The sequence below is a fragment of the Eutrema salsugineum genome, unplaced genomic scaffold (assembly GCF_000478725.1).
Source record: "Eutrema salsugineum unplaced genomic scaffold, Eutsalg1_0 scaffold_4, whole genome shotgun sequence".
NCBI lineage: Eukaryota > Viridiplantae > Streptophyta > Magnoliopsida > Brassicales > Brassicaceae > Eutrema > Eutrema salsugineum.
Genome location: NW_006256686.1, coordinates 4,258,359 through 4,330,200, shown reverse-complemented (window position 1 = coordinate 4,330,200; position 71,842 = coordinate 4,258,359). Strand labels below are relative to the sequence as shown.

Genomic DNA, 71,842 nt, shown 5'->3' with positions numbered 1-71,842 from the left:
TTTCACCCTAGTTCAGACAATCAATGAAAGCTTTCGCAACATATCATATCAGATCGGCTTCTAAGTGGCCAGCAAATAATCACGCAGTAAGATTAAAGGCAAACAAAGAACATCTAGAAGATTATAGATCCTAAATCTATCGATTCATAAGCAAAGACACATGAAATTCCCTTTGAAAAATCCCTTTAAACCCAACTGGGTAACTACTTAAACATATTGTAAACAATCATCACAGAGTATTGAAAGTTGCAGGAAATTAAAGAGAAGAAGGAAGAGAAACGAAGAACGGAGAAGCGGACGGAGGCGCGATGATTGCACTCCAGCGGCGGCTCCTCCTTCTTCAAGCGGCGGCGGCTCCTCCTTAGGGTTGCACGAAAATCTCTCTCTCCTCTTTGGCTATTAGTTTCGGTCTCTCTTGGTCTCCCTTCTTTAGAATGACCTAAAGGGGGTATTTATAGCTTCTGGGGTGGTTCTGGACACTTAGGGCTTCGAAAATAACGAAAGGAATTGATCTGGGCTTTAATTAAGTCGTCGGGAAAGTGAACGACCAAGTTCCGCGGTCGCGGTGGCTCTACCCGCGGGAAAATGGGTGTTGGCCGCGGTCCCGGCACTTGCTCTCTTCCGGAACTGCATTTTCTGTCATTCTTGCATCGGGAGTATCTGAAGATCTAACCGTTGGATTATCTCCAAACCAAGTGCATTAGAAAGCTGGTTGGATCCTCTATGTTGTCGCAAAGTTTGGGGGTGATCAGACGGTGAGAAGGTCTTCATCGCTTGTCATACTTCTGACGGTCTGCATTTATCCAAAATTGCTCATTTGTTCCAAATTGCATATCTTTTGCCCAAGTTTCCTGTAAAGTCTTTTGAAACTCTAAAACATTGAAAACACTTTAAAAACCTTTGAAAACAGAGCTAAAACACCTGCATAAGATACAATTATGATCCATAAAAGTGGTCAAAATACAGTGTTATCAAGGAGCGCACACAAATTAGGTCTTCTAAAATACATATTTATAGGTCTCCAAGTGTTTCTGGTCGTCCTTAGTGTTGATCCTTGAGATCACAAAGTATATTTAAGAGATATTGGGGATGATTAATGATGAGTATGGGGCGAGAATTCCGTATAATAAGAGAGATTTAACTTGGAGAAAGAAAAGAAGTCAGGTCGGAACCGTATGCGATCTGATAAAGAGAGAATATTTAGAATTTGGAACTAAGTCTGAAGAGAGTTCAGTTCGGCGTTCTAAACACTATTACAGAGAGCTCGGTCTGAAAGATAAGAGTTTTTTTATGTAGAGAGAGTGTAATAAATTCCGGATCCGCTCATAAATGATATATGAGGAATATTTATAGCGGGGGTTGGGATATGATTTTCCTCCAAATCTGGACGACGTGGCAGCTTCAGCGCATCCTGCGGTATGGCATCTCGAGCTGCGCGTTTGAACCACTCCGCGGCGAGTGATGATGGTCCTTCGCTGAGCAACTTGTGTAGATAGGCCACTGTAGACGAACTGCTTCTACACGTGTCAGATTCTGCTCGGCTCCACGCACTGTAGATCGGCGTCGTGATAATGACGATTTGGGCGAGGCCATGCTGACTTGACTCGTAGACTTTGGTTAGGCTTCTGTTGACTTGATCCATGGGCCTTATTATTCAAGATGGGCCTAGCTAATTGGGGGTGCTAAGCCCACCTTCAACACTTAGGGCTTCTTTTGCAGAAAAAATGAGTTGGGTTTGAAAACAGGCTATTGGGCCGAAAATAGGCTTGTTGCAGAAACAAGTCTCTCCAGACCTATGAATGATGGTTCACCGCAGGTGGAGGCTCTGAGGCGTGGCCAGGATGGTGTTCACCGTGGTCACGAGCTCCTGGACCGCGGTGGTTGGCCTATGATCTCTAAACTTCATTCCTTCTCTTGCTTCTTTCGCGAGACTGCAGAACATGCCTTTAGAAAATTGGGTATAACTTATGATCCAACCGTTAGATTTCTGATTCTACTTGAATGGGAAAGCTATTTGTGTTTTCTATCTTGTGTCCAAATTTGAGCTTTATCAGATGGTGCGAAAGTTTTTATCATATATGAAACTTCTGACTGTCCGAAATTGGCCAGAAGTGGATTTTTCTCCAATTTGCATTTTTTGTCCAAGTAACCTGAAAATTCTTTTAAAACTCCAAAATTTGAAAAACAATTATAAAACTTTTAAAAATGATTGAAAACACCTGCATAAGATACTGAAAGTGATCCATAAATATGGTCAAAATCAGGTGTTATAAGAGACGGGATCGGACCCAGCTGGAGTTAGCGCCAGAGGATTTTCTCTGAGTGAGTGGTGCAGTGTTTGCTGGCCAATAGGTCCAGGATGATGAAACTAGAGCTATCGTTTAAATCATGAATTTTGTCATTAGCATATTTCAAGAAAGCTAAATTCTAGCGCCTACGTGAGAGTTATAGACGATTTAGACATCTAAAACACTTTGAAATTGGCTTATATATAATATATATATATTAGTGTTTAGGGTGTAAGTCTAAAACACTTTGAACTTGGCTTTGAACGATTTAGGGTTCTTTTGTGGGTGTAAGTCTCCTACAAACTCGAGAAACATGTGAAGGCCCGGAAAACACGATGGGGGTGTGATTTCCGAAGGCTCTCTGATGCTCAAGTCAGAAACCAACCAAATAGGCCACTACCTAGCTAATCGGAGAGCAGAAAGATATCAGAAAATCAAAGGAAGAAAGTGGGCCGAGAGCTCCTAAGAAGGGTGGAGCCAACTTGGGGCCTTTAACGGCGATGGCTTTTCGAGGTGAAAGGAGAAGAAAAGAAGAGTTTGTTGGTGGAAAAGCTCAACGGTTTAGGGACCACCATGGAGAGGAAGTACAGAGATGATCGGAAAAGTGACCAAAATGTATAAGATGCAACCCTCTAAGACCCACAAGTATCTAGCAAGATACTATGAACCTTAGGATAGCTAGGAAAATGTATCTGTCCCCCCTCCTCATTGGAAGCGATAAAGTATTTATAAGATTTTATCTGACCCGGATTAGTGTACCAGGTTGGTCCACGGATAGTGAATCGGGTGGGTCGGTTCACGACCCGGTTTGACTGGGTTCGAATCTTATGCTTATGTCACGCTTCTGATGGTCTCACCGTTCCTTGGTGCGTCCCTTTCGCTTTCAGTGTACGGGCTGGTTTGGTAGTTCAAGCGCGATATGTATGGGCTGGTTTGGTGGTTCAAGCGCGGTATGGCTCTCGCTGAACCTCTACTTTTCCCTCTGACTTCTGTGAAAGGTCCTTATTGCCTGACACATGTAATAAAAATGCATTAAATGCCAATCTCGTGGGTTTGTAAGGGTATGAGTGATCAAATCGGACTAAGGCATATTTCTATTATTGAATGGATGAAAATTTGAATAGTGTTTTTCGCTTATGGATTTACTTATACCTGGCCTGAATCCCTCGATACTGGGACTGGGCTGCCGGGGTTGCTTGAATGGTTTCGCTCTTCAGGTACTTTTTTGGGGCAGCCTTCCTTATATCCTGATTCTTTTGGATCACCTAGCTTAGGTCTACGACATATAGAAGGTGACCTCTCCTCCTCCTGACCACTCAGTTTCCGACCTCATTGTGTCTGGCAGTGTGGCATGTGCTGTTAGATACGAGGAACCTGATGTGTGCTGTGGTGAGGGTGTCAAGTTTTACCCTAAAGAAAATCAATAGCCGCAAGTGCACAGCTGATCGATTGTAGTACTTAGATATCAAATCAACAGGGAATGAGGATCTTTCCTACAAAAGTCTTCGAAATAAATATAAAGTAAGGAAGTCTAGAACCAGGCGATTTTTGTAAGGGTTTTGGTGGTGTCTTTAAAACGTAAAAACTAATCTTAACGAGAAAATACGGGAATTAAAATGACCTAATAACTAAAATTAATGAAATCGACTAAAAACGAGAAAAACGGCTAAACCTAATTGCTTAAATGAAAATCAATTAAGAGAATGAAAATGGTGAACTAAAGCTTGAAATAAAATCGGTGTAAATCTATAGAAAAAAAGGCGCTGAGTTTCAGGGAAGTTTTCTCTGGGGTATGAACGATTCAAAACATTGCTAGAGAGTAAATTTGATAAGATCTTAGCTTAAACTTTTCGAACTAGAGTCACGGACGTATGAGTACGCCACTGTCGTGATCATAGACAACTACCTCTCTCAACCCTGACAAGTAGGTTTCCACTCTGGTCCTGGAAGAGAAAAGATGCATTATGTTTAAGACTCGTCAGCATTCACAAATCGCCCATAGGTAGGTTTCCACTCCTATGTTTGTTTTGCTCTCCCAAACTAGATCTGACACCGGATGAACACTTTCGTGTCACCAAGCGTCTGGATCACATTGTAGTTCATGGCGCTACTCTCATGGAGTAAAAGTAAATTCAGAAGAAAAAGTTCTAAGATTCGGCTTCAATAGCTCATGGAATCCTCATCGAACATATATGCTCCATCGAAAATCCTTTAGACCCAACAATAAAAATACTCAGACATGATGAACGAAATCAAAAACATAGTATTAAAAAGTAGAAAATAATCGAAATTGAAAAAAGAAGAACAAGGGTTCAAGAGACAAATCTCTCTCTCCCTAAAAGCTAAAACTTAAAAAGTATTCTAAAACAATAAGAGCATATGAGGTCATACGAATTAGGGTTCCTAAAACATGTGTTTATAGTGCTCAAGACATATCTGGGCGTCACTTAGGGTTTCTCCAAATGAGAGAATCATTTTGGGCTTCAGAAATGGGCCTTCTAGTTCGGAGTTGGCTGGCCGCAGTCGGGAAGTGCGTGACCACCGGAATGGATGCTTGGCCACGGTCGGGAAGCCTCTGACCGTGGTGAAATGGCTGTTGGCTGCGGGTGGAAATGCTTGCTGGCTCGTTTATAGGACATCTTGTTCTTTACGTATCTTTTGATTGAACCGTTGGATTGCCAAGCTGTAAAGTGTGATGGAAAGCTGATAGTTCCATCTTTGAGATTTCCAAATCTGAGCTGGATCAGACGGTGAGAAGGCCTTCAATCAGGGGTGAACTTTTGACGGTTTGACTCTGAGCTAATCTGGTCTTCTATCTATTTTGTTAAGTTTTTCCCTAAATTTCCTGAAAAGAATCTTGGAACTACAAATACTAGAAAAACATAATAAAAGTACTTGAAAGAAATAAAAAACATAGAAAAAATATTTCAAAACGATCTATAAAAGTGGTCAAAATATGGTGTTATCAACTCCCCCAGACTTAAACCTTTGTTTGTCCCCAAACAAAGCAAAAGTCTAAACTGGTTTAGTGAAAACGGAAATAGGAAATGAACAAATCTCAGAGACATGAACTCCTAAACTAGGACCAAAGATCGTGCATCAATCCACAACTTAGTCTAGAAAATTCTCACCAAGACACAAAAGATACTAGTCCACTTTTTCCGTCATACAAAACTTAAACAATCTAAATTTTGATTTCAGTCAACTAGCTCTGTACATTCATTAAGTGCAAAAGTGAATTCTCATTAAAGACATCATCCAGGGTAGACGGCGTCTGGCATTAAATGACTGTTTAAGTGGTGGGGTTAAAGTGTTTCGGGTTACCTGATAGATCTGGAGGATGAAAGATAATATGCAAAACCGCAAGAGAGATAAGGACCTATTGATGACCGCAATTTCCAGTCACTTCTTCTTGTCCAATGTTGTTGCATAGTCCTTCCTCCTTTGTGGTGAAGAGCTATTCCTCCAGACTTAGATTCTTTCCGGGAATCAGAAAATGATCTCCAAAACTCCATAAAATCGAGCTCTAGTTGCCTTGGGACTTAAAATTCGACCTCTCTAGACTCTCTAAGACTTTTATTTCCTTTCCTTTTCTATTTTCGGATATTTGTTTTTTTTTTTAGAAAGAGGAAATGCCTTTTAAAAAGAGAGAGACTAGAGGACGAGATTGTACCAAAATTTGAGATTTTTCTAAGGCAAACTGAGCTTCTTCATGTGTTGATTGGTGACTGAAAACTGCGTCGTTTCTTTTTCTCTCCAACGTTTTTACACATATCTGCATATAAGACAATAGAAAACAAGAGTGCATGTGGTTTGAAAGAGGCTTGGTTAAGGTGGGGCACTAGCTAAAGATGAACTAGCCATTCAGGATCAACAGAGAGTGGTAAAAAGGGTAAAGGAGTCTTGAATGTATGATTTGTTTCTCTGGTCTAATGCTTTAATGAGAGACTTAAGTTCAAGTTAAGTCCAAATAAAACAGAGCTAGTGTATTCCTTCATCTAAATCGAAATCATTAAAATTCCTCTAGGGTACTTCGTTTCAAATGTGCTTAGCTACCGCCTAGTTTAGTCCTAAATCATGAATGAGCATATCACTAGGAACAGTCTAAAAACACACAGTCAACTATCATTGATTCATGTTCACCATTCCCTTTAAAACGAATTTTGTTTTGAAAATCGATTTTGAAAAACTTTAAGAAAAATGAAAAAAGTGTAGATAATGCAAGACTCATGAAAGAAAAGTGGTTAGAAAGGGATGAAATCCTCCCCCAGACTTAAATCACACTGTCCTCAGTGTGAAACAAGTCAAGATTGGATGAGAAAAATGCATAGATAATCGAATTTGGTAAGGTCAAAGAGCACTTACCTGGATCTGGGATGCTGGTGGAGATGGACCGGATCCATTCGAAGAGGTTTGGGAAGGTGATAGGTGGTGATGGAAGGTGGTGGGAAGTGATGAATGAGGTGGAGTGTGGCTTGGTGAGGTGGAATGAGGTGAAGTGGGTGGTTTGGGGTTAGGTATCATCTGAACGACCATTTACCGCGGTTAGAGGTCACGCGACTGTGGTAAAATGGTGCTCAGTCGCGGTCGGAAAGACGCGGCCGCGGTCGAAGTGGTGGTTCTTGCGGTCAGAACGCCTGCGACCGCGGAGTCTTAATATGCGGCATGTTCCTGCTTCTCCTTGGTTCCTGCTGGGCCGAGCAGTCAGAGACCATCGTTCTTTTTGGTTTTTCGGTTTTTTGATTTTTTTGGTTTTTTGATTTATGAGAAACACCTGAAACTAAGAAAAAGAAAAAAATCAATAGTAAAACAAAGAAAAATCCTAAATAAAACAATACGTAAATGGGTTACCACCTCCCATCAAGCGTTGTTTTAAGTCGTTTAGCTCAACTTTGGTGTAGGACATGGGTTAGTCCAATGAAGAAGATCTTGTCCTGAGACAAGTCTTTTTCGACATCTCCTTACTTTGCCTAGCAGGTTCTTTGTCACTCCAAAGTTCTTCCAAACTCTTCTGTTGCAGAACGTTTTCCTGCTTTGCTGTTGTATGGGACAACTTCTGTGAAGACATCTTTGTCGATATTAGCAAATGAAATCCTCCGGTTTGGCCAGCCCATTATAGCTCCGGAAGTTGCTAGAAAAGTCCATCCGAGAATCACTGGATGTGCTGCTTCTCTTGTTTCGACATTGTAGAAGTCGACAAACACAATGTATAATCTCCTATTCTTAAAGGAATGTAATGAGCTATCCCTTTAGGTGTTGCATTGGAATCACCAGCTAGACTAATCCTTGCTTAGTCCTGCGCAGGTGCTTAATACCAAGTCTCAAAGAAATTGCCTTGGACATCATGTTGAGACAAGTTCCAGAATCACAAAGTATATTGTTAAACATTTCACCTCTAATAGAACAAGAATGAGAAACTGACCTGCACCTTCGTTTTTGTGAAGTGTTCGAACAGGTTTACCTCTTCTGGCATGATTGAACAAGTCTTCTATTTCAGGGATTGATTCCTTGCTCTCACAGAAGTAATGGCCTATCATAAAGTCTTTGCAAGCTCTGGCAAAGGTGATTCCTTCAGGTAAATTTTGAACTACATCATTGAACTCATTGAGCTTTTCTTTGCTGATTTTGTTGGTGTAGTAGCTACATTCTTCAGGTTTTTGAAGGTGGATTTAATAAATTGCAGCATCAGGTGATTTCCTGGGAAATGACAGGCGTCTGGCTCTCCCAAAGTAGGTTTGGATATCCTCCTTTGTCTCCTTGCTGTACCTATAGAAAACTTGCAAGCAACCAATATGCCATATATCATCGAAACCTGTATAAAGAGGGATCGTTTTCACAAACTTTAAATTCAATGAGTCTTTCCCTGGAGATTGGTGCTCCTAATTCCACCAATTTGTCTGGATTGCCTCCTTCTATGAACAAACGATAGTCTTCGTCCTCAAGGTATTGTCCTTTGTATTCATCTTCATATGCTAAAACTATGTTGCAGGGAAGTACCTCATCATCTTCTTGAGATGTTTTGGAGCTGATGGCATACACTGTTTGCTCAAGAAAAGGTGTCCTGACCATTCCAGCAGGTGCATCTAATGAACACTGACCTGTGAGAATCGAAGAAGGTTGATGCGAATCTGACCGATGGTTTGCCGCGGGTGGAGGACACATGACCGCAGGAGGAGGGCTATTTTCCGCGGGTAGGAGACTCACGACCGCGGCTTGAGGGTTGTTGGCCGCGGTCGCGGGAGATGCGACCGTGGGTGAGAGACTCCGAGATGGTTCAGTTACTTCATCCTCTCCTTTGCCGTCTAGACTGATTTTTGGATCTTCCAACTCTATTTCCTCTTTTTCTAGGTCAGGATCTTTGATGAGAAGCTTAGAACCATATGTTTCACGTTCTTGCATAAGTTTTTCAACCTTCTCTTCGACTTCATCAAGGGATAGACTACTTTGTCCACGGTTGAGTCGATCTCTTCTGCCTTGATACAGCTTGAACTGCGATAAATTGCGTGATTACCGTTTCAAGCTGACTCAATCGATTACTGAGCTGGACGTTCTCATCTTGTTAGACGGTGAGAAGGCCTTCAATTGGGGGTGAACTTCTGACGGTTTGACTCTGAGCTAATCTGGTCTTCTATCCATTTTGTTAAGCTTTTCCCTAAATTTCCTGAAAAGAGTCTTGGAACTACAAATACTAGAAAAACGTAATAAAAGTACTTGAAAGCAATAAAAAACATAGAAAAAATATCAAAACGATCCATAAAAGTGGTCAAAATACGTTGTTATCAGAGCCGGGAACAGATGGCCTATTGTGCCGGATTTATATGCTTAGGTCGTATTGGACCGTAAGTCTAATACGAGTCCTTATTTGGCCCAGAGGACCGTACCTGCAAAAAAGCCATGGACACCACATGCAAGCATGTGATTTGTCCACGTAGGAACAATCGAATTTATCCCCAACAATTTCCCTCATTTCGGAGTTCTAAACACTATTACAGAGAGCTCGGTCTGAAAGATAAGAGTTTTTATGTAGAGAGAGTGTAATAAATTCCGGATCCGCTCATAAATGATCTATGAGGAAAATTTATAGTGGGGGTTGGGAGATGATTTTCCTCCAAATCGGGACGACGTGGAAGCTTCAGCGCATCCTGCGGTATGGCATCTCGAGCCGCGCATTTGAACCACTCCGCGGCGAGTGATGATGGTCCTTCGCTGAGCAACTTGTGTAGATAGGCCACTGTAGACGAACTGCTTCTACACGTGTCAGATTCTGCTCGGCTCCACGCACTGTAGATCGGCGTCGTGATAATGACGATTTGGGCGGGGCCATGCTGACTTGACTCGTAGACTTTGGTTAGGCTTCTGTTGACTTGATCCATGGGCCTTATTATTCAAGATAGGCCTAGCTAATTGGGGGTGCTAAGCCCACCCTCAACACTTAGGGCTTCTTTTGCAGAAAAAATGAGTTGGGTTTGAAAACAGGCTATTGGGCCGAAAATAGGCTTGTTGCAGAAACAAGTCTCTCCAGACCTATGAATGATGGTTCACCGCAGGTGGAGGCTCTGAGGCGTGGCTAGGATCTTGTGTCACGAGCTCCTGGACCGCGGTGGTTGGCCTATGATCTCTAAACTTCATTCCTTCTCTTGCTTCTTTCGCGAGACTGCAGAACATGCCTTTAGAAAATTGGGTATAACTTATGATCCAACCGTTAGATTTCTGATTCTACTTGAATTGGAAAGCTAGTTGTGTTTTCTATCTTGTGTCCAAATTTGAGCTTTATCAGATGGTGCGAAAGTCTTTATCGGATATGAAACTTCTGACGGTCCGAAATTGGCCAAAAGTAAATTTTTCTCCAATTTGCATTTTTTTGTCCAAATAACCTAAAAATTCTTTTAAAACTCCAAAATATGAAAAACAATTATAAAACTTTTAAAAATGATTGAAAACACCTGCATAAGATACAGAAAATGATCCATAAATATGGTCAAAATCAGGTGTTATAAGAGACGGGATCGGACCCAGCTGGAGTTAGCGCCAGAGGATTTTCTCTGAGTGAGTGGTGCAGTGTTTGCTGGCCAATAGGTCCAGGATGATGAAACTAGAGCTATCGTTTAAATCATGAATTTTGTCATTAGCATTGTTCAAGAAAGCTAAAGTCTAGCGCCTACGTGAGAGTTATAGACGATTTAGACATCTAAAACACTTTGAAATTGGCTTATATATAATATATATATATTAGTGTTTAGGGTGTAAGTCTAAAACACTTTGAACTTGGCTTTGAACGATTTAGGGTTCTTTTGTGGGTGTAAGTCTCCTACAAACTCGAGAAACATGTGAAGGCCCGGAAAACACGATGGGGGTGTGATTTCCGAAGGCTCACTGACGCTCAAGTCAGAAACCAACCAAATAGGCCACTACCTAGCTAATCGGAGAGCAGAAAGATATCAGAAAATCAAAGGAAGAAAGTGGGCCGAGAGCTCCTAAGAAGGGTGGAGCCAACTTGGGGCCTTTAACGGCGATGGCTTTTCGAGGTGAAAGGAGAAGAAAAGAAGAGTTTGTTGGTGGAAAAGCTCAACGGTTTAGGGACCACCATGGAGAGGAAGTACAGAGATGATCGGAAAAGTGACCAAAATGTATAAGATGCAACCCTCTAAGACCCACAAGTATCTAGCAAGATACTATGAACCTTAGGATAGCTAGGAAAATGTATCTGTCCCCCCTCCTCATTGGAAGCGATAAAGTATTTATAAGATTTTATCTGACCCGGATTAGTGTACCAGGTTGGTCCACGGATAGTGAATCGGGTGGGTCGGTTCACGACCCGGTTTGACTGGGTTCGAATCTTATGCTTATGTCACGCTTCTGATGGTCTCACCGTTCCTTGGTGCGTCCCTTTCGCTTTCAGTGTACGGGCTGGTTTGGTAGTTCAAGCGCGATATGGCTCTCGCTGAACCTCTACTTTTCCCTCTGACTTCTGTGATAGGTCCTTATTGCCTGACACATGTAATAAAAATGCATTAAATGCCAATCTCGTGGGTTTGTAAGGGTATGAGTGATCAAATCGGACTAAGGCATATTTCTATTATTGAATGGATGAAAATTGAATAGTGTTTTCGCTTATGGATTTACTATACTGGCATGAATCCCTCGATACTGGGACTGGGCTGCCGGGGTTGCTTGAATGGTTTCGCTCTTCAGGTACTTTTTTGGGGCAGCCTTCCTTATATCCTGATTCTTTTGGATCACCTAGCTTAGGTCTACGACATATAGAAGGTGACCTCTCCTCCTCCTGACCACTCAGTTTCCGACCTCATTGTGTCTGGCAGTGTGGCATGTGCTGTTAGATACGAGGAACCTGATGTGTGCTGTGGTGAGGGTGTCAAGTTTTACCCTAAAGAAAATCAATAGCCGCAAGTGCACAGCTGATCGATTGTAGTACTTAGATATCAAATCAACAGGGAATGAGGATCTTTCCTACAAAAGTCTTCGAAATAAATATAAAGTAAGGAAGTCTAGAACCAGGCGATTTTTGTAAGGGTTTTGGTGGTGTCTTTAAAACGTAAAAACTAATCTTAACGAGAAAATACGGGAATTAAAATGACCTAATAACTAAAATTAATGAAATCGACTAAAAACGAGAAAAACGGCTAAACCTAATTGCTTAAATGAAAATCAATTAAGAGAATGAAAATGGTGAACTAAAGCTTGAAATAAAATCGGTGTAAATCTATAGAAAAAAAGGCGCTGAGTTTCAGGGAAGTTTTCTCTGGGGTATGAACGATTCAAAACATTGCTAGAGAGTAAATTTGATAAGATCTTAGCTTAAACTTTTCGAACTAGAGTCACGGACGTATGAGTACGCCACTGTCGTGATCATAGACAACTACCTCTCTCAACCCTGACAAGTAGGTTTCCACTCTGGTCCTGGAAGAGAAAAGATGCATTATGTTTAAGACTCGTCAGCATTCACAAATCGCCCATAGGTAGGTTTCCACTCCTATGTTTGTTTTGCTCTCCCAAACTAGATCTGACACCGGATGAACACTTTCGTGTCACCAAGCGTCTGGATCACATTGTAGTTCATGGCGCTACTCTCATGGAGTAAAAGTAAATTCAGAAGAAAAAGTTCTAAGATTCGGCTTCAATAGCTCATGGAATCCTCATCGAACATATATGCTCCATCGAAAATCCTTTAGACCCAACAATAAAAATACTCAGACATGATGAACGAAATCAAAAACATAGTATTAAAAAGTAGAAAATAATCGAAATTGAAAAAAGAAGAACAAGGGTTCAAGAGACAAATCTCTCTCTCCCTAAAAGCTAAAACTTAAAAAGTATTCTAAAACAATAAGAGCATATGAGGTCATACGAATTAGGGTTCCTAAAACATGTGTTTATAGTGCTCAAGACATATCTGGGCGTCACTTAGGGTTTCTCCAAATGAGAGAATCATTTTGGGCTTCAGAAATGGGCCTTCTAGTTCGGAGTTGGCTGGCCGCAGTCGGGAAGTGCGTGACCACCGGAATGGATGCTTGGCCATGGTCGGGAAGCCTCTGACCGTGGTGAAATGGCTGTTGGCTGCGGGTGGAAATGCTTGCTGGCTCGTTTATAGGACATCTTGTTCTTCACGTATCTTTTGATTGAACCGTTGGATTGCCAAGCTGTAAAGTGTGATGGAAAGCTGATAGTTCCATCTTTGAGATTTCCAAATCTGAGCTGGATCAGACGGTGAGAAGGCCTTTAATCAGGGGTGAACTTCTGACGGTTTGACTCTGAGCTAATCTGGTCTTCTATCTATTTTGTTAAGTTTTTCCCTAAGTTTCCTGAAAAGAATCTTGGAACTACAAATACTAGAAAAACGTAATAAAAGTACTTGAAAGAAATAAAAAACATAGAAAAAATATTTCAAAACGATCTATAAAAGTGGTCAAAATATGGTGTTATCAACTCCCCCAGACAAACTGGTTAAGTGAAAACGGAAATAGGAAATGAACAAATCTCAGAGACATGAACTCCTAAACTAGGACCAAAGATCGTGCATCAATCCACAACTTAGTCTAGAAAATTCTCACCAAGACACAAAAGATACTAGTCCACTTTTTCGTCATACAAAACTTAACAATCTAAATTTTGATTTCAGTCAACTAGCTCTGTACATTCATTAAGTGCAAAAGTGAATTCTCATTAAAGACATCATCCAGGGTAGACGGCGTTTGGCATTAAATGACTGTTTAAGTGGTGGGGTTAAAGTGTTTCGGGTTACCTGATAGATCTGGAGGATGAAAGATAATATGCAAAACCGCAAGAGAGATAAGGACCTATTGATGACCGCAATTTCCAGTCACTTCTTCTTGTCCAATGTTGTTGCATAATCCTTCCTCCTTTGTGGTGAACAGCTATTCCTCCAGACTTAGATTCTTTCCGGGAATCAGAAAGTGATCTCCAAAACTCCATAAAATCGAGCTCTAGTTGCCTTGGGACTTAAAATTTGACCTCTCTAGACTCTCTAAGACTTTTATTTCCTTTCCTTTTCTATTTTCGGATATTTCTTTTTTTTTTTAGAAAGAGGAAATGCCTTTTAAAAAGAGAGAGACTAGAGGACGAGATTGTACCAAAATTTGAGATTTTTCTAAGGCAAACTGAGCTTCTTCATGTGTTGATTGGTGACTGAAAACTGCGTCGTTTCTTTTTCTCTCCAACGTTTTTACACATATCTGCATATAAGACAATAGAAAACAAGAGTGCATGTGGTTTGAAAGAGGCTTGGTTAAGGTGGGGCACTAGCTAAAGATGAACTAGCCATTCAGGATCAACAGAGAGTGGTAAAAAGGGTAAAGGAGTCTTGAATGTATGATTTGTTTCTCTGGTCTAATGCTTTAATGAGAGACTTAAGTTCAAGTTAAGTCCAAATAAAACAGAGCTAGTGTATTCCTTCATCTAAATCGAAATCATTAAAATTCCTCTAGGGTACTTCGTTTCAAATGTGCTTAGCTACCGCCTAGTTTAGTCCTAAATCATGAATGAGCATATCACTAGGAACAGTCTAAAAACACACAGTCAACTATCATTGATTCATGTTCACCATTCCCTTTAAAACGAATTTTGTTTTGAAAATCGATTTTGAAAAACTTTAAGAAAAATGAAAAAAGTGTAGATAATGCAAGACTCATGAAAGAAAAGTGGTTAGAAAGGGATGAAATCCTCCCCCAGACTTAAATCACACTGTCCTCAGTGTGAAACAAGTCAAGATTGGATGAGAAAAATGCATAGATAATCGAATTTGGTAAGGTCAAAGAGCACTTACCTGGATCTGGGATGCTGGTGGAGATGGACCGGATCCATTCGAAGAGGTTTGGGAAGGTGATAGGTGGTGATGGAAGGTGGTCGGAAGTGATGAATGAGGTGGAGTGGGGCTTGGTGAGGTGGAATGAGGTGAAGTGGGTGGTTTGGGGATGGGTATCATCTGAACAACCATTTACCGCGGTTAAAGGTCACGCGACTGTGGTAAAATGGTGCTCAGCCGCGGTCGGAAAGACGCGACCGCGGTCGAAGTGGTGGTTCCTGCGGTCAGAACGCCTGCGACCGCGGAGTCTTAATATGCGGCATGTTCCTGCTTCTCCTTGGTTCCTGCTGGGCCGAGCAGTCAGAGACCATCGTTCTTTTTGGTTTTTCGGTTTTTTGATTTTTTTTTGGTTTTTTTGATTTATGAGAAACACCTGAAACTAAGAAAAAGAAAAAGATCAATAGAAAAGAAAGTAAAATCCTAAAGAAAACAATACGTAAATGGGTTACCACCTCCCATCAAGCGTTGTTTTAAGTCGTTTAGCTCAACTTTGGTGTAGGACATGGGTTAGTCCAATGAAGAAGATCTTGTCCTGAGACAAGTCTTTTTCGACATCTCCTTGCTTTGCCTAGCAGGTTCTTTGTCACTCCAAAGTTCTTCCAAACTCTTCTGTTGCAGAACGTTTTCCTGCTTTGCTGTTGTATGGGACAACTTCTGTGAAGAAATCTTTGTCGGTATTAGCAAATGAAATCCTCCGGTTTGGCCAGTCCATTATAGCTCCGGAAGTTGCTAGAAAAGACCATCCGAGAATCATTGGATGTGCTGCTTCTCTTGTTTCGACATTGTAGAAGTCGACAGACACAATGCAATCTCCTATTCTTAAAGGAATGTCATGAGTTATCCCTTTAGGTGTTGCATTGGAATCACCAGCTAGACTAATCCTTGCTCTAGTCCTGCGCAGGTGCTTAATACCAAGTCTCAAAGCAATTGCCTTGGACATCATGTTGAGACAAGTTCCAGAATCACAAAGTATGTTGTTAAACATTTCACCTCTAATAGAACAAAAGATGGGAAACTGACCTGCACCTTCGATTTTGTGAAGTGTTCGAACAGGTTTACCTCTTCTGGCATGATTGAACAAATTTTTTATTTCAGGGATTGATTCCTTGCTCTCACAGAAGTAATGGCCTATCATAAAGTCTTTGCAAGCTCTGGCAAAGGTGATTCCTTCAGGTAAATTTTGAACTACATCATTGAACTCATTGAGCTTTTCTTTGCTGATTTTGTTGGTGTAGTAGCTACATTCTTCAGGTTTTTGAAGGTGGATTTAATAAATTGCAGCATCAGGTGATTTCCAGGGAAAGGAAAGGCGTCTGGCTCTCCCAAAGTAGGTTTGGATATCCTCCTTTGTCTCCTTGCTGTACCTATAGAAAACTTGCAAGCAACCAAGATGCCATATATCATCGAAACCTGTATAAAGAGGGATCGTTTTCACAAACTTGTTAAATTCAATGAGTCTTTCCCTGGAGATTGGTACTCCAAATTCCACCAATTTGTTTGGATTGCCTCCTTCTATGAACAAACGATAATCTTTGTCCTCAAGGTATTGTCCTTTGTATTCATCTTCATATGCTAAAACTATGTTGCAGGGAAGTACCTCATCTTCTTCTTGAGATGTTTTGGAGCTGATGGCATACACTGTTTGCTCAAGAAAAGGTGTCCTGACCATTCCATCAGGTGCATCTAATGAAAACTGACCTGTGAGAATCGAAGAAGGTTGATGCGAATCTGACTGATGGTTTGCCGCGGGTGGAGGACACATGACCGCAGGAGGAGGGCTATTTGCAGCGGGTAGGAGACTCACGACCGCGGCCGGAGGGTTGTTGCGACCGTGCATGAGACAGCGGGAGATGCGACCGTGCATGAGAGACTCCGAGATGGTTCACTTACTTCATCCTCTCCTTTGCTGTCTAGACTGATTTTTAGATCTTCCAACTCTATTTCCTCTTTTTTTAGGTCAGGATCTTTGATGAGAAGCTTAGAATCATACGTTTCACGTTCTTGCATAAGTTTTTCAACCTTCTCTTCGACTTCATCAAGGGATAGACTACTTTGTCCACGGTTGAGTCGATCTCTTCTGCCTTGTCTCGAATCTTGTGTACTCCATCCCAAATTTCTTCCACGTAGGAGTAGGTTTGGTTGTTATGATCATTGATAGTTTCTTCTGCTTCATCGATTTTAATCTCTAAGGTGCGGATGTTTCCACTAACTTTGCGAATGCTGACTTTGTTCTCTCCGACTCGTCCTTCGACCGCTTCTATCCTTTCCTTGATAGTCTCGGCGTCTTTGTTTGCTTGAGTCTCAATGATTTTAACTTGAGCAGAAAGATCTTCGAGCTTTTTGTTAAAGTGAGTCAACATGTTGTCAATTTTCTCGTGAAGGGCGGCTCTTGATACAGCTTGAACTGCGATAAATTGCGTGATTACCGTTTCAAGCTGACTCAATCGATTACTGAGCTGGACGTTCTCATCTTGCTGGAGAATCTGGTGAGGTAGGCGATGCATAGGTGGTCTAGGGTTTACCATTGGAGGCACTTAGGGCTCGTTCAGGAATGTTCGGTAGTTTTAGGTTTGAACTTTGTTGTAGAGATCGCGTATGTATTGCTCTTCTCTGCGTCTGGTGGCTTGAGGAGTGTTGTAAAAACCTCCCTCATAGTAGGGATTTTGATTTATAGGGTCCATTGCTTCGAGAATGGAAACAAAAGAACCGAAAATGGAAATATGCAGAAAAAGGGTTCTAAAGTCGATTTACCAACCTTTCTTAGGGTTTTGCGGAAAAGAAAATGCGTGCCTTCCCCGGCAACGGTGCCACAAACTTGATGTGTGCTATGGTGAGGGTGTCAAGTTTTACCCTGAATGAAATAAATAGCCGCAAGTGCACAGCTGATCGATTGTAGTACTTAGGGATCAAATCCACAGGATATGAGGATCTTTCCTGCAAAAACCCTTCGAAAAAAATACAAAATAAGGAAGTCTAGAACCAGGCAATTTTTGTAAGGGTTTTGGTGGTGTCTTTAAAACATAAAAACTAATCTTAACGAGAAAATACGGGAATTAAAATGACATAATAACTAAACTTAATGAAATCGACTAAAAACTTAAAAAGTATTCTAAAACAATAAGAGCATATGAGGTCATACGAATTAGGGTTCCTAAAACATGTATTTATAGTGCTCAATACTCGACATGTGACCCCTGCCTTGACATCTTAAGCATGTTATGTCACGAGTCCTTGAGGTATTATTAGAGGACTTACCTTGCTCGGCTCGGTTGAACTTGGGAGACTCGGTACTTTTGCCCTTAAACCTTGAATCGATCTCCACTGCCTTGCCCTTGTCTACTGGTTTAGAGCTGCTGGCGTTCTAGGTTTGATTTGCACGGTTGTGGTTGGTGAGAGATGTCTTGTGCTTGATTTGCTGCTCCACTTGCACAGAAAGGTGCAATAACTCGTGCAATCCACTGTATTGAGCTCTCTCCACCTTTCTTGCAATTTTTTCTTGCAAGCCGTCAATGAACTGGGCCATTAGGGCCTCCTCTGATTCTTCTAACTCCAGTGAGTTCATTAGCTTCTCAAATTCCTCAAAATACTCATCTACGCTTCTGTTTCCCTGAGACAATTTGCGAAAACGCTTTTGTAAGTCTCGATGATAATGTTCAGGCACATACCTAAGTCGTAAGAGGAATTTCATGTCGCTCCAAGTGATGACTAGTCCAAAATGTTGCCTCCTTCTCTCGGCCACGTTTCTGTCCCACCACGCTAATGCATTGTCAGTGAGCTGTGCAGCCGCAACAGCCACCTTCTTGCGCTCAGCGTAGCTATAGCACTCAAAGATGTGCTCTAGGCGCCTCTCCCAATCCAAATATGATTCAGGATCTGATTTTCCTGCAAAAGTGGGAGGTGTTAGCTTGAGGTCATAAGTTTGTTCTCGGGTATCTACTACCCTAGCTGGATTTCTCCTTAGAGGGTCCGGTCTCCTCTGTTGTCGCTGCTGAAGAGGATCGGGTGGAAGGTCATCCTCCAACTCGGGCATCTCTTCATCATCACTCACATCACCGGCTGGTACTTGTGCTCCTCGAACTGGGGCTCTCCTCGGTTGTGCCTCTACTCGGTCTATTCTTGCTCCAAGTTCTTGATGAATGTTTCCCATTTGTTGAGTCATGTTCCTCAACTCCTCTCTCATTGCGGTCATCATCTGAACAAGAGCATCGTTCGGAACGGGTTCTCCCTCGGCCATTGTGTTAACTAGGCTCGCTTAAAAGTTCTTGTACTCAACAAAAACAATAAGCAAGTCAAAGGTACCAACGAATAACAAGGGTAATAAAGCACAAAACTATATGAACTCGGCACTTAGATAAAATGAGATAACTTTTTATATGGTTTTCAAATCTTGGTTTGCAAGGGAACTAGAAACAACGGTTTTAAACTAATAATGCAACAGATATGTATTCTTTTTTTTTTACTAATGGATACGAAAGCAAGCAAACTAAATTTTTCTAGGGTTTAGTTTTGAACCTTCTAGGGTTCAACACTTTAACAAAAAAACGACATTAAAGACTTAAAACAACAGGACTTGTAAATGAAATAAAGTAAAAATGGCATAGCGTCTCATTTGGACACAAAAATAGAAAGTTCATTTAAAATAAAAAGGAAAAGAAACTAACTACGTGCAACCTTTTCTGGACTTCTTCCGTGCACCTCTGATGCTCTATAGTGTGTTAGACACCACTAGGATACTCCCATGTTACCTGCACAGATCGTATAAATGGAAAATACTTGATTAAGGCCGGTTGTGGACTTGCTTGTTGCGTCATTGATTAGGTCACGTTCCGGCCCATGTAGCTCGTTAGTGTTGACGTTTTCTTCATTAGTCTTGATGTTTTCTTTGTCTAGAGTCCTGCTAACGTCGTGTCCTGCGAGTCTTCAAGTATCTTCGGTGCCCTACTTCATGTCCTTCTTCTTGTCTTATTTGCTCGATATCGGCTCCGTGTCTTGAAACGGTTGTATCTTGAAGGTTCGATGTGGTCTCTTCGGGATTCTTGGTGTTCCATGCTCCATTTCTTGCCAAGTAAACATGTATACCATTTCTTGAGGCTGACTCGCTTTGACGCTCAAACGCGCGAAACCCTCCATTATGTATAAATCGGGTCCTTTGGGGTTGTCATGCGTGTAATGCTCTTGAGAAACGGTTTTGAATGCATCTCCAAGTTCCATGTTGCTTAGTAATGATTCTACGGCCAAATTGAACCCTTCTCTAAGCCTCCTTGTTTTGGAACGGGTCATTGGTGCTTCTTTGAGCTCGGGAACGATCGTTTAGTTTGGTGATGGTTCGATGACCTCATCAGTAGGTCCAGTTAAAGGGTACTATTCCAGGGATACGGGATCAACGGCAGGCTAACCCTCCACTGCGCTGGTCTCGTCGGGGTAAACACCCCAAATATCGTAACCAATTGCTTTCAGGAGAGTTGCAGAGGCATATTCGATGGAGAGATGTCAAGAGAGAAAGCTTCTTCTTCTATTATTTTGGCTAAGTTATCTTCTTTGAATCTTTTTCTTCTTTTGCAAAGGGGAAGGTTTCATCATTTTCTCCTCAGCTCCTGGCTCGTCTCCTCCGTCTCCACGCCAGGACTTTACTCCATTGTTTTCTCTTCTCGGTGTGATCTTCTCTCCTCGTGGTTTGACTTTTATAGAAAATTTTCCCCTTGAAAAATATTTCTTATTTCTGGGTCATTCTCTACTGTCGAATTTTGATTGGGCCGCTCCTTCCCTGGGATTTTTATCTATTGGGCCTCACGGTTGACTCGCATGTGCCTCTTAGGCCTTGTCTTTTCTGTGAGTGGAACGACCGGTTCCTTCTTACTCTTGACAGGTGTCGGTCCCAGCCGTCTACTTTTTGCATGCGATGGGATGCCTACTCGCTGTCATTTCGCCACCAGCAATGCGTTTCTTCAATGCATCTCTACCGTTGATTATTTTGACTAGTATATCTCTCGATTCGTGCCATTTGACCTTTTTATTACTTAATTCCGGTTTGCCCCTCTAGGCTCTTTACTGTTTGCCTCGTTGATTGCACGACCCCTGGCGTTTTATCTGCCCTTACTCCGACTTTCCTATTTATACAGCCCCACACGGGCTCGCCGTCTTCATCCTTCTCTCCTTCTCGCTGCCTTCTCGTCTTCGTCCCTTTCAGGACCTCTTTGCTTTTTCTATCTTTTTGCATTTTCAGTCTCTCGTTTCCATGGCTTCCCCAAACAATTCTCTTTCTCATGATCATGTCTTTATCCACTATCTATCCCTTGGCGAGATCTGAGATGATGTCGTATCTCTTCGTGGTCAACCCGGTGACTATCGTAATCCTCCGACTGATTTTACGTCGGTGTACTGGGTTAATGCGGCCGCCGGCTGCAGTTATATCCCCACTCTCATGGTATATTACTGTACCCCGGTATCCGTATCTCCCAGCAAGCTATCCCCTCCGCCTGGGGTCTGCTGAATGCTCTGCAAGAGCTTTCAGATCTGTCAGGGCTCCGGATAACAGCGCTAATGATCACGCGATACTTCCGGCTGATATGGATTCCAGACTTTCCTTTACGGTTTGGAGTCGCGGAGAAAACATTGGCGCACTCCCTTGTTCGTGTTTTGTCTTAGCTCTGGGAGGTGGAATCTTACGACAACTCCATCGTACTCTCCACCTCTCCAGATATTCCTTGGTTCTCAGTGCAATAGCGGTCCCCTGGTACTTTTGCATCCATTCCGCCCCTTCTTCCTCAAAGGATACGCGATCCCACCTTCTTACTCCATCCTTGGATTGTAAGGATGTCGGCTTTAGGCTTCCCTTTTGGTCATGCGGTGTCGCCTCCCGGTTCTCTATAGAGGCTGAAGGAGACCGGAGGATCTTCGACGAGTACGTCAACGGCAGCATCACTCTCCTCTTCTCCCGGTCTCTTTTCCGCTTCATTGTTATCTTCTGAAGATTCAGAGTAGAGGATTCCCTCTGGGAGCCTTCCCTCAGCCGGCTCCCGTCTCGCCGTAGGAGTTATTTTTTTTTTTCATCCGCCCCTGTATAGGGGAGTCGCAACTCCTTCCTTTTTTATGCGGGTCTTTGTAAATATTTTGTGACTGCACTTTTTCCGGATCGAAATTCGGTGAATAGAAATGTTTCTCGCCAGTGTTTTTTATCCCTATCTTTGCCTTCTCTCTTTTTTGTTTCCTTACTTATTTACCTCCTTGTCAGTTAAGAACCGCAAAGGATGGGGATGTGGTGTTCTTCCCTCAGAACCTTTCTCTCCTCCCCTTGTCTGTCCTTCTGATCCCTGGTGCTGAGGTCCGCTTTAGGTGGGTCTACAAATTGTCTGGCTGGCTATATACTTCGCAACCTCTACATCAACTAATACTGCCCGGTTTTACTGGGGGTCTCTGATTTTCCCTGTTATCCAAGGATCGACTCGCGGGACGGGGCTAACATGACGAGCTTGGCCCGCCATATCTTGTCTCACCTTACCTCTGCCGGTCTGTGTCATCGTCTTCAGGGCCTGGTATTGGGTGTTGGCTGTCGTCGTTCTCCTACGTGAATAGCGGAGCGTATCTTGGGAGGTGCTCCCTTCTGATCACTTCTCAATCTCAGGTCGTCTTTGTGCCCCCTTCATCTTTTCTCCGTCTGATGGTTTTTCCCTCTGATTGGGATCTTCTACACTGTCGGGTTTCCTGGGTATATTCTCTTTTGACTTGGTCTTCTCCTGCCGGTGCTGGTGAGTCCCCGCTACAGCTCCTCTGAAGTCTGGTTAGCTACCAATCTCCATGCTACAGCTCCTCTCTTGTTTATTTTTCGGGGTTGTTGCGCCCCAGATCTAAGTGTTTGAGAATTTTCTTTGGAGAATTTTGTCCCCCCACCCTCCTTCTAGCGCCAAACTGTTTAGGGGATTTTTGGTTCCCTTGTGAGGGAAAGTCTCCTGCAAAACTGAGAATCACGTGAAGGCCCAATACATATGATGGGGGTGTGTTTTCCGAAGGCTCTCTGACGCTCAAGTCAAAAACCAACAAAAAAAACCACTAAGTGGCTAACCGGAGAGCAGCAAGAGATCGGAAAAATTAAAGAAAGAAAGTGAGCCGAGAGCTCCTGAGAAGGGTGGAGCCAACTCGGGCCTTTAGCGGTGATGGGCTTTTTGAGGTGAAAGGAGAAGAAAATAAGAGTTTGTTGGTAAAAAGCTTTGCAGTTTGGAAAAGTGACCAGAAAGTATCTAGAGAGATATTATGAACCTTAGGATAGCTAGGAAAATGTATCTGTCCCCCCTCCTCATTGGAAGGGATAAAGTATTTATAGGACTTTACTTGATCCAGATTAATGTACCGGGTTGGTCCGCGGATAGTGTATCGGGTGGGTCGGTCCACATTCCGGCTTGACTGGGTTCGAATCTTATGCTTGCATCACGCTTCTGATGGTTTCACCAACTTTTCTTGGCATGTTCTACCTGCCACGAGACCGTTCCTTGCGGCGTCCCTTTTGCCCTCAGTGTACGGGCTGTTCGACGGTTCAGGCGTGGTATGGCTCTTGCTGAACCTCTACTTTTCCTTTTGGATCCTGCAAAAGGTCTATGTCGCCTGACACGTATAAGAAAGATGCAATAAATGCCAATCTCATGGGTTTGTAAAGGTATGGGTGATCAGATCAAACTAAGGCATATTTCTATTGTCGAATGGAGGGAAATTTGAATAGTATTTCCCACTTATGGATTTACTCATACCTGGCCCAGATCCCTTTATACTGGGACCGGGCTGTCGGGATTGCTGGAATGAATGGTTCCACTCTCCGGGTACCTGTGCCGACCACCCTTCGTTATATCCCAACCCTTCTGGATCATCGAGCTTAGGTTTAGGACATAGAGAAAGTGACCTCTCCTCCTTCTGACCATTCAATTTCCGATCTCCTTGTGCCTGACAGCATGACATGCGCTGTCAGATATGAGGAAACCTGGAACAGGTGGTCTATCGTGCTGGATCTCTTGAATTCGATTGGATTTGAGGCTCGGTGCTATATTTTTTTCTCTTTTGGTATTTTTTTTATTTTTAGAACTTGTAATCTTTTCAGTTGTTTATTGAATGTTATTTTTAGTATTGTGGTTTTCTTGTTTTTAATTTTGATCTTTAAATGTGAAACAATGTACCTATTGTTTTCATTTTTGGTTTCATAATTTTTATTGTTGGTATTAAATTATCTTTGCTAATTCAAAATGAATATTAAATAATATGGAAAAAATTTGAGAATATAAAAAAAAATTAAAATCTCAAAATATATTTAATGTATTTGATATTTATATGTTTATGATATTAATTAAAATTAAAATATCATTTATGTCATGCTTATGATTTAATATTTCAAAATAAAATTAAATAAATTTTGAGATAATTATTAATTAAGATTTGGGGCACACTTAATTTTTAATTTGTTATTAAATGCTGATGTGTCAATCCCTGTAGTGCTCCCTCCAGCTATTATATCTACTAGGAGACAGTCCGTGCTATGCATGGGTTTTTTTTAATTTTTTGTAAGTGAATATGTTTTAGATTTTTAGTAAATTATCAATTTTATTTCTCATTTCTTTGTATTTTTTTTTTTGATAACTCTAGTAATCTCTTCTATTCATTATTTTTTTTTTCTAGTTCTTTCATCCAAATTTCAAGTTTTTGATCTAAATTTTGATATAGAGATAATTTTTAACTTTCTCAATACACATTTTTTATTTTTAATAATTTTAGTAACCTCATCTGTTATCTTTCTGAGTTTTTCATCAAAATCCTAACTAACAACAATTTAAACTTTCTTAATATATCATTTTCAGGTTTTCTTATGACACATATTTCATTCAATCCATCTTTCTAACTAATACCTTCAAAAAATTGTTGCCATATATATTCTTTTTTTTTTCTCTCTATTTTTGATATTTTGATATTTTCTCGATTCTTTATTGATTTTTTTTGTGTTATAGTTTTGTTCATATTTGCTTTTCTTCGGTTGCATGTTCTTTTTTACCATACTGTTTTCAAGTTTAGCCTTGAAACTTGTTTTTTTTATCATTTTGCATTTTTATGATTTTAGTAATCTCTTTCTTCCCTTATTCAAAATTTTTCATTTAAATCCTCACGTAAAAATTAATTATTTTGAACTTTCTCAATTTATCATTTTTATATTTTGTTATTACAGATATTTTTATCGAATCCATCTTTCCAACCAATACTTTAAAATTTTGTATATTTATTTGTTTCCATATTCTTTTTTTCCTCTCATTTTTCTTCTAATTTTTATATTCTCTTATCTTCTCGGTTATTTATTGAATTTTTGTACTGTGTGGTGTAGTTTTATAGCTCTTATTTTCTGTTTTTCAGTTGCTTGAATTTTCTTTTTTAACACTTGTTATTATTTTTTGGTCTCAAAACTTATTTTGTTTTCTTCATTTTTGTTGATTTAGTTATTTTTGTAGTTCAAAGATGATGATTAAATCATACAAAAAAGAAATAGGAAGACAATCATTATATTTTAATAAATTTGAATTTTATTTATTTTAAGTTTATGCTTTAACATTTTTTAACACAGTTAAATATAAATTAAATAGTTTATATATATATATATATTGTTAATGGATTTTCTTTAGGTTTATTATTCTTATTTGTTTTTCTTCAGCTGTTTGTTTTTTTAAAACATATTGTTTTCAGTTTTAGCCCCATAACTTTTTTTTAATATTTTACATTTTTTGTGATCTAGAGGAAGTAGTTGAAAATGAAGTAGAAGAGGAAAAAGACAGATGTGATAAGAAAGAGTAATAAAAAGAATGCAAATTGGAAAATGAAGATGTGGAAAAATCAAAAGAAAAGTAAGAAGTCGAAAAAAAAATAAGATAAAGTATGAGAATGTGAAGATGAGGAATGAGGGTAAGAAAAATCATGAATAAGATAGATAATACAAAATAGCAAAGAAAAATAAAGATAAGAAGATGAGGAAGTTAAAGAAGCTGAAGAAAAAAGTAGTAGAAGGAAAAAAGTAATAGAAGTTGACTTAAATATAGAAAAATGTGAAGATTATGAATTCAAATTTTATTAAAACGATAGATATGAAGAAGAAATGAAGTAAAAATATTGGAAAAAAAAAGTTGGAGATATGAGGATGGAGACAATGAAATAGAAGAACTAAAATATAAGTTATAAATGTGGTTTAGTATTTATTTTATTTGGTGATTGAGATATTTTAAAAAAAAAATTATTATATTGTATTGATGGTTCCAAACTCTTATATTAGTGGATTAAAAGAACTATTCTATATTTATTAGAATTACATGAGTATATAATGAAAACTAATATATATACTCCTTCAGTTTTATCATTTTTATAATTCCATATTTTATTTTAAACAAATATACATTTGGTTATAATGATAATTTTGGATCAAAATTTTAGATTTATAAAAATATAGAAAGCTTAATGCCTGCGCAGTCAACAACCATATGATACTTCTCTTTCAAATTTGATTGGCGCAAATAAAAATGGGTTATGTTATCTCTATTTTCTTCAAAATAGAAGAATGATAAAAGAATTTAAAGTATTTATGCTCGAGCGTCGCGGACAGCCACCTAGTTACACTTAAATAGGAGAGGAATGTTGGAGATTTAATTGGAACAATTATTTTAGTGAATCATTCTAACTTTTGAGTTTATGGTTATTTTACAAAACATTGCAATTTTTGAGATAATAGTTATTTTACCAACCATTGCAAATCTTTAGTTTATAGTTATTTACTAAACATTGCAACTCTTGAGTTTATGGCTGTTTTACCAACTATTGTAATTCTTGAGTTTATGGTTATTAAACCATTGCAACTATTCCTTTGCACCCCTTGAAATTCTATAAAAGATTGAAAAATCTTTGGAGAGACAAAAAAAGATATGAGCAAGTAATAGCAAACAACAACCAGAAAAACAACATAATAACAAACACAGGAAACTATATTTGTATTTCTTGTATCTTAGCCTAGAACAAGAGGAAAAATTTGATTGTATTATCCTAAAAATGATTTCGTATAACCAAGACTTCATAAAGGTCAAAATACTCTTTAATAAAGGTGTTTCGTACACGAGTCAATCATTATCTAAATTCACAGTTTATTAAGATCTCAATTCAACCACAACATTTCTATTAATAATAACAATAGGAAAAACTATAAACAAGCCATTTTGTCTTTATTTTTAATATTATTTTTTAATTTTTCTTTTTTGTGTATAACAGCTAGTTTTATGAAAAATTATTATTGTATGGTTGTATTTATTTGTTTAAATTTTTTTAAAGCAATAGAAAAAACTCCAAATGGACCATTGTGTCTTTCCATTTAATATTGCTTTTTAATTGTTTATTTTTGTGTATAACTGTCAATTTTATAAAGGGTTACTTGATGCGATTGTAAATGGGGTGTTGTTTGTTTTCATTTTACTAAGCTTCAGGTTTTAAATTTATAACCCCTAAATGTCTGCAAGTGCACATATGTGCGCTGTAGTACTTAGGGTATCGATCCACAGAGACTTAGTTATTTCAGTACGAATTCACGCTAATGGTTAAATCAGACTAGAACTAAACAGGTTTGGGTTTTGGTTTTGGATTTTGGTTGTCACTAAATCTAAACTAGAAAGCAAGGAAAATAAAAGCAATTGAAAAACGAAAACAGGTAATAGCTATTAAAAATCTAAGGCGAATAAAAGCAAGAAAAATCGAAGGTTGTAAGCAATGGAAAACAAATGCTGGACTCAAGGGTATCGCAGGGATTCATGGACTAAACCTATGTCGAAATTAAGTAAATGATAAAGGTAATCAACTACATATGTTCTAGAACTCGAGGCACGAAATTATGAATAGCCTACTTTTGCAGCACTAAACAACTATCACTCGCAACCCTGACCAGTAGGTTTCCACTCTGATCCTGGAAGGGAGTAGATGCAATAATTGAACAAGACTCATAAACATCCACAACTCATCTATAGGTAGGTTTCCACTCCTACAGACTCATTGCTCGTTTCACCCTAGGTCAGATAATCAATGAAAGCTTTCGCAACAAATCATATCAGATTGGCTTCTAAGTGGCAAACAGAGAATCACGCAGTAAGATTAAAGGCAAACGAAGAACATCTAGAAGATTATAAATCCTAAATATATAGATTCATAGACAAGACACAAGAAATTCGCTTTGAAAATTTCCTTTAAACCCAACTGGGAAACTACTCAAACATATTGTAAAAAAGCCTCATGAAGTATTGAAAGTTACAGGAAATTAAAGAAAACAGGGAAGAAGAATGAAGAACAGAGTCACAGATGGAGGCGCGATGATGCTCTCCTCGACGGCTCTTCTTCAATGATGGAGGCCTCCCTAGGGTTTCACACAAAAATATCTCTCTCTCTCTCTCTAAGTCTGCGGTCTCTTTTCTGTCTCTCCCTTCTTTAGAATGACCTAAAGATGGTATTTATAACTTCTGGAGTTGTCCTAGACACTTAGGGCTTCAAAAATAATAAGGGGAATCGATTTGGGCTTTAATTAGTTTTTCTGGGAAGTGAACGACTACTGGTCGCGGTCGCGGTGCTCCTACCCGTGGGGAACTATGCTCTGGCAGCGGTCCCGGCTTGTGCCATCTTCCGAGACTGTATTTTCTGTCTTTATTGCATCGGAGATATCTGAAGATCTAACCGTTTGATTGTCTTTAAACCAAGTACATTAGAAATCTGGTTGTATCCTCTATGTTTTCAAAAGCTTTGGGGGTGATCAGACGGTGAGAACGTCTTCATCGCTTGCCATACTTCTGACGGTCTGCATTTATCCAAAATTGCTCATTTGTTCTAAATTGCATATCTTTTGCCTAAGTTTTCTGAAAATTCTTTTGAAACTCTAAAACATTGAAAACACTTTAAAAATCATTGAAAACAGAGTTAAAACACCTGCATAAGATATTATTATGATCCATAAAAGTGGTCGAAATACGGTGTTATCATTACTATTGTATGGTTGGACATTTTGTTTAATTTTTAAATTATATATTTTTATATATAACTGCTAATTTTATGAAAGATTATTATTTTATGGTTGTGTCATTTCGTTTAAATTTATTAACCAATAGAAAAAACTATAAATGAACCATTCTAACTTTGGAGTTTATAGTTATTTTACTAAACATTGCAATTTTTGAGATTATAGTTATTTTACCAACCATTGCAACTCTTTAGCTTATAGTTATTTACTATACATTGCAACTCTTCAGTTTATGGTTATTTTACCAACCCTTGCAACTTTTGAGATTATAGTTATTTAACCATTGCAACTGTTGGGATTATGGTTATTGCAAATTGCATTTAATTTTTTGTACCCTTGGAACTCTATAAAAAATTGACAAATCTTTGGAGAGAAAAATAAAAAAGAGTAAGTGATTGCAAACAACAACTATAAAAAATAACATAATAAAAAACACAGAAAACTATATTTGTATCTTTTGTCTCTTAGTCTTGAACAAGAGGGAAATTTGATTGTCTTAACGTACAAGAGATTTTGTGTAACTCAAGGCTTCATAAGAGTCAAAATACTCTTTGAGGAAAGTGTTTTGTATACGATTCATTCATTATCGAAGTTCACAATATTTTAGATCTTAGTGCAATCACAATATTTTCTATTTCCATTTTTTCATTCATGAATACTAATTATATTTGACACACAAATTCTAAGTCTCCAAAATATACTACTATTAATATTACACTTAAGAATAATATGTCCAATGCTATATGATGTTATAAATTCAAGGGAATCTTAAGTTTCTGAAAGATAATGTTGACTTAAAATGTATCAAAACTATTTCTAATGGTTTGAAATCTAAGTATTTTATTTGAATTTTTTTTCTACAAGATTTAGCACTAGAATTTTATTTTCTTTGTTTGGAGATTTTAATATTTAATATCATAATAATGTTTTTAAAAACTTATTATTATAAAAATATATCTATCAATGATTGAGTTATATTGATAAAATTGATTATGTTGATTATAATTTTTGGTCAATATCAATTGTATAGTTAACTACTTAGATGTTACATTAATTGTAAATTATGAACTCAAATAGAATTGTGGGTTAATTGCTTTATACAACTTCATTCATCTTTGTATCTTTATATTTCTGAAAACCATATCCTTTTTTTTTGTGCAACCAATAACTTCGATTAATCAAACTGCGTGAACCGCATACAAACCATACAAAGAGTTTTTCCAAATGAAACAAGAAGCAACAAATAGAAGAGATAAACTTAAACTTGAGATAATCTTGAAAGAAGTGAAATCATAACTTTTGGTGAGGAGTGTGATGTCTTCAATAGAACCAAGAAGTTTGAAACCACATGAGCCGGAGATCATGGCTGTAACCAAATGTAAGGAATCGGATTTTACCGAAATTGTCCTTATTTCTTCAGAGGAGTATATAGATACCAAGTGCGACAATGCTTTGGATTTACTCAGATAATCCTTGGTTTGGCATGTAAACTTTGCGAGAGTTTCAAGGAAGGATAACGACACCAAAAACAACAACGCCTTGGATTTATTCAGATGATCCTTGGTTCGGCCAATAACATATGTGCCAGATTCAGGGAAAGTTACCAACACCACAAGCAAGAATGCTTTGGATTTACTCAGAAAATCCTCATGCCTTTCAAACAAAGTAACAAAGATGCAACTGATGGGAACAAAAGCTATCAGAACAGACCTAACAACACCAGAAATCCACAAGACCAGAGCCATCCTCTCAACAAGTGATAACACCGTATTTTGACCATTTTTATGGATCGTTTTGAAATAATTTTTCTATGTTTTTAATTGCTTTTATGTACTTTTATTATATTTTTCTAGTATTTGTAGTTCCAAGACTCTTTTCAGGTAACTTAGGGAAAAGCTTAACAAAATGGATAGAAAACCAGATTTCAGCTCAGAGTCAAAACGTCAGAAGTTCACCCCTGATTGAAGGCCTTCTCACCGTCTGATCCAGCTAAAATTTGGAGACCTTAAAGATGGAAGTATCAGCTTTCCAGTGCACTTTACATCTTGGCAATCCAACGGTTCAATCAAAAGATACGCGAAGAGCAAGATGTCCCGTAAACCAGCCGCAAGCACTTCCACCCGCGGCCAAACACTCATTCCCCACGGTCAGGAGCATCCCAACTGCGGCCAAACACTTGTTCCCCGCGGTCACACTTGTCCCGACCGCGGCCATCAACCTCCGAGCCCAAAAAGCCCATTTCTGAAGCCCACATTTGGAGAAACCCTAAGTGACGTCCAGAGAGGTCTTGAGCACTATAAATACATGTCTTAGGAACCCTAATCATAGAGAACCGAATATCATCTATCATTACTTCATAATTTTATTGTTTTTGCTTTAGCTTTTAGGGAGAGAGAGATTTGTTCTCTTGAACCCTTGTTCTTTCTTTTTCAATTTCGGTTTCTATTCTACTTCTTAATACTATGTTTTTGATTTTGTTCATCATGTCTGAGTAGTTTTATTGTTGGGATTAAGGGATTTTCGATGGGGATTTATATGTTCGATGAGGATTCCATGAGCTCTTGAGCCGAATCTTAGAACTTTTTCTTCTGAATGTGTTTTTACTGCATGAGAGTAGCGTCATGAACTACAATCTGATCCAGATGCTTGGTGACACGAAGGTGTTCATCAGGTATCAGATCTAGTTTGGGAGAGCAAAACAAACATAGGAGTGGAAACCTACCTATGGGCGATTTGTGAATTAGGACGAGTCTTAAACATAATGCATCTCTTCTCTTCCAGGGCCAGAGTGGAAACCTACTGGTCAGGGTTGAGAGAGATAGTTGTCTATGATCACGACAGTGGCGTATTCATACGTCCGTGACTCCAGTTCGAAAAATTTAAGCTAAGATCTTATCAATTTACTCTCTAGCAATGTTTTGAATCGTTCGTACCCCTGAGAAGCTTCCCTGAAGCCCAACGCCTTCTTTCCCATTGATTTACACCGATTTTCTTTCAAGCTTTAGTTCAATATTGTCTTTCCTTTTTAGGAGATTTTCATTCAAGCAATTAGAATATCCGTTTTTCTCATTTTTAGTCATTTTCATTAAGTTTAGTTATTACGCCATTTAATTCCCGTATTTTCTTTTAAGATTTCGTTTTTACATTTTAAACACACTACCAAACCCCCACAAAAACATTTGGTTCTAGACTTCCTTACTTTATACTTATTTCAAAGGCTTTTTGCAGGAAAAGATCCTCTTTCCCTGTGGATTCGATCCCTAAGTACTACAATCGATCAGCTGTGCACTTGCGGCTATTGATTTCATTTAGGGTAAAACTTGACAACACTCGACACCCTCACCACACCACCAACAATCAAGTTTTTGGCGCCGTTGCCAGGGAAGGCACGCGTTTCCTTTTCCGCAAAACCCCGAGAAAGGTTGGTAAATCAACTCTAGAACCCCCTTTTCTGCATATTTCCATTTTTCGCTTTTGTTTCCATTTCAGAAGATATGGATCCTATAAATCGAAATATACACTATGAGGAAGGTTTCTATAACACTCCTCAAGCCACCAGACGCAGAGAAGAACACCAAGCCCGAAATCTTAGCTACATGGATCGATACAGCCAGCCAAACCATCCATACCACCGGCGCAGAGAGACTGTTCGACGCCGGGAAGATCCTTATGGTCCACCTCCGACCTACTTCGAGCCACACGCCTATAATCCTCCACCGCAGAACCCTAATCAGCAAGAGGACAACTTGAGGATCAGCAGACGTTTGGGACGCCTCGAAGGAATGATAAACCAGTTCCTTGATCAGCAGATTCTCACCAAAAACACCCTGCTCAAGAAAATTGATTCAATCTCTGGAGAGTTCAACAAAAAATTCGATGATATGGCCAATCATGTTCGAGTTTTGGAAGAACAAACCCACAAGGACTCACAAACACTAGCTGGGATGATCCACCAAGTCGCAACAGAGTAGACAAGACAAGGGTATGACATCATACAAAACTCAAGTGATATTGTCGAATCAAAACAGGAGATTAAAGAAGTCAGAGAATCCACCTCCTGGTATAGAGAGAAGACAGACGAAGAGTTGCAAGAGATCGAGCACAGGCTGAACAAACTCGAGCTCAAAGCACGGGAGATTGATGCAAGAATGGAGCAGATGCCCAACATCGAGCAAATTGAGAGATTTTCTAAGAAATCTCCCAAAGATCCTAATGAAGATGCACAACAACGCCCTGGTATGAGTTCATATGATGCTAGTCTACCCAATAAAGAAGCTGGAGAGGTTCGTATCAAGTACAAGAAGGAAGAGACGGACTATGAGCAGTTTACATCCGAGGCCACGGGTCCGAGCGTTCCGACCGCGGCCAAGCCCCTGTTCCCCGCGGTCGCGACTCCTCTGACCGCGGGAGTTGGTCACTCAGATGCAACTCCGGGGTTTGAGAGGAAAATAATACATCTCCTGTCCCAGCTTCAGCCTCCAGCTCCTAAAAAAGCAACTCAGGAAGAAGAAAACCAAGTTTCAGATGAAGAAACAGATTGGCAGGAATCATTACCTTGTATGATGGCAAAGGAATGTGTTGAAGATTCAGCTGACTCTTCAATCCAAGAAGACCAGACATGCAGCGAGATAAAGATGCCATACATCGATTCAATCATTGAATATGACGTTGCAGCTTTCTTTTGTGAATCCTATTCTGCGTTCGAGACACCAGCCAACACCTACAGAGAAAGGCAAGTTCGAATTCTCCATAAGGTCAAGACTACAGGTCAGTTTCTTATCTCTTGTTCTTTTAGAGGAGAAATGTTTAAAAACGTGCTATGTGATTCTGGAGCTTGTCTTAACATGATGTCCAAGGCAATTGCTTTGAGACTTGGTATTAAACACCTGCGCAGGACTAGAGCAAAAATTAGTCTAGCTGATGATTCCAATGCAACACCTCAAGGAATAGCTCATGGAATTCCTTTGAGAATAGGAGATTGCATAGTGCCTGTCGACTTCTACATTGTCGAAACGAGAGATGCAACATATCCAGTGATTCTTGGATGGTCTTTTCTAGCAACTTCCGGAGCTATAATGGACTGGCCAAACCGGAGGATTTCATTTGCTAATATTGATAAAGATGTCTTCACAGAAGCTGTCCCATACAACAGCAAAGCAGGAAAACGTTCTGCAACAGAAGAGTTTGAAGAAGAACTTTGGAGTGACGAAGAACCTGCTAGGCAAAGGAAGGAGATGTCGAAAAAGACTTGTCTCAGGACAAGGTCTTCTTCATTGGAATAAGTCACGTCCAACACCAAAAGTCGAGCTAAATGACTTAAAACAAAAGCGCTTAATGGGAGGCAGTCCATTTAGGTATTGTTTTCTTTAGGATTTTTCTTTCTTTTTCTTTTGATCCTTTTCTTATTCTTAGTTTCAGGTGTTTCTTATAAAACAAAAAAGCCAAAAAAATAAAAAAACCCGAAATAACCAAAAAGAAGGATGGTACCTGACTGCTCGGCCCAGCAGGAACCAAGAAGAAGCAGGAAGAGGCCGCGAAATAAGCCCACGCAGTCGCAGACGTTCTGACTGCGGGAAACGTATGATCGACCGCGGTCGCATGATCTTGACCGCGGCCAAGCACTTGGTCGCCGCGGTCGCGTGGCCCTTGACCGCGGCTATTGGTCGTTGAGATCAAACCCGACCCCAAACCACCCACTTCACCCCATTCCACCTCACCAATCACCCTCCACCTCATTCATCACCCTCCACCACCTTCATCACCACCTAATCACCTTCCCAAACCTCTTCGAATGAATCCGGTTCATCTCCACCAGCATATCGGATCCAGGTAAGTTCTCTTTGGCCTTACCAATTCGATTATCTATGCATTTTTCTCATCCAATCTCGACTTGTTTCACACTGAGGACAGTGTGATTTAAGTCTGGGGGAGGATTTCATCCCTTTTTAACCACTTTTCTTTCATGAGTCTTGCATTATCTACACTTTTTGCATTTTCCTTAAAGTTTTTTAAAATCGGTTTTCAAAACAAAATACGTTTTAAGGGAATGGTGAACATAAATCAATGATAGTTGATTGTGTGCTTTAGACTATTCCTAAAGACATGTTCATTCATCATTTAGGACTAGACTAGGTGGTAGCTAAGCACATTTGAAACGAAGTACCCCAGAGGAATTTGAATGATTTCGATTTAGATGAAGGGATACACTAGCTCTGTTTTATTTGGACTTAATTTTCTCATTGAAGCATTAGACCAGGGAAACGAATCATACATTCAGGACTCCTTTATCCTTTTACCACTCTTTGTTGATCCTGAATGGCTAGTTCATCTTTAGCTAGTTCCCCACCTTAACCAATCCTCTTTCAAACCACATACACTCTTGTTTTCTATTGTCTTATATGCAGATAAGTGCAAAAACGTTGGAGAGAAAGAAGAACGACGTAGTTTTCAGTCACCAAGGACAGAGACCTGCGATTTGCCGGAAGAATTCCCGGAAGGATTCAACACAAGAGGAAGCTCAGTTTGCCTTAGAATAATCTCAAATTTTGGTACAATCTTGTCCACTAGTCTCTCTCTCTCTCTTTAAAAGGCATTTCCTTTCAAAAAAAAAAAAAAAAAAATCCGAAAATAAGAAAAGAAAGGAAATAAAAGCCTTAGAGAGTCTAGAGAGGTCGAATTTTAAGTCCCAAGGCAACTGGAATTTGATTTTATGGAGTTTTGGAGATTGTTTTCTGATTCCCGGAAAGAATCTAAGTCTGGGGGAACGGCTGTTTACAACAAAGGAGGAAGGATTATGCAACAACATTTGGCAAGAAGAAGTGACTGAAAACTGTGGTCATCAACAGATCCTTATCTCTCTTGCTGTTTTGCATATTATCTTGCATCCTCTAGATCTTCAGGTAATCCGAAACACTTTAACTCCACCCCTTAAATAACCCTTTAATGCCAAACGCCGTCTACCCTGGATGATGTCTTTAATGAGAACTCACTATTGAACTTAATGAATGTAGAGAGCTAGTTGACTGGAATCAAGATTTAGATTGTTTCAGTCTGGGGGAGTTAATAACACCGTATTTTGACCACTTTTATGGTTCGTTTTGAAATACTTTTTCTATGTTTTTAATTGCTTTTAAGTACTTTTATTATGTTTTTCTTGTATTTGTAGTTCCAAGACTCTATTCAGGTAACTTAGGGAAAAACTTAACAAAATGGATAGAAAACTAGATTTCAGCTCAGAGTCAAACCGTCAGAAGTTCACCCCTGATTGAAGGCCTTCTCACCGTCTGATCCAGCTCAAATTTGGAGACCTTAAAGATGGAAGTATCAGCTTTCCAGTGCACTTTACATCTTGGCAATCCAACGGTTCAATCAAAAGATACGCGAAGAGCAAGATGTCCCGTAAACCAGCTGGCAAGCACTTCCACCCGCGGCCAAACACTCATTCCCCACGGTCAGGAGCATCCCGACCGCGGCCAAACACTTGTTCCCCGCGGTCACACTTGTCCCGACCGCGGCCATCAACCTCCGAGCCCAAAAAGCCCATTTCTGAAGCCCACATTTGTAGAAACCCTAAGTGACGTCCAGAGAGTTCTTGAGCACTATAAATACATGTCTTAGGAACCCTAAATCATAGAGAACCGAATATCATCTATCATTACTTCATACTTTTATTGTTTTTGCTTTAGCTTTTAGGGAGAGAGAGATTTGTTCTCTTGAACCCTTGTTCTTTCTTTTTCAATTTCGGTTTCTATTCTACTTCTTAATACTATGTTTTTGATTTCGTTCATGTCTGAGTAGTTTTATTGTTGGGATTTTCGATGGGGATTTTTGATGGGGATTTATAAGTTCGATGAGGATTCCATGAGCTCTTGAGCCGAATCTTAGAACTTTTTCTTCTGAATGCGTTTTTACTGCATGAGAGTAGCATCATGAACTACAATTTGATCCAGATGCTTGGTGACACGAAGGTGTTCATCAGGTATCAGATCTAGTTTGGGAGAGTAAAACAAACATAGGAGTGGAAACCTACCTATGGGCGATTTGTGAATTAGGACGAGTCTTAAACATAATGCATCTCTTCTCTTCCAGGGCCAGAGTGGAAACCTACTGGTCAGGGTTGAGAGAGATAGTTGTCTATGATCACGACAGTGGCGTATTCATACGTCCGTGACTCCAGTTCAAAAAATTTAAGCTAAGATCTTATCAATTTACTCTCTAGCAATGTTTTGAATCGTTCGTACCCCTGAGAAGCTTCCCTGAAGCCCAACGCCTTCTTTCCCATTGATTTACACCGATTTTCTTTCAAGCTTTAGTTCAATATTGTCTTTCCTTTTTAGTAGATTTTCATTCAAGCAATTAGAATATCCGTTTTTCTCATTTTTAGTCATTTTCATCAAGTTTAGTTATTACGCCATTTAATTCCTGTATTTTCTTTTAAGATTTCGTTTTTACATTTTAAACACACTACCAAACCCCCACAAAACCGTTTAGTTCTAGACTTCCTTACTTTATACTTATTTCAAAGGCTTTTTGCAGGAAAAGATCCTCATTCCCTGTGGATTCGATCCCTAAGTACTACAATCGATCAGCTGTGCACTTGCGGCTATTGATTTCATTTAGGGTAAAACTTGACAACCCTCGACACACACCGACACACCCACGATCAACAAGCAACCGATATCTTTCAAAAGCAAAAGAAACGGAGAGTGAGCAAAGGCGAACCTGGAGGGCCGGGGAGATAGAGATGTCGGAAAAATAGCACAATGCTCTCGAGGATGCGGTCATGGCGGTGTTCGGACTGAGGCGAGCTTCAAGATCTCCAAATCCAACTGTGGGGAGGAGAGGAAGACTCGCCAGCAACGAAAAGCCAGATCCAGCGGAGGAGAGCATGTGGGGAGGACAACGATGCGATGGCGAGCTGGTTAATCGGCTGAGAGGCAAGAACGCCGAGAAGCGGCAAAGCAGTGTGAGGAGATGGTGTAACAAAGCGACAGATCTAACAGAGTTTCGCTAGAGATCTGCACCAGAGGTAGGAGCGATTCCGGAGGAGGAGCAAAAAGACTCGGTGAAGGGATGTGCGATTTTGTCGATCCTAATCTCACGGCCAAAGACCGGAGACAGGTTCGACTCAAATCCAAGAGAACGGCGGTGGTGGTCACTTGGGTGAGAATCGAAGGAGATGGCGTCACCGGAAGTGGAGGAAGTCGGAGGGAAAACTGGTGAAGCGGCGCCTAGGAGAATGTGCCTGGGAGAAGAGCTTTAGGGCGAACTGATAATTGATTTTCTTCAATTTCGAAAACCATATCCTATTTATTTTTTATAATAGTAGTAATTTAAAAAAAAAAATAAATATTCACATCTAAATATCATCACCTTTTTTATATGTATGTTTATTTATCTATATTTAAGGTAATTAAGAATTTAAAATACTTGATTTCTCTCGTGATTTTGCGGGGGCTTGAGACCTAGTATTAGATAGGATAAATATATTTTTTGTGGTAATAATACAAATATAAAAATTGGAAATTTTCTTAATTTTGAAATTTGGAAACTTTTTTTAATTTTGAAATTTGGAAACTTTCTTAACTTTAAATATTGATGTGGACCAATATAATTGAACTTTTAAATTTTATGTGGTCACGCTTAGAGACATATAACTATGACGATAAATTAAACTGAAAGTCGAAGCTATATGCCTATGTAGACCAGTAGAATTGAACTTTTAAAGTTGAAGCTATATGTCTCTAAGCATATCCATATATGATTTAAAAGTTTAATTCTATTGGTGATCCACATCAATATTTAAAGTTAAGAAAGTTTCTAAATTTTAAAATTAAGAAAGTTTCTAATTTTAGTGTTAGCTTCAACTTTAAAAGTTCAACTAGATTCTACTCCGTACTCTGTACAGAAATTACTTTTTTTTTAAAAAAAATTTAATTTGTTTTCCTGCATTATTTTTTTATTTATGTAATATATTTTGTATTTTTGTTTTTGTTTAGATATAATTTTCTAATAAGTGATAAATATATTTTTTGTTTAGATATAATTTGTTTCTATTGATTTATTTATTTTAATATTATATATGATCATGATTAAAAAAAATTATTCTTATACGTCTCTTCATATTAATTCAAAAAGTACTACGATTATAATGCTCATTTATATTAATCCAAAAAAGTTTGATTATTAAAATATAATTCTAACACATTCGTTCATATTTTTGTATATTTTTAAATATTTATTAAATTTGAATATTAAAAATTTTATATTTATTTAATAAAATATAGAATAATATATTATTTTTATCTCTGTTATTGAAAATATTATTTAAATTTAAATATATAAATTAATTTTATTTTAATATATGGTTTATTATTTTTGTAAAGATATAATAATAATTTATTTTATAATTTCTGATAAATAATATAACCTATATTGAAAGAAATCTATAACAAATCTACATTAAAATTTAAATTTTAAGATTTATATTAAAATATAAATTAAAAACATATTATTTTATTAATAGTATACTAAATTGTTTGTTTGGTAAATTTAAATTGAAATCAATTTAATATTTTTATTTGGCAATAGTTATTCAAAAACAGTAGAAAATTAAAGAAAATTAAACTTAACACAAAAAGTGTTTCCCTTTTAATAGTAACTATTAATAGATTCTATTAATTAAACTGGGTAATAGATTAATCAAGTTCAACTTTAAACTGAGTAAATAGATTAATCAGTTTCAGTTTACGAATGTTTTGCATGGTTCAACAATGAAATGTCTGGTTTACCTCATTTGAATGGCTAAACCAATCGGTTAAGTAAACAATCGAACCGTTTTTCTCTGTCTTCCTCAACTTAAAAACCCCTGAGATTCTCTCCTCCTCGTCGTTTCAGAAAAGCCCTCTTCTCCATCGCCGATACAACCATGACGATACTCCGATCTCGTGAAATACCATCGATCTCAGGCAAGCCATTCCCTAAACGACGGTCCGACATCAGCCAGCCGTCCACTCCCGCTCGGACACAAGAGCCCAATGTTCACCGCTCGCCAGTTGAGCCCGAACACGAAGGATCGGATCCTGTTGATGGACCCACGAACACTTCCCGGAGGCGAAGTCCTCTTCTTGCTTATAAATGCGGCGACGACGGCGATGAATCTCTGAATGGATTTTCTGAGAAAGAGGTTAGTGTTGATGAGAGGTTTTTGAGTTTGCGGTCAGGGAAGAGAGTTGCTAAGAGGTGTGTAGACAATGGTCTTTATGAAGTTGAAATCAGTGGAGATAAGGTTTTGCAAGAGGGAAAATCAGGAAGTGAGAGTAAACGCAAGAGGGTTTGTGTGGATTTGGTTGAAGAAGACGATATTATGAGCAATAAATCAGACAACAATGAAGCTTATGCAGTGGCTAATGGAGATATTATGGGTGATACTGTCAGAAGAATGATCATTGAGGAGGAGGGAAAGACTGTGATTGAAGATAGGAGTGACAATGAGAATCATGCTCAAGTTTTGCTAGTAGAGAGTCAGAACAAAGGAAAGGGGATAATGGAAGATTCTTACATAGGCAGTGATGTGCAGGTGAATTGTGTTGAGATGCCAAGTAGCTCAATGGGTAGAAGAAAATATACTATGGAGGAAAAGGGTAAGGGTATTCAGTTGGAGAGTGTCTCTCCTCCTCGGATCACGAATGAAGTTACCGGAGTTGGTGTAGAAGAAAAAATGGAACTTGAGAACTCAGTTAGCAATCAGAAACCCCCTGAAGCCTCTGAAACCGAATTGCCTGCGCCGGTTAATGCAGCACAAACACAGATTCATCATAATGGTGGTGAAATTGGAAACGCTTCAAGGTTTCGAAACTTTGCAGAGAAACATGCTTCCAGATTTGCTCGTTTTGATGCTGGAATGGAGGAAGATGAGGAATTGTCAGATGAAGAGGTTGAACAACAAGTCGAAGATTGGCCTGGCCCCTTCTCTACTGCCATGAAAATAATGAAGGACCGAGAAGAGAACACGATTCTTTATAATGAAGCTCGTATCTCCAGAGAAAGATCTTCGTCAGTTATTTGGGCTCCCAGAAAAAACCACAGTGTCGTCCCTCCGACAGCTCCGTCTCTCCAAGAACTATCCTTGCGAATTCTTGTCAAGAATGCTGATGCCATCACCTCGCTTGACTATGTTCCAGACGCCCTGAGGGTTAAGCTTTGTCAATTGCTTTGTGATTCTAGGAGAATGGACGTGCACTTTCTCAATCTTCTCGTCCGTGGAACTCCAACAGAGATTTCTGTTCCCGATTGCTCATGGCTGACCGAGGAAGAGTTCACCGAATGTTTTAAGAACTGTGACACCAGTAACTTGATGGTATCTTATTCTTACAAGTTCTGTTTTACTTTAATACAGCATCATTTATTGCATTTAGCTGAATATTCTGTGGTATAGTTTACTCCCGAGTAGTTAATTGGCTTATAGTAGATACTGAATCGGAGGTGAGGTCTGCTATTCATTCTTAATGATTCTGGAGGGAATAAATTGTGAATTATCCTATGGTTAACATGTTTTCATACTTAAAGAAAAAGTCCATGTGTAAGATGACATTAAGGTGTACATTGTAACCAAAGTCCACATTTGCCTCCTTTTTGAAACAGGTTCTTCAACTGGACATGTGTGGGCGTTGTATGCCAGATTATGTATTACCTTCCACATTAGCAAGGTCACCAGAAAACTTGCCGATGCTGTCTTCTCTATCTTTAATTGGTGCATGCCGGCTTTCCGATGTGGGGCTACGGACACTTGTTTCCGCTGCTCCTGCTATTAAATCTATTAATCTCAGTCAATGCTCTCTTCTAACATCATCTAGCATTGACATTTTATCTGATTCATTGGGGTCAGTTTTAAGGGAACTGTATATCAACGAGTGCCAGAACATTGACCTGAAGCTTGCTTTGTCGGCATTAAAAAAGTTTGAGAAGCTGGAAGTATTGTCTTTTGTGGATCTTCCTTCAGTCAGGGGTCGGTTCTTGAGGGAGTTTGTTTCTGCTAGAGGACAAGCCCTAAAGCAACTTATTTTGACCAACTCTGTGTATGCCTCTTGAATTTCCGTGTTCGTCTCCATCTCCTTAGATTCATGTCAATTCCGAATTGAGTTTTTTACTTCTTTTTGGCTTTTGGGAATGTGGTGCAGGAAATTAACTGACTCTTGTGTTAAAGACATATCTGAAAACTGTCCTAATTTAAGCGTACTTGACCTGGCTAACGCACGCAAGCTGACTGATTCTGCTCTGGGTCACCTTGCAAATGGCTGTCAAGCTCTGGAGAAATTGATTTTTTGTCGGAACTCTTTCAGGCAAGTCTCTTTACTGGAAGGTTACTATCTCATTTAAGAACATATGATCCGTGATTACTCGGGCTCTTCTCTAATTATGGTGATACTGAGTTAGATAGTCATGTTGTTATGATCTATGTGTGCTTGCTTTGTTGTATGTCAAAGTTTGACAGATGGCTCATATGTTTGATATCTTTTAATAGTGATGAAGGTGTAGCTGCATTTGTAGAAACCGCAGGCGGTTCATTAAAGGAGCTATCACTAAACAACTGTAAGAAGGTAAATGGGTCTCTGCCTGTCCCATATATGGCACCAATCCATAGAGCCATGCTTAAGTCACACACTTGACACATTTGTTTTATGTTTTTCAGGTTGGCCATAACACGGCCGCAGCACTTGCTAAACATTCCGGAAAGCTGCAAATTTTGGATGTATCCTGGTGCCGAGATATCTCAGACGATTCATTTGGCTACATTGTCGATAACTGTTTATCCTTGAAAGTGTTGAAAGTCTTTGGATGCACTCAGGTAAAGAAATAAACAAACAAAAACCTATTCGTCTTCTTCGTAAAGAAACGAACAAACCCTGAATAGAGAAACTGATCTTTCTCTCGCTCTCTTTTGCAGATTACGGATGTATTCGTTCGAGGTCACTCGAACCCTAATGTGAAGATCATAGGTTTGAAGATGGATCCCTTCTTGGACCATCTGACCAAAAAAACTTGCTGATTGGTGAAAGATACTCTGACCCTTGTCTCTATCTCTGCTCTGTTTGTTTTTGGAGAAGAAGAGCAGATATGTTTTTATTATTGTCCCAACATCGTTTGGTCTTTAATCTAATATCAATTTAATTAATATCAAACCGATCATGTAAGGGTGCAAACTCCAAAGCTTATGTTTGAGGTTTGAATCCAAAGCTTATGTTTGAGGTTTGAATCCAAAGCTTATGTTTGAGGTTTGAATCCAAAGCTTAATGTATATTTTTCTACAATCGTACATACTTGTACGTAATACACACACACACTTCACATTAGAGTTTACAAATGAATTAACAATCAACAGTTTTGAGCTTAGCCACGATATATAGCAATCGATCACTCGTCTGCGTCTTGATTCTTCTCTCCCATTCCCCAAAATAAAAACTAAAGAAAGGGCAGAGAGAACACACTTCGTTTCTTGCAAAGTTATCTTATGTACTGGAGCAAGTATGTATCATCTGATGATTCAGATTGTCCCGTTTCAACCATCTGGTCCAATAACAGAACATGTGCCAAAGTCAAGAAAATCAATTTTTGGGAGTTATGAATTTGAGCTTTTTTTACCTCAAACCCCGTCTTCTGATATAGCTCCTGAGCAACTATATTGTTTCTATGTACATGAACATATACTTGTTCAACTCCTGCAAACCAAATAAAATCCACATAAGGTTTAAGTACTCCTTTCCAAATGTTAAACTTATTTAACGGCTTAAGAGACAATCATTACAAAGACAGGCCTTTTTTTGTTTTTTTTTTGTTTCCGATGACATTAATTATTATTACCACTCAATCTGGCTGATTCGACAGCGAAACGTAACATGTTGCAAGCAATGCCCTGGCGGCGTGCTGATTTCGCAACACATAGATTTGCAATATAACCATACCTATTTGATCCTTTCCGGTTTATGCTGCAGAACAATTGAGACTTTACCTTTTCCTACACGTGAAATGTAAATTATTAGGAAGCTTTTTTGATATTTACATCCTAAGCAAGAAAAAAACTGAATCCCAAAACCAAAAGAAATATACCCCAGGAAAGCTCTCTCCCTGCGAGAAAAACTGTATGCTCAAATCAAGTGTCCCAACCACACTTTTGATTACTGAGCGTTTAATGTGCTTCTCTTCCTTCTTTACCTGAATAAAATGCAACAACAATAGCTGATAAAATGCAAACTCTTCAGAAAGAAAAACAAGTGCAAACACCGTATAATATAAACAAGCAAAGTGTATAGACAATAACGAAAAAAACATATTATACCGCAACAATACAAGAGTATTTCTGCGCTTGGATCCCTCTGCATCTTCTTTTTATGGCATTAAACTCCTGAAACATTGAAATAGTAGCTAAATTGAAGAAACTTTCCTCCAAACTAAGGAAAGACATAAAAAACTAAAAAAAAAATGGGTCTCAACTGCTATACCTGCTCTGCAAATTTCCTTTTGAAGTTATCAACATATCTGTGTTTACAAAGGCCAGGTTTTTAATCAGGCGTACCTCAACATTGGAACCAAAAATCGAACCTAGTTATAAAATATTTGATACTTACTACAACAATTCAGTCAATACAGATCATTTGTTTGCTATCAAATGGAAAAATCAGAACACAGATTACTCACAACGATGAAGATGAACAACAAGATTGATAAATTTTCTTGGCTTTTACCTTTCATTGCCACGATCTTCCCAATGACTTTCTGCACGTAGCCAAGCTGCTGTCTAATCACAAACTCCGAAGCAACATAAAACAATCAATCTTAGAAGAAAAAAATTGGCTCAGGATCAAGAATTGAAGCTGTGCCTTACTCACCCAGTATTCTTCATCAAGCATGGCTTCTCGTGCTACGAATTTACCAAATTCCAATCTATCTTCCTGAAAAATATCCGGCTCGGGGGTTTGCAAACGGTCGAATCTCAAACCATCAGGTCTTAGTTGATCAACTTGAGGAATCGTTGACGATTTTGATAACATTTCTTTATCAGATGTATCAGAAGATCTCGAATTAATCATCCTGTGTTGGTCAAATCAAAACTAATCAGAAAAACTCTTGATAAACCATAAACGAGAGGGGAAAAGAAAAGAAAAGTGTGTATGGTTATACATTCTCCAAGGAGGAATAGTTCTCCGATATCTCTGCCGGAAAATTCGCGACCGATTGTGCGTGATTCTAAGAAGCTCAGTTCGGTGGTGGATCGATATCGCCGACATCGTCGCCGAATCAACTTTTTGTTTACAGAAATATAATAGATGATAGAATCCCGATCTAGAGACTCCTTTCGAGCTCGAAGAAGGGTAAAACCCAGTCTAGAAGACGAAGGGAGAAAAGTCAAGGTTGGATTTAGATGGTGATGATGATACAGAGAAAGAGAGATTGAAGAAGAAGTAAAAGTTGTTGTTTGATTGATTGCGAATGAGAGAGAAAGATAACTGAACCGGGTATTTGAGTAAACCGGTTTATCGGATGGATTTAAACCAAAGGCGATTGTTCAAGAATGTAACTTGAAAGTTTTGACATAAGCTTGGGTACATAAACAAGCTGTTAAAGGAAACTCAGTGAATTACAGAAGATTCATACAAGAATATGTCAAGAATCTATAACAAACTAATGATCAAAAGAATAGTAGCTGTACATTGTAGTCTTACTTAAGATCTAAAACAGCAGAACAAATCTGAACTCAAAAGTTACAGAAATGAGAGAAGTATGTGTTCTGCAAATGAAAGAAACGTGAAAGAAAAGCAAATGAAGAGAGAACTTGATTTTTTAGAGCCTAAGGTAGCCTCTTCTTTCTTGGACTATGTTTGATCTCTTCTGGAACGATCTTCTGTTAAGAGACCAACTTCTGTTCATAGCTCTCATTCTCCACCAAGAAGCTATCCGGCTATATAACGCTGGAAAACCAAAGCAGGACAAGACTAGAACCAGCATTATAAGACAGATGTACATCACGTTTCTAAACCCGTCTCTTAGCTCTGGCTTGTCTTGTCCCGTCCATGGAACTCCTCCAACGTTCATCCCAAAAACTGGAACATCAACAACAACAAAAGATTACTCAAGTGTTTTCATGGAAACAAAGTATTTGAGTCTTTGGTGAGGTTTTTATACCTCCGGTTATGATTGATAGAGGAAGGAATATGATGGAAAGAAATGAGAGGTAATAGAGCTTCCGGTTAATTTGCTCTGCTTGCCAGCTATCTAAACCAGCTTGGATCGCAGTCACACGGTTCGCGATGAAGCCTACATTCTCTTTTAACCGTCTTAACCGGCCAATCAACTCTTCCAAGGAGTTGATGTCTTCAGCTAGAAACCAAGACTTCGTGGAACATTTTTCCTTCACTCTTGGAAATACTTGTTCTCCATGTGCAATCACCTGAGATTCATTGCCAATGTTTAACTCAGAGTAAATACAAAACAAGAAAAAGCCAGGATCTTTTGTATCACAATAGATTCTCCACAAGCAAAGAAATTACTGCAGAGACATGAGAGCATGCAAAACAGTGTTCTTGAAAGCTTAAGGCTTAGTGATATATACACACATTTACCTGCAAAAGACGCTGCAAGTTGAGATGCAATTTTGGAAACCTTCTATCATCCAACATCTGTTTCTTCATAGCAAATCCACCTATCGTCAAAACACGGATTGTTCTTATGAAACCAACAAACAACTATACAAAAACATTCTGCAAGAAAATTGCAAATGTGCATAGAGTTGAAAAGAAACAATCAAACATGTCACAAAAAGTTGCAGATGTGCTAACTAACCTCTATCCATTTCGAGTTCCACCGCATCCAATTCGATCTCGAGCTTAGTGACAACATCTTGAAGCTGATCAACATGCGTATCAATGATATGCACGACAAGATTCGATACAGAACTCGGCACAGGGTTATCAGCTTCCTCAGAGTGGTTCATCGTAAGCAAGAACTCAAGAACATGCTCCTCGATAACAATCCCGCTTCTCTCCTTCTGCTCACCACGATAATACGACGGAGAATCAACGCTAGGGACCTCGGAGAGAAGCGACTGGCCCATGGGAGAGAATCCTAGCCTAGGAACTCGTCCTAAAGACACAGTAATCACAGAGTTCTCAGTGATCCTAGCAGCAACCTTGAATGTAAAGCTGCTTGAAGCAGGTCCAGGTGAGTTAACTCTAAACACAAGCGCTCCATCAACATGCCCACAAAAGGGTCCATTACTAACGAGAGAAAGAATGTCTTGCAGCTTCAATGGCGGACACAGAGCGTCTATAAGATGCTGTGCGGATTGAGAGAGTTTCTGGTTTCCTTTTGGTAGTTCTATATGATACCAACAAAACTCTTTACCTGTTCCTTCTGCGAGATCCCATTCCTTGTTGTAGTATTTACCATCTCCGTCGAATATATAAGCTCTTTGTCTCACCATTCCTGAGAATTGAGCCCTAAACTTATGAGCGTTTGTTAAAGAGTCTAGATCTGTCTCGTCTCCTCCGATTCGATCTTCCTGCTGCATTATTGCCTGTTTTTTCCAGGAAAGTCGTGATTTTTATCTCTTATTTCTCGGGAAGTCTCGTGATTTATACTTCGAACTCAATCATCCAAACTCTCAAAGTTAGAAACTTTTGTCATCAGACTCCTGAAACGAATCGGCGAATGCAAAATCCTATGATCAATAACAACATTGTGAATCTGGTAGAGACAGAGCAAGATCGGGGGTAACTAACTTACATGCAGGGAGGGAGAGATCTAAGTGAAGCTAGATCACCGGAAATTAATCAGGATTTTGATTCTGAGAGAGACCCAGTTGTGGAATCGATCTCAAGACGCGTGAAGAGGCGAAAAATCCCAGGGAAGGATGAAACAGTGAAATTTAGAAGGTTTGTTAAAGAAAGGTCACGGAGCTGAGAGCTGGCGTTGACCTGAGAGACGAGTCTAATCTCTCAGACTAATTTTAATGGCACAGATTATATAGTTATCTAGTCTTTATCTGATATGAACTTTTTTGGTTTTGATCGGTGACATTGAATTTCCTTTATTTTTTAAAAAAATATATATAACTATCATTTAAGTAATTTTTTGTACATATAATATTTTTATCTTCAGCGAACAAAATGCATCATTTTCATTCTTTCTTTTATAGAAAATGATAGAACATAAAGATTTCTCATCAAATTATATAAGGAACAATAAAGAACAAATATATATATACTATTAGAAGATAAAATTATAGATAAATAAGTAAGTATGGTCTTAATAATAGATAAGTACATGTTTAAGTTTAAAATTTAAATGAGCCTTATATTTTCTATTAATATTTGGCAAAGAAAAACTGTAAAACAAAGAGAACTATACTAAAAATGAAACTTCAAAAGAAATGTTAATAATTAATATGTTAAAACAATTTCAATTTTAAGTCAACATTATGTCCATATTTTAAATTTCATATTTATAGTCTTTTATTTTTATTTAAATAAATAATTTCATTTTAAAATTAATTGTAGCATTTAAAATTTGTATAATATTTGATGACGATTTTAATGCAAAATGTTATTTAAAATTAATATTTTTTAAAAAATTGTGATGGTTATTGTTGGAATAAATTTGATTCTTTTACATGGACGAATCATATGTGTATGTATTTGAATGTGAAGTCTATAATTTTTTTGTAGGTACAATCTTTCTAAGAAATTAAGTTTCATATTAAGGTTACAACCCAATACGACTTAATCATATATAACATCAGGTTTCGAATCCATCAGATTCAGGAGATCCGCATGAAGATCATCTGTTCCTGTATTTTTTGTATCTGATAGTGTACACCATGCTATTAGGAACAAGGAAATCAGTTGGATAGGAGTGGTCAAGAGGAGAAAAAAGTTGTCTTCTTTATATCTTAAACCTAAGTTCAGTGATATAGAATGATCAAGATTTAAGGAAGTGTAATCCACACAGGTACCTAGAGAAAGGCGATAACCAGCTAGATAACCTCGACAGTCCGGTCATAGTATCAAAGGATCTAGACCAGATATGAATATATTCTTAAGTGGGAACACTATTCAAATTTCTCTCCACTCGACAATTGGAATATGCGCTTGACTAAATTGATTGCTCATACTTTTGTAAACCCACGAGATCAGCATTTAATGTTTAATGCTTACACGTGTCAAGTGATAGTGACCACATTCGGGATACAGAGGAAGACAGAGACTTAGCAAAGGCCATGCCACGTTCGAACCGCCAAACTTAAACCGTACACTAAGAGTGAAAGAGACACACCAAAGACTGGTCTCACAGTTAGTAGAAGATCTCCACTCGACAATTGGAATATGCGCTTGACTAAATCGATTGCTCATACTTTTGTAAACCTATGAGATCAGCATTTAATGCTCAATGCTTACACGTGTCAGGTGATAGTGACCACACTCAGAATACATAGGAATACAGAGGCTTAGCAAAGGCATTGCCACGTTTGAACCGCCGAACTTAAACCGTACACTGAGAGTGAAAGAGACGCACCAAAGACTGGTCTCGCAGTTAGTAGAAGATGCCAATGATAGTCGATGAGACCGTCAAAAATATGACACAAGCAATAAGATTCAGATCCAACCACCTAGAATCCCAGACCAACCCGACAATCCAAGGTCCGACCTGGTATACTAACCCGGGTCAGAAAAAACTCTATAGATACTTAACCTTTTCCAACAAGAAAGGGGTTCAGTCTTTTCACTACCTTTGAGTTTATGCTATCTCCTTAGTTACTCGTAACTCAAAAAAAGGCTTAACATCCTCATTTTCCAGTCATCATTTCGACCACTTTTTGACTTCCACTCCACTCCATGGCAGTTCCTAAACCATTGAACATTTCCACCCTAAACTCTTAACACTCCCTCTTTTTTTCCACCACAAAAAAACTCACTAAACTCAGGTCTGAGTAGACTCTTATCCTTTCTTAAGAGTTCTCGGTGCGGTTTCCTTTTTGATTTCCAATATTTCTTTTCTCTTTTCAATTTGCTACTTATTAGTGATTTTTCCTTTTACCGTTTTCTGACTTAAGCGTCGAAGAGCCATCGAAAACCACCCACCATCATATTTTCCGGACTTCACATTTTCTCTTGTTTTGTAGGAGACTTGCCCCAAAAAGACCAAAAATTTCCTAAACAGTTTTCGTTCATTCTAAGCGTCTATTACATTCATTCTCTACATTTTATTTATCTATATTCCTATTATATATTATATTTCTTTACGTTCCTTTTTTTCTTATTCCTATTGTTTTTCTAATAGTCATCAACTAAAACATGTTTTGGCTAGAACTAGAAGAATCAGGGTCATGGAAATTAACTCTAAACACAAGTGCTCAATCATCAGGATTTAACTGATGATTGATTGATCAATTCCCTCACTTGAACTGTGGACCAGTCATCAAGTATGAATTTTTCACCTGACATTTTATCCATTATTTCAAGCTCTTAAAATTTGATGACTTAATTATGGGGTAAGGGTTCCTCGTTATCTGATGAGGTCAAATGCTCTTGAATTGATATTAAGCACTCTTTTTTTTTTACTCCTTTGTGTTTTCCCTTCGTATTAGATACATTGTCGTAGCCATGCCCTCTCACATCATCAATACTCAAATTAAGACCAACCATTGTCGAACAAAGCAACTCAAAAAGCCCTTCTCTAGGTTTATCTACAACTTCTAAGAATGTCATAAAAACTATTTAATTTGTGTTTTAGCCGTGTAGATATCCACAAATCTGATAATAAGACTCATTTGTTCTTTATGACTCTTATCTGGAGTGCAATCTAGAATAACCGAGAAATATTTGGCCTATTGAATTTTTTTAATGATCATAGATTTGACCTCAGACCCTAGCATAACAATCAACTCATTTTGAATAGTGTGATGATGGTGACTTGATGTGGTGGTGTCGAGGATTGTCAAGTGTTACCCTAATTGAAATCAATAGCCGCAAGTGCACAGCTGATCAATTGTAGTATTTAGGGATCGAATCCACAGGGAAGGAGGATCTTTTCCTGCAAAAAGCCTTTGAAATAAGTTAAAGTAAGGAAGTCTAGAACAAAAACGGTTTAGTGGGGGTTTGGTAGTGTGTTTAAAATGTAAAAACGAAATATTAAAAGAGAATACGGAAATTAAATGACGTAATAACTAAACTTAATGAAAATAACTAAAAATGATAAAAAAACGGATATTCTAATGCTTAAATGAAAATGAACTAAAAAGGAAAGACAATATTGAACTAAATCTTAAAAGAAAATCGGTGTAAATCAATAAGGAAGAAGGCGTTGGGCTTCAGGGAAGATTTCTCAGGGGTACAAACGATTCAAAACATTGCTAGAGAGTAAATTTGATAAGATCTTAGCTTAAACTTTTCGAACTGGAGTCACGGACGTATGAATACGCCACTGTCGTGATCGTAGACAACTATCTCTCTCAACCCTGACCAGTAGGTTTCCACTCTGGCCCTGGAAGAGAAGAGATGCATTATGTTTAAGACTCGTCCTAATTCACAAATCGCCCATAGGTAGGTTTCCACTCCTATGTTTGTTTTGCTCTCCCAAACTAGATCTGATACCTGATGAACACTTTCGTGTCACCAAGCATCTGGATCAGATTGTAGTTCATGACGCTACTCTCATGCAGTAAAAACGAATTCAGAAGAAAAATTTCTAAGATTCGGCTCAAAAGCTCATGGAATCCTCATCGAACATATAAATCCCCATCGAAAATCCCTTAATCCCAACAATAAAACTACTCAGACATAATGAACGAAATCAAAAGCATAGTATTAATAAGTAGAATAGAAACCGAAATTGAAAAAGAAAGAACAAGGGTTCAAGAGAACAAATCTCTCTCTCCCTAAAAGCTAAAGCAAAAACAATAAGAATATGAAGTAAATATTTTGGTGGTGATCGGTTGTCTCATTTAGGGTTCCTAAGACATGTATTTATAATGCTCAAGACCTCTCTGGACGTCACTTAGGGTTTCTCCAAATGTGGGCTTCAGAAATGGGCTTTTTGGGCTTGGAGTTAGCTTGCCGCGGTCGGGACAAGTGTGACCGCGGGGAACAAGTGTTTGGCCGCGGTCGGGATGCTCCTGACCGCGGGAAATTGTCTGTTGGCCGCGGGTGGAAGTGCTTGCCAGCTGGTTTACGGGACATCTTGCTCTTCGCGTATCTTTTGATTGAACCGTTGGATTGCCAAGCTGTAAAGTGCAATGGAAAGCTGATACTTCCATCTTTAAGGTCTCCAAATTTGAGCTGGATCAGACGGTGAGAAGGCCTTCAATCAAGGGTGAACTTCTGACGGTTTGACTCTGAGCTGAAATCTGGTTTTCTCTCCATTTTGTTAAGCTTTTCCCTAAGTTACCTGAAAAGAGTCTTGGAACTACAAATACTAGAAAAACGTAATAAAAGTACTTAAAAGCAATTAAAAACATAGAAAAAGTATTTCAAAACGATCCATAAAAGTGGTCAAAATACGGTGTTATCATGTGACTTAAATATTGGTAATGAGTCTTACTTTCTTTAACACGTCTAATATGCTCTTGCATGACTGGATCAAACTCTCTGAATGATTCTACGAAACTCAGAAAGTTTCCATTGTTTCTTTGACCAAACTTTTCATTAGTCCCACGAAAAGCTAAATTCTGTTTAGCAAGAGTTGTCACCAGTGAAAATATTCTCAACAAAACCTCCCTCCAATGGGTTTTCTCTTATTGATTTCTTCTTGGAAACCCTTATCAATTGTCTGATTCTTCTTTAGCCTCAATTCTAATTTCATCCACTGACTCATACACATGATATGGAAATGACTAATTTCATGTTGACTCAGTCGTATCTTGATATTCTTCCAATAATTAAATCCCTTGCTTGACAACTGATTAGCATCTTAATCTCCACCAAACAACTTGCAGCAAAAACAATATGCTCGGTCTGATACTTTTGAATAAAGTAACTAATTCCTATTGATGTGATCATGGAACCAAAGGCAGCAATGGAGGTTCTAGACAAAGCTTTGGTCGTTCCGGAAGGACCAATGACACAGTCTAAGGCGCAGAGACTTGCGGGAGCTGTCCGGAAGCTGCTCAACAAAGTCTGGAACATGGAGGTTCAAGTCCGGATCGACAAGGAACAATTTACACAGCCAGTCCTAACTTCAATTCAAGCCGAGACATCTATCTGAGGTTTGGACTGCGGTGTAAGTCTGTTGTACACTTTTTCTTGCTTCTGGTTTTGTCCCAATGAGTTTTCCGGTTGAAGGTTTTAACAAGGCAATGGGCTTACATCTCATTTTTGGCCCAAACTCAAATATAATGTCAAGGGTCATTGCGACCTAGAAGCTTAAGGGTCATCTTTGACTATGGAGTTCAAGAGTCAGTCAACATAGAAGTCAAAGAGTTATTCAACTTTATTTATTTCTTTTTTTAAGTGTTTTTATATTTCCAAGAAAGACTCTTAGCCTACTTTCTCCCCTATATAAACTCGTATAAGATCATTTGATCAGACATCTTTTTTCTTAATAAAAAATCGTTTTCCTTAGCGAAGTTTTCTCTTTTGTTCCTTGCAAACTTTTTCGATTTCTTGGTGGATTTAGCCAACAAATCTTTCGGTTTATCAAGTGTTCTTCACCCACTTGACGCAGCCATTCATCTGTTGTCTCGTGGAAGCGTTTTAAGTCGAGATAGGGGCTCAGAGATTTTCGGGAACAAGTTTCTCACGCCTTGACATCCATGCATCTCTGCGAATTCCATCAGCCAGCGTTGCCACCGCCTTGTTTCTTTGCTTGTTGTAAGTTTGGGGCCTAAGGATTTTCGAGCTAACACTCACGCCTTAGCATCCGGCTTCGTGATCCATTGGAGTCAAGGGTTATCCAACTATTACCAACCATAGAGCGTGATTTCCTTGGGAAGATCGTATCAAGAGGCATCAGAGCCACACTCTTGATTCGGTAATATCTATCCAGCCTTAGACTTTTCACATTCTTTTTTATCTTTCTTTTGTATCAAAAAAAAAATCCAGATTTAAAAAAAAAAGGGAAAGAAAACGAATATTTTTTTAAAAAAAAAAAATCATATCTGATTAAAGTCTGAACTCTTTTCTATTTATCCCATTCTCTTCTTTCTCTAACACTTGATTTTCCGCACTGGTTTGGGCTTACATTGATTTTTCGATCTAGTTTTATAAGAACCGAGGAGAGCTTCTAAGTGTGTGTGAGGATATTAAGAGAGTTGAGTGAAACACCGAGTGAAACACTTGTGAGGATTTTTACTAACAAGTTTTTTTTTTAATTTTTTCGAGGTATAACATATCTTCTAGTGACGATCCATCCACTATTCGGTCAGGAGAAGTGCGGGAAGCCACTATGAACCACAGGTTGGACCGAATTACGCGGATGCTGGATCGCATGAACCAGCGTATGGAACGGCTGGAGTTGAGGCAGCTGAGGAGAAATGAACAAGCTGATGACGCCGAACGCAGTGGCCGAGACGAGCCAATTCGTAGGTGCAGAACTCAGCCCCGACAAGAAGGAGTTGAAGAAAACCCTTTCTACCAGGAGGGTCATTCTTCCGGAGGAAGCCGAGCCGGGCCAAGACATGGTCGAGAGAACCGTGGTCGACAAAATTTCGATCAGGACCGAGGCTGGAATGATCATGACCAGGCGAGGGGTCGGAACGATAACGATATTGGTGGAGTCAAGCTGAGGATTCTCCCATGTATGGAAAGAACGATTCAAATGCCTTCTTAGAGTGGATAAGAAGATCGACATGGTCTTTGGGTACCCGAAGTTTCCGAACGGAAAAAGGTGAACTTAGCTGCTACCGACTTTCATGATTACGCGGTAGACTGGTGGGATCCAAGTATTGATCAACCGCAGACATAATGGAGAACGTACTGTTGAGACATGGGACGAGATGGCCGAGTTGATGCGGAGGCGGTTTGTTCTCAGCCATTATCACCGAGAGCTACATCACAAACTTAGACGTTTCTCACAAGGCAGCAAGGGTGTAGAAGACTATTATCAGGAAATGGAGAGGCTTATGCTTAAAGCTAATGTGGATGAGCCAGATGATGCGACTATGGCTTGTTTCTTGAGCGGACTGAACCGAGACGTCCAAGACCGGATGGAATTGCAAGATTATGCGAACATGACCGAAATGTTGCATGAGGTGGTCCTGGTGGAGCAGCAGCTCAAGAGGAAAAGTGTCTCACGACAGTCCTACGGATCTAGTTCCAGGCCGAGTTACAAGGAGGAGAAATCCAGCTACCAACCTAGGACCGATTTCAAACCAAAGGCTGACACCAGACCTAGTTCGTTTGGACATGACTACAAAAGTAAAGCCGAGGCTACACCAACCCGAAACCGAGATATTAAGTGTTTTAAATGCCGGGGTAAGGGGCACTATGCCAATAAATGTCTGAACTAGCAGGTTATGATGTTGTTAGACAGCGGTGAGATCGTTACCGAGGATGAGCAGGAGATGGAGACCACGCCAGTTTATGATAGCTATGAGGAGCACGCAGCCGAAGGGGATCTCTTAGTGTCAAGAAGGGTCTTGATTGCCCAGGAGCAGATCAATGAAGAAGAGCAACGGGAAAATTTATTCCATACTCGGTGCATTGTTAAAGACAAGGTTTGCAGCCTTATCATTGACGGAAGAAGCTGTACCAACGTTGCTAGGACCACTTTGGTGGAGAAACTCAATCTGGAGACCAAGAAGCACCCGCGGCCATACAGTCTACGATGGTTGAACAACCAAAGAGACATGAAGGTAACCAAGCAAGTGATAGTTCCTTTATCCATAGGCCGATATGAGGATCAGATTCTTTGTGACGTTTTGCCTATAGAAGCCGGCCATATCCTTCTTGGAAGACCATGGCAGTACGACCGCAAAGCCATTCACAAAGGCTACACCAATAAGTACTCTTTTGAACACAAAGGCCATAAGATCACCTTGGTTCCATTGTCTCCACATGAAGTATACCAAGATCAGCTTAGAAACAAGCAAAACTGCGAGGTAAACCCTTCGAGTGATTTCCCAAACACTGAAACCACTAGCGCCCAGAGTGAGAGTCTGAGAAAAGCCCAGAAATCAGCCTTTGAGAGTAAATCTAGGAGATCAAAACTTCTCGTTTTGTGAGTCCGAGTGAAATCAAACACGCCTTGATTACTAAGCAGAACTTTGTTTTGATTATCTATAAGGATGCTTTAGCCGGCATTTCTAACCATGGGCCGGACTTCCTAGCAGTGTTGTGTCTCTTTTGCAGGAATTCTCGGACGTATTTTCTGAAGATAGCCCAAGCGGTTTACCACCAATCCGGGGAATCGAGCACCAGATAGACTTTGTTCCCGGAGCCACTCTACTGAACCGACCAGCTTCTCGGACCAACCCGGTGGAAACCAAGGAACTTCAAAGGCAGGTCGGCAAACTCATGGATAAGTGACATATCCGAGAAAGCATGAGTCCGTGTGCGGTTCCAGTCCTACTTGTGCCGAAAAAGGATGGAACTTGGCGCATGTGTGTGGACTGCCGTGCCATAAACAATATCACAGTAAAGTATCACTATCCTATCCCTCATTTAGACGATATGTTGGATGAACTTCATGGATCTTGTGTGTTTTCTAAGATAGAACTGAAAAGCGGTTATCACCAAATTCGTATGAAAGAGGGTGATGAGTAGAAAATCGCATTTAAAAGGAAACATGGTCTTTACGAGTGGTTAGTCATGCCATTTGGCTTAACGAACGCACCAAGCACATTTATGAGACTGATGAACCACGTCTTGAGAGCATACATAGGCGTTTTGTTGTAGTATATTTTGACGATATCTTGGTTTACAACAGATGCTTGAACGAACACTTCGAACATTTGCAGTCAGTTTTAGGAGTGCTTAGGAAAGAAAAACTCTTTGGCAACCTGAAGAAATGCACGTTTTGCACAGATAACGTCGTTTTTCTAGGCTTTGTTGTATGTGCCCATGGTATCAGGGTCGATGAGGAAAAGATCAAGGCAATCCGAGATTGGCCAAGTCCAAAGACGGTTGGAGAAATTCGAAGCTTCCATGGCCTTGCTGGATTTTATCGACAATTCGTGCGGGACTTCAGCACCATAGCCGCTTCATTGACAGAAGTGATCAAGAAAGACGTTGGGTTCAGATGGGAGCAAGCTAAAGAAGAGGCGTTTCAGCTCTTGAGACAGAAACTTACTCACGTCCCTCTTCTTTCTTCACTAGATTTTATGAAAACCTTTGAGATTGAATGCGACGCTTCTGGTGTAGGTATTGGAGTTGTGCTCATGCAGGAAAAGAAGTCAATCGCTTTCTTCAGTGAGAATCTGGGAGGTGCCACCCTGAACTACCCAACTTACGACAAGGAGCTTTATGCCTTACTCCGCACACTTCAGACCTGGCAATACAATCTTGGCCGAAGGATTTTGTTATCCATACCGATCATCAATCACTTAAGCATTTGAAGAGACAGCAGAAGTTGAATAAACGGCTTGCTCGGTGGGTCAAGTTTATCGAGACCTTTCCCTACGTGATCCAGTACAAGCAGGGCAAAGATAATGTTGTGGCCAATGCCTTGTCACAGAGGTACACGCTTATATCTACCCTTGAAGCCAAGCTTCTCGGATTCGAACAGATCAAGGAACTTTATGCCACCGACATTGACTTTCAGGGAGTATTTCTATCTTGTGAAAAGTTTGCTTCTGGAAAATACTTCCGACATGATGGTTTCTTCTTTTATGAAAACCGCATGTGCATTCCTAACTCTTCTATACGAGATTTGCTTGTCAGGGAAGCACACGGAGGGGGCTTGATGGGACACTTTAGCGTGGCCAAAACCTTACACATTTTGCAGGACCACTTCTTTGGCCGCACATGAAACGAGATGTGGAAAGGATATGCGGATGGTGCACCAGTTGTAAACAAGCTAAGTCAAAGCTCAAGCCCAAGGTCTGTATTCCCCTTTATCCATTCCTACCGAACCATGGACAGACATTTCAATGGATTTCGTGTTAGGTATACCTAGGACTATGAAAGGAAGTGATTTGGTTTTTGTTATGGTAGATAGATTTTCGAAAATGGCTCATTTCATACCATGCCACAAAACCGATGATGCATCTAATGTTGCAGACTTGTTCTTTAGGGAGATAGTTCGATTGCATGGAATGCCTATGACAATAGTTTCAGATAGAGATGCTAAGTTTTTGAGTTATTTTTGGAAGACCTTATGGTCTAAGCTAGGAACCAAACTTTGTTTCTCTACAATTTGTCATCTGCAATCCGATGGTTAGACCGAGGTGGTCAATAGGACCTTGTCTACACTTTTGCGAGCTCTTATTAAAAAAGAACATTAGGTCTTGGGAGGATTTTTTGCCTCATGTCGAATTTGCTTACAACCATGCCATGCATTCAGCCACTTTGTATTCAACTTTTCAATTAGTTTATGACTTTAATTCCTTAACACCTTTGGATTTAACTCCTTTGCCTTTAAGTGAGCGTGCTAGTATGGATAGTAAAAAGAAAGCTGAGATGGTTAAGCAGATGCATGAGAAGGCTAAGCAGAATATTGAGCGCAAGACCGAGCAGTATCGGAAGCATGCAAACAAGGGCCAGAATGAGAAAAGTTTTGAACCAGGCGACCTTGTGTGGATCTACTTGAGAAAGGAGTGTTTCCTGGAGGAAAGAAAGTCAAGCTTTTGCCTAAAGTGGAGGGACCCTTCCCAGTCTTGGAGCGGATCAACAACAATGCATACAAAATTGATCTCCAAGGTAAGTATTCTATAAGTTCTAGTTTTAACGTTGCTGACATTATTCCCTTTGTGCCAGATGGACAAGATTTGAGGACAAGTCGTTTTCAAGAGGAGGGGGATGATGTGATCATGGAACCAAAGGCAGCAATGGAGGTTCCAAACAAAACTTTGGTTGCTCCGGAAGGACCAATGACACGGTCTAAGGTGCAGAGGCTTGCGGGAGCTGTCCGGAAGCTGCTCAACAAAGTCTGGAACATGGAGGTTCAAGTCCGGATCAACAAGGAACAACCTACACAGTCAGTCCTAACTTCAATTCAAGCCGAGACATCTATCTGAGGTTTGGACCGCGGTGTAAGTCTGTTGTACTCTTTTCTCGACTTCCGGTTTTGTCCCAATGGATTTTTCGGTTGAAGTTTTTAACAAGGCAATGGGCTTACATCTCATTTTCAGCCCAAACTCAAATGGAATGTTAAGGGTCATTGCGGACTAGAAGCTTAAGGGTCATCTTTGACTATGGAATTCAAGAGTCAGTCAACATAGATGTCAAAGAGTTATTCAACTTTATTTATTTCTTTATTTAAGTGCTTTTACATTCCGAGAATGAATCTTAGCCTACTTTCTCCCCTATATAAACTCGTGTAAGATCATTTGATCAGACATCTCTTTTCTTAATATAAAATCATTTTCCTTAGAGAAGTTTTCTCTTTTGTTCCATGCGAACTTTTTCGATTTCTTGGTGGATTTAGCCAACAAATCTTTCCTTTTATCAAGTGTTCTTCACCCACTTGATGCAGCCATTCATCAGTTGTCTCGTGGAAGCGTTTTAAGTCAAGATCGGGGCTCAGGGATTTTTGGGAACAAGTTTCTCATGCCTTGACATACATCTCCGCGAATTCCATCAGCCAGCGTTGCCAGCGCCTTGTTTCTTTGCTCGTTGTAAGTTTGGGGCCTAAGGATTTTCGAGCTAACACTCACGCCTTAGCATCTGGCTTTGCGATCTATTGGAGTCAAGGGTTATCCAACTATTGCCAACCATAGAGCAAGATTTCCTTGGGAAGATCGTATCACCTATCCTGTTTCTCTCCATTTTTCAACTCCCTTTTATAATACTTACGAGAAAAATGCCTACCATCATCATTCTTTGGAAATACGTAATCTTCATGTGCTCTTTTCATAGAACCTTTTTTCACTTGACAATCTTTTAAACTCTGATCAATTATTTTCCAGCTTGCAGGATCAGTTCTATCCAAAATTCTCTCTTGTTCCCTAGTGTTCAAATCATCTTCTTCAGATATCTTCTCTTTTTCCTCTGCCTTATCATTCTCTAACCAGTAGGATTTTCATCACAAACTCCACCACACTCATTCATTTGAAGAGTTTTTGATCTTTGAACAAACTTCAACATAGAATTTCTAGAGACTTATCTTCTTCTTCTTTTTTCTTTTCTTCTCTCTTTGCTTTTGGGCTCCTGATATACACTTTGTTATACGTGTTTAAATTCATAGAAATTTCATGTGAAGAAAAATATCAAAATTCCAATTCTAATACAAAAAAGAAGAATCAATCTCAATTCTTAATTCTATTATTTAAAAAGAGTTACCTGACATCGCAAGATTTTGATTGTGATTAAAACAGAAATATTGAAATAAAATAATTTGAAATACTGCTAGACAAAGCATCAGTGACTCGTCAGCCAGTTAGGCACCCTGCCGCGATTAGAGCCAGATCAGATAGATTAATCGGATCAGATAGACAAATCAGAAATCTGATTATAACCAATTAATTGTTCTCAATTTATTAACCAAAACCGATTAATAATCGGTTAAACCATTTAAAATTATATTTGTTGGATCTTGTCAAACAAAATTTGACAGATCTCAAATGGCCTTTTTATTGATGCCCATGCGAGTTTTAAAAGCTGGAGCAACATACCCTATTTATAGGGAAATGTTAGAGATCTCTTTCACCTTTATTGTTGATGTCGAACTCTTACAAAAAGCTACTTTCTATAATTTTTTTTATTTTTTTTTTGGGTTTCACCAGGTTTAAACTATGCCAAAATATTTGGGCTGATTTTTTTTTTATTTTTTGTTTTATGGAATTTTTTTATTTAAAATAATTTCTAAAGACTAAATTTAGTTGAAAAATTTGAGAGCGAAGGTAAATGTTTCAATGGGTTTGGCCCAGATCCGATCCTGGTGCCTGATAACATTACACACTTTTAAACTCAACCAGTAAATTAGCTTTTAGTTCATGACATCATCTTTAATGAGAAAGTTAACACAAACTTAATGAATATAGAGAGCTAATAGAAGTTTAGATTTTGAAGGTATGGGATTTAGAGTATAGACAAAGTTTGCAAAGGTCATAATGGAATAAGGTGCGAACGTTTTTGAGTTAACTTTGAACATGTGGATTACATGATAAAATTTCAAGGCTATAATCTCAAGGATAAGTGAGTTCCTATATTTTCAAACCCTCTTTTATATACATATATAATTGGATTGATGTTTTGTTTAAAAATTAACAAAGATCTAAGTCTTAGAGAACTGATAAGCTATATATATATTTTACGGGGTTTTAATATGTTTTTATATAATAGGTCTTTAATAATAACAAAACTATTTGGTTTTGGTATTTATTGGTGTCTTAGTGCGGTTGTAGTTTGTAAAATCTTAGCAGAAAATATGGACAAAGTAGACAAAAAGAGTGCAAATTGGGTATTTTGGAGACATAACTTTCAGACGTTTTGTACCAGATGAAGGGCTTCCCACCAAACGATCATACTAAAATATGATCACAAGGTAGATGTATGTAGATGTTACCTTTTCGAATGGTTATCATGATTGTTTGGGTTAAAACTTAATCAACATTAACTACCTTTATATCCCTTCCACTTAAGCTTCTCTAGATTCTTGATTTGAGCTTTTCTCTTTCAAACGTGGTTTATTTTGATTGGGGTTTTGTGCCCTCCGATGGCAGGTATTCGTCTCTGTGCATCCCTTGCAGCAGTCAGTATTAAGGATTCGATCATATCTTAGATTGCTATCATTAGAGATTTAAATATGTCAAGTATATATTTGTATTTACTACATGTCTACTACCCTAGCGATCATCTCTTGTAGATATATTCATCCTCTTGCATTGTACAAAAGATCAATACAATACACATTCTACTCTTATATGGTATCAGAGCCATAGATCTTAATCAAGCTTAAATTTTTTTTTTAGTTCTGATGGAGCGGAAACTTCTATAGATATAACTAGATCCGTTGATTCTGAGAATATCAGGAAACTAGGGTTTGTGAATACTCTTCACAGTGGTTTATCAAAACCTCTTTAAGAAAACTCCTTTAACTAATCAAATCAAAAACTGAATACAATAGAAGGCCTAAACAACCTATTTATAATAAATCCCAAAATCCTAGAATATTATAGAAACCCTAAAAGATAATTATTAAAATATTAAAATACAAATAAATAATAATTATCTAAATATACAAATAAATAATAAAGATATTTGGAAATATTCCAAATATCTCGCTGCATCAGGTCTCGCCAGCCAAGAAAGATTCGTCCTCGAATCTTCAACCGGTTCTTCCACATCGATTTTGTGTCTTCTTGTTGAGGATGTTTTGTTTTTGCACAAACCGGATTTTGCACGGTTCTTGCACAAACCGGATCTGCACCAACTTGTAATTTTTCGCAGATCTGCAACCGCCCGGATTTTGCATGATCCGACTTTTGCACGACTTCTGCATAAACCTCGAACTCTGCACTGATCTGATCTTGCTCGGTTTTCACATGAATGTGATGTCGCCCAATTTTTCCACGAACGGATTTTGCACCTGTCAGATTCTTGAAATCACCTTCTCGGAAGACGAAGTCTACAACCATGACATATTCATCATATATGTCGAAGATGGGATCACCATAGATCTCTCTATAGATCTCATGGTTTTCTTCTCTTTCAACAAAAGGACTTTCGTCCTGGATAGGATAGATGCTTTGACTCACCATAACAACCAGAATCGGTCTTTGATTAAGAAATCAAAGAACACACGGCTCTGATACCAAATGATGGAGCGGAAGCTTCTATAGATATAAATAGATCCGTTGATTCTGAGAATACCCGGAAACTAGGGTTTGTGAATACTCTTTACAGTGGTTTATCAAAACCTCTTTAGGAAAACTCCTTTAATTAATCAAATCAAAAACTGAATACAATAGAAGGCCTAAACGACCTATTTATAATAAATCCCAAAATCCTAGAATATTCTAGAAACCCTAAAAGATAATTATTAAAATATTAAAATACAAATACATAGTAATTATCTAAATACACAAATAAATAATAAAGATATTTGGAAAAAATACACAAATAAATAATAAAGATAATAATAAATAATTATCCAAATATCTCGCTGCATCAGTTCCTACCTTGTTTTTCCAAACTCACCATGACTTCCACCTCAAATAACTCTATGCCCGTTGTCATCACCGAAACCATCCAAGCCAGTGGTAGCAAGTGTGGTCCAAATCTCAAGAGACGTCTTCGCACGCGAGACAAGAGGTTGGAGGAGAGCTGAGATCGCGCCGATGAAAGCACTGTAGATAATCCTATCTTGGCGTTTCCACAGTGTATACGCAGGGTTGTCAGAGGTGGCATCACCATTTGTGATAGTGGCTGCAGGAGTAGCAGTGGTGCCATCGATATGACCTGAGAGATCATAGCTGTCGAGGAGGGTATGGATCTGCAAACTCTACATCAGGTAATTGGTGGAGGTAAGTTTAGACACATTGGACATGTTGATGTTAAGCAATGTGTGGTTGCAAAATCAAACAGTGGTCATCAGCAACAGTTGAGAACCCAACTTAAACACTGGAAGAAAGAAACAAAAACCGTAGATCTCTACATTCAAGGTTTGGTTACCCGCTTTGATCAACTTGCAATCCTTGGGAAATTAGTGAATCATGAAGACCAGATCGACTATGTTCTCGATGGATTTCCAGAGGAGTATAAATCTGTCGTTGATCAAGTTCAAGGCTGTGACACTCCTCCAACTATTGTAGAATTGCATGAGCACCTCTTAAAGCATGAGTCAAAACTCCTATTCTCCTTGGTGCTTGCCTCACCAGCTCTCCCAATAACAGTGAACGTGGCGCAACACCGACCCAATCACCACAACAACAAAAACCGCAACCAAAGTCAGAAACGTTACACCAACAACAACAACGAACAGGTTCACCAGCAACAAAACACAAATTGGAATCATACATATCCATTAACCAGGTCTGATGGAAAACCGTTCAAGCCTTACCTCGGTCGCTGTCAAATTTGTGGAGTGCAAGGACACAGTGCTTAACGTTGTTCTCAACTCCACATGTTTCAAGCCTCATCAAAGTAGATGCCCAATCCATTCACACCTTGGACTCCGCGTGCCAACCTTGCCATATACGGCGAATAGCTGGTTGCTGGACAGTGGTGCCACCCATCACATCACCTCTGATTTTGCGAACCTGTCTCTTCATCAACCATATCATGGAGGAGATGATGTAGTGGTCGCTGATGGCTCCACTATCCCGATAATGAACACTGGTTCCACACTTCTTACCACTCAAACTCGTGATTTAGCTTTAAATAAAGTTCTAAATGTCTCTGACATACATGATAACACCGTATTTATACCACTTTTATGGATTATAATGATGTTTTATGCAGGTGTTTTAACTCTGTTTTCAATAGTGTTTAAAGTGTTTTCAATGTTTTAGATTTTCAAAAGACTTTTCAGGAAAGTTGGGCAAAAGATACGCAATTTAGAACAAATGAACAATTTTGGATAAATGCAGACCGTCAGAATTATGGCAAGTGATGAAGACCTTCTCACCGTCTGATCACCCCCAAATTTAAGACAACATATAGGATACAACCAGCTTTCTAATGCACTTGGTTTGAATACAATCCAACGGTTAGATCTTCAGATACTCCTGATGCAATAAAGATAGAAAATGCAGTGTTGGAAGGAGGACACAAGCCGGGACCGCAGCCAAAGCATGTTTCCCCACGGGTAGGAGCACCGCGACCGTGGCCAGACAATGTTCACTTCCCAGACGACCTAATTAAAGCCCAAGTCGATTCCCTTTATTATTTTTGAAGCCCTAAGTGTTCAGGACAACTCTAGAAGCTATAAATACCCCATTTATGTCATTCTAAAGGGTAGAGACGATAGAATTAGAGAGAGAGAGAGAGAGAGAGAGATTTTCGTGTGAAACCCTAGGGAGGCCGCCGTCTTCGAAGAGGAGCCACCGAGGAGAGCATCATCGCGCCTCCATCTGCAACTCTGTTCTTCGTTCTTCTTCCTTGTTTTTTTTTTAATTTCCAGCAATCTTAATACGTTCATGATGCTTTGTTACAATATGTTTGAGTAGTTTCCCAGATGGGTTAAAGGGATTTTTCAAAGGAAATTTCATGTGTCTTCTTCTATGAATCGATAGATTTAGGATTTATAATCTAGATGTTCTTCGATTACTTTTAATCTTATTGTGTGATTCTCTGGTGGCCACTTAGAATTCGATTTAGATATCATTTGTTTCGAAAGTTTTCATTGATTGTCTGACCTAGGGTGAAACAAGCAATTCTGCTATAGGAATGGAAACCTACCTATAGATGAGTTGTGAATGTTGATGAGTCTTGATCAAACTATTGCATCTACTCCCTTCCAGAATCAGAGTGAAAACCTACTGGTCAGGGTTGCGAGAGATAGTTGTTTAGTGCAGCGAAAGTAGGCTATTCATACTTCCGTGCCTCGAGTTCTAGAACATACGTAGTCGAGTACCTTTATCATTTACTTAATTTTGACATAGGCTTAGTCCATGAATCTCTGCGAAACCCTTGAGTTCAGCGTTTATTTTCTATTGCTTACAACCATCGATTTTTTTCTTTGCTTTCATTCGCCCTTGATTTTTACTTGCTTTTACCTGATTTCGTTTTTAACTGCTTTTACTTGCTTTGATTTCTACTTTATATTTAGTGACACCCAAAACCAAAAACCCAAATTTTTAAGTTCTAATCTGATTTAAGCATTAGCGTGAATTCGTACTGAAACAACTAAGTCTCTGTGGATCGATACCTTAAGTACTACAGCGCACATCTGTGCACTTGCAGACATTTATGGATTATAAATTTAAAACCTGAAGCTTAGTAAAATAAACACCCCACTTTTGCAGCATCAATACACAAGAATGTAATTTCAGTCTATCGACTATGTAATGTTAATCATGTATTTGTGGAATTTTTCCCGACTTCCTTTCAAGTGAAGAATCTCAGCACGGGGGTTCCATTACTATGCGGCAAGACTAGAAACAAGCTCTATGAGTGGCCGATGACAGCACCAAAAGCAATGTTTGCAAATCTGGGATCAAAGGCGATTCTTTCTTCGTGGCACTCACGCTTAGGCCATCCGTCCTTTTCAACTCTCAGCAATGTTGTTTCCAGTTAAAAACCCAAATTGTTTAGTTCTACTTTTGAAAGCTCACAAGCCATTGTCTTGCACTGATTGCTTAATAAATAAAAGCCACAAGTTTCCTTTTAGCAAATCCACGGTATCTACTACAAGGCCTCTTGAATATCTGAATTCTGATGTCTGGAGTTCTCCGATTCTCTCTACTGATAATCACAAGTATTATCTAGTGATCATTGACCATCACACTCACTACACATGGTTATACCCTCCCAAACGGAAATCACAAGTCAAGGAGACCTTCATCGCTTTCAAAAGTCTGGTCGAGAATCTTTTGCAAACAAGCATCGGTACATTTTTCACAGACAATGGTGGAGAGTTTGTGGGATTTCTCATCTAACGTCTCTACCACATACACCGGAACATAATGACCTTTCAGAGAGAAAACACAGATACGTGGTAGAAACAGGATTTACACTTCTCTCTAAGGCATCGATACCAAAGCGATTCTGGCCGTATGCTTTCGCAGCAGCGGTCTATCTCATCAATCGCTTACCCACACCAATCCTCTCTGTGAAGTCTCCTTACCAGATGATGTTCAAGAAATCACCTAATTATGACAAGATGCGGGTGTTTGGGTGTGTGTGCTTTCCCTAGCTAAGACCGTATAATCACCACAAATTGGAAGACAAATCACTACAATGTGCTTTCTTTGGCTATTCGCAAACACAGATTGCGTATTTATGCTACCATATTCCGACGGTCCCCCTCTATGTGTCCGGACATGTCCAGTTTGACGAAAGCATCTTTTCATTCTCTAACAGAAACTGTCATCCCTACGACATGAAGAAGTAGACTCTACAGTGGATCCTGATTTCCACCAACACTCAACGCTGGTTTTGCCGTAAGTAATCTCGTGCTCAGCTCCTCACCTGCTCCCATCGCCGACTCATACTGAACATTCGAAAATCTCCTCTGCCGCACAGGTATCGCCTTCTTCCCTTCACTCACCTTTTGTTTCCCCCTCTTCTGAGCCTACTGCTCCAACTGAAAATGGGCCACAACCCACGGCCCAGCAAATCCCACCTTCCACTAATAAATCTCAAACCCACTAAAGCCAACGACAAACCTCTTCCCAATCAAACCCACTCATTGCTTGACAAACTTGGCATTCAGCTACATACATCTCCAGTAATCTACTGAGGCAATGTGGGGCCAACATACTTGTGCGTAAATCCGGTGTTCCACTCCTGTATGAAACACGTTGCCTTAGACTAATCAGGTGCAGTCAGGAGCATTAAGAATTACGCATGTCTCTACTAAAGATCAGATCGCAGATGCACTAACAAAACCTTTACCAAGAGCGATTATCTCAACATTCTCAAGCAAGATTGGAGTATCAAGAGCTCATCCATCTTGAGAGGACGTATAAAGGATTGGATCATATCTTAGATTGCTATTATTAGGGATTTGATTATGTCAAGTATATATTTGTATTAACTACATGTCTAATACCCTAGTGATCATCTCTTGTATATATATTCATCTCTTATATATATTCATCATCTCTTGTATATATATTCATCCTCTTGCATTGTGCAGAAGATCAATACAATACACATTCTATTCTTATAGTCTGCACTCTCAAAAGAAAATCAATATTATAACGTAAAATTGTGTTTCCTTAACTTCAACGCTAAATCACAGTCCTTTATCCTACTGATGTGGTGTGTGTTGTGGGTGTCCAGTTTTACCCTAATTGAAATCAATAGCCGCAAGTGCACAGCTGATCGATTGTAGTACTTAGGGATCGAATCCACAGGGAAGAAGGATCTTTTCCTGCAAAAAGCCTTTGAAATAAGTTAAAGTAAGGAAGTTTAGAACAAAAACGGTTTAGTGGGGGTTTGTTAGTGTGTTTAAAATGTAAAAACGAAATATTAAAAGAGAATACGGGAATTAAATGGCGTAATAACTAAACTTAACGAAAATAACTAAAAATGATAAAAATGGATATTCTAATGCTTAAATGAAAATGAACTAAAAAGGAAAGACAATATTGAACTAAAGCTTAAAAGAAAATCGGTGTAAATCAATAAGGAAGAAGGCGTTGGGCTTCAGGGAAGATTTCTCAGGGGTACGAACGATTCAAAACATTGCTAGAGAGTAAATTTGATAAGATCTTAGCTTAAACTTTTCGAACTGGAGTCACGGACGTATAAATACGCCACTGTCGTGATCGTAGACAACTATCTCTCTCAACCCTAACCAGTAGGTTTCTACTCTGGCCCTGGAAGAGAAGAGATGCATTATGTTTAAGACTCGTCCTAATTCACAAATCGCCCATAGGTAGGTTTCCACTCCTATGTTTGTTTTGCTCTCCCAAACTAGATCTGATACCTGATGAACACTTTCGTGTCACCAAGCATCTGGATCAGATTGTAGTTCATGACGCTACTCTCATGCAGTAAAAACGAATTCAGAAGAAAAAGTTATAAGATTCGGCTCAAAGGCTCATGGAATCCTCATCGAACATATAAATCCCCATCGAAAATCCCTTAATCCCAACAATAAAACTACTCAGACATAATGAACGAAATCAAAGACATAGTATTGAGAAGTAGAATAGAAACCAAAATTGAAAAAGAAAAAACAAGGGTCAAGAGAACAAATCTCTCTCTCCCTAAAAGCTAAAGCAAAAACAATAAGAATATGAAGTAAATATTTCGGTGGTGATAGGTTCTCTCATTTAGGGTTCCTAAGACATGTATTTATAGTGCTCAAGACCTCTCTGGACGTCACTTAGGGTTTCTCCAAATGTGGGCTTCAGAAATGGGTTTTTTGGGCTCGGAGGTTGATGGCCGCGGTCGGGACAGGTGTGACCGCAGGGAATGAGTGTTTTGCCACGGTCGGGATGCTCCTGACCGCGGGAAATTGCTTGTTGGCCGCGGGTGGAAGTGCTTACCGGCTGGTTTACGGGACATCTTGCTCTTCGCGTATCTTTTGATTGAACCGTTGGATTGCCAAGCTGTAAAGTGCACTGGAAAGCTGATACTTCCATCTTTAATGTCTCCAAATTTGAGCTGGATCAGACGGTGAGAAGGCCTTCAATCAGGGGTGAACTTCTGACGGTTTGACTCTGAGCTGAAATCTGGTTTTCTATCCATTTTGTTAAGCTTTTCCCTAAGTTACCTGAAAAGAGTCTTGGAACTACAAATACTAGAAAAACGTAATAAAAGTACTTGAAAGCAATTAAAAACATAGAAAAAGTATTTCAAAACGATCCATAAAAGTGGTCAAAATACGGTGTTATCAACTCCCCCAGACTTAAACCTTTGTTTGTCCTCAAACAAAGCAAAAGCCTAAACTGGTTAAGTGAAAACAAAAATAGGGAATGCACAAATCTCATAGACATGAACTCTAAACTAGGACCAAAAGATAGTGCATCAATCCACAACTTAGTCTAGAAAATTCTCACCAATGCACAAGAGATACTAGTCCATTTTTTCCGTCATGCAAAACTTAAACAATTTAAATCTTGATTTCAGTCAACTAGCTCTCTACATTCATTAAGTTCAATAGTGAGTTCTCATTAAAGACATCATCCAGGGTAGACGGCGTTTGGCATTAAAGGGCTATTTAAGTGGTGGAGTTAAAGTGTTTCGGGTTACCTGAAGATCTGGAGGATGCAAGATAATATGCAAAACAGCAAGAGAGATAAGGACTTGTTGATGACCACAGTTTTCAATCACTTCTTCTTGCCAAATGTTGTTGCATGATCCTTCCTCCTTTGTTGTAAACAGCTATTCCCCCAGACTTAGATTCTTTCCGGGAATCAGAAAACAATCTCCAAAACTCCATAAAATCAAACTCCAGTTGCCTTGGGACTTAAAATTCGACCTCTCTAGACTCTCTAAGGCTTTTATTTCCTTTCTTTTCTTATTTTCGGATGTTTTTTTTTTTTTGGAAAGGAAATGCCTTTTAAAGAGAGAGAGACTAGAGGATGAGATTGTACCAAAATTTGAGATTTTTCTAAGGCAAACTGAGCTTCCTCTTGGGTTGAATCCTTCCGGGAACTTTTCCGGCATATCGCAGGTCTCTGTCCTTGGTGACTGAAAACTGCGTCGTTCCTCTTTCTCTCCAATGTTTTTGCACTTATCTGCATATAAGACAATAGAAAACAAGAGTGCATGTGGTTTGAAAGAGGATTGGTTAAGGTGGGGAACTAGCTAAAGATGAACTAGCCATTCAGGATCAACAGAGAGTGGTAAAAGGATAAATGAGTCCTGAATGTATGATTTGTTTCCCTGGTCTAATACTTCAATGAGAAAATTAAGTCCAAATTAAGTCCAAATAAAACAGAGCTAGTGTATCCCTTCATCTAAATCGAAATTATTCAAATTCCTCTGGGGTACTTCATTTCAAATGTGCTTAGCTACCGCCTAATCTAGTCCTAAATCATGAATGAGCATGTCACTAAGAACAGTCTAAAAGCACACAATCAACTATCATTGATTCATGTTCACCATTCCCTTTAAAATGTATTTTGTTTTGAAAACCGATTTTGAAAAACTTTAAGGAAAATGCAAAAAGTGTAGATAATGCAAGACTCATGAAAGAAAGGTGGTTAGAAAGGGATGAAATCCTCCCCCAGACTTAAATTACACTGTCCTCAATCTGAAACAAGTCGAGATTGGTTGAGAAAAATGCATAAATAAACGAATTGGTAAGGACAAAGAGAACTTACCTGGATCCGGGATGCTGGTGGAGAAGAACCGGATTCATTCGAAGGGGTTTGGGAAGGTGGTTGGTGGTGATGAAGATGGTGGAGGGTGATGAATGAGGTGGAGGGTGATTGGTGAGGTGAAATGGGGTGAAAGGGGTGGTTTGGGTCGGGTTTGATGTCAACGACCAAGTGTCGCGGTCAGGGGCTGCACGACCGCGGCGAACCATTGCTTGGCCGCGGTCAGGACTACGTGACCACGGTCGATCATACGTTTCCCGCGGTCAGAACATCTGCAACCGCGGGGGCTTATTTCGCGGCCTCTTCCTGCTTCTCTTTGGTTCCTGCTGGGCCGAGCAGTCAGGTACCATCCTTCTTTTTGGTTTTTTCGGATTTTTTGATTTTTTTTGGCTTTTTGTTTTATAAGAAACACCTGAAACTAAGAAAAATAAAAAGATCAAAAGAAAAAGAAAGAAAAATCCTAAAGAAAACAATACCTAAATGGGTTGCCTCCCATTAAGCGCTTCTGTTTTAAGTCGTTTAGCTCGACTTTTGGTGTTGGACGTGACTTATTCCAATGAAGAAGACCTTGTCCTGAGACAAGTCTTTTTCGACATCTCCTTGCTTTGCTTAGCAGGTTTTTCGTCACTCCAAAGTTCTTCTTCAAACTCTTCTGCTGCAGAACGTTTTCCTGCTTTGCTGTTGTATGGAACAGCTTCTGTGAAGACATCTTTGTCGATATTAGCAAATGAAATCCTCCGGTTTGGCCAGTCCATTATAGCTCCGGAAGTTGCTAGAAAAGACCATCCCAGAATCACTGGATATGTTGCATCTCTCGTTTCGACAATGTAGAAGTCGACAGGCACTATGCAATCTCCTATTCTCAAAGGAATTTCATGAGCTATTCCTTGAGGTGTTGCATTAGAATCATCAGCTAGGCTAATCTTTGCTCTAGTCCTGCGCAGGTGTTTGATACCAAGTCTCAAAGCAATTGCCTTGGACATCATGTTAAGACAAGCTCCAGAATCACATAGCACGTTTTTAAACATCTCTCCTCTAATAGAACAAGAGATAAGAAACTGACCTACACCTTCTATTTTCTGAAGTGTTCGAACAGGTTTACCTCTTCTCGCATGATTGAACAAGTCTTCTATCTCAGG

General features: G+C 39.1%; 3 protein-coding genes across 4 annotated transcripts; 1 reads left to right on the top strand and 2 right to left on the bottom strand.

The window, feature by feature from the left end:
* The first annotated feature begins 39,589 nt into the window (after positions 1–39,589).
* Positions 39,590–42,877, top strand: LOC18014082. The gene is made up of 6 exons (XM_006418524.2): positions 39,590–41,036; positions 41,321–41,754; positions 41,857–42,018; positions 42,201–42,276; positions 42,369–42,524; positions 42,624–42,877. Exons 1-6 carry the CDS (start codon positions 39,606–39,608, stop codon positions 42,723–42,725), a joined length of 2,361 nt encoding a protein of 786 aa, XP_006418587.1. The 5' UTR covers positions 39,590–39,605; the 3' UTR covers positions 42,726–42,877.
* Positions 42,878–42,945: 68 nt separating this feature from the next.
* LOC18014074 lies at positions 42,946–45,124 on the bottom strand. 2 transcript variants are annotated; one of them, XR_002898269.1, is made up of 9 exons: positions 44,855–45,124; positions 44,563–44,764; positions 44,419–44,471; positions 44,176–44,212; positions 44,013–44,078; positions 43,784–43,888; positions 43,639–43,691; positions 43,319–43,395; positions 42,946–43,243 (listed from the first exon to the last, which is right to left on the bottom strand). XR_002898269.1 is itself a non-coding variant. In XM_006418523.2 (9 exons), the coding sequence occupies exons 1-9, from the start codon at positions 44,959–44,961 to the stop codon at positions 43,181–43,183; spliced, it is 864 nt and encodes a 287-aa protein (XP_006418586.1). In that variant the 5' UTR covers positions 44,962–45,124; the 3' UTR covers positions 42,946–43,180. The 2 variants fall into 2 exon arrangements, 1 of the variants encoding a protein (XP_006418586.1); XM_006418523.2 differs by having other exon boundaries at positions 43,538–43,691.
* A 207-nt stretch (positions 45,125–45,331) lies between these two features.
* On the bottom strand, positions 45,332–47,658 carry LOC18014073 (zinc transport protein ZntB). The gene is made up of 5 exons (XM_006418522.2): positions 47,456–47,658; positions 46,514–47,363; positions 46,294–46,373; positions 45,857–46,121; positions 45,332–45,774 (listed from the first exon to the last, which is right to left on the bottom strand). Exons 2-5 carry the CDS (start codon positions 47,238–47,240, stop codon positions 45,515–45,517), a joined length of 1,332 nt encoding a protein of 443 aa, XP_006418585.1. The 5' UTR covers positions 47,241–47,363; positions 47,456–47,658; the 3' UTR covers positions 45,332–45,514.
* Between the last annotated feature and the right edge of the window lie 24,184 nt (positions 47,659–71,842).

What these genes read in the sequence shown, in the direction of transcription:
- LOC18014082 (XM_006418524.2), top strand. Translation starts at nt 39,606, where the DNA reads ATGACGATACTCCGATCTCGTGAAATACCATCGATCTCAGGCAAGCCA. An exon ending in GTGACACCAGTAACTTGATG is followed by an intron (nt 41,037 to 41,320) that starts GTATCTTATTCT and finishes TTTTTGAAACAG; the next exon opens with GTTCTTCAACTGGACATGTG. An exon ending in TTTTGTCGGAACTCTTTCAG is followed by an intron (nt 42,019 to 42,200) that starts GCAAGTCTCTTT and finishes ATCTTTTAATAG; the next exon opens with TGATGAAGGTGTAGCTGCAT.
- LOC18014074 (XM_006418523.2), bottom strand. Translation starts at nt 44,961, where the DNA reads ATGTCGGCGATATCGATCCACCACCGAACTGAGCTTCTTAGAATCACG. An exon ending in ACTATTCCTCCTTGGAGAAT is followed by an intron (nt 44,765 to 44,854) that starts GTATAACCATAC and finishes TGACCAACACAG; the next exon opens with GATGATTAATTCGAGATCTT. An exon ending in AAAGGAAATTTGCAGAGCAG is followed by an intron (nt 44,079 to 44,175) that starts GTATAGCAGTTG and finishes TCAATGTTTCAG; the next exon opens with GAGTTTAATGCCATAAAAAG.
- LOC18014073 (XM_006418522.2), bottom strand. Translation starts at nt 47,240, where the DNA reads ATGCAGCAGGAAGATCGAATCGGAGGAGACGAGACAGATCTAGACTCT. An exon ending in GGAACTCGAAATGGATAGAG is followed by an intron (nt 46,374 to 46,513) that starts GTTAGTTAGCAC and finishes TTTTGACGATAG; the next exon opens with GTGGATTTGCTATGAAGAAA. An exon ending in ACTTGCAGCGTCTTTTGCAG is followed by an intron (nt 46,122 to 46,293) that starts GTAAATGTGTGT and finishes AATGAATCTCAG; the next exon opens with GTGATTGCACATGGAGAACA.